This window comes from Primulina tabacum, chromosome 1 (assembly GCF_025594145.1).
Source record: "Primulina tabacum isolate GXHZ01 chromosome 1, ASM2559414v2, whole genome shotgun sequence".
Taxonomy (NCBI): Eukaryota; Viridiplantae; Streptophyta; class Magnoliopsida; order Lamiales; family Gesneriaceae; genus Primulina; species Primulina tabacum.
This window is the reverse complement of record NC_134550.1, coordinates 12,937,773-13,009,861: the sequence shown is the minus strand read 5'-3', so window position 1 is coordinate 13,009,861 and position 72,089 is coordinate 12,937,773. Positions and strand designations below refer to the sequence as shown.

Below are 72,089 nucleotides of genomic sequence, written 5' to 3'. Positions count from 1 at the left end.
CTCCAAAACCCGATATTGGTTGGGAGTTCGGTGATATGGTAGGTGATAATCGAAAGACAGTAAAATGCAAATTTTGTGAAAAAGTTGTAACCGGAGGAGTTACGAGATTAAAAGAGTATATTGCACACGTTACTGGAAATGTCGAAACATGTTATAATGCTCCCAAGGAAATATCTTTGATGTTACGAAAACATCTCCAAGATTCGAAGGCAAAACGAAATTTATTGAAAAAGAAAAAAGAAAAAGTATTAGAATCAATACAACAAAGTATACATGGATTGGAAAAGTGATAGTAGCAGTGAAGATGCTTCAGAAGATATTGAAAATCGAGAATTGCGAAAAGTCATGAAGGAAAGCCGTAAAACAAGCGTTTTTGAGGAGGAAATGCGTAACCGACACGGTCTAGGTAAACAATATATAAACAATATTATTAATTCGTGTGTACATACATTATTAATTTATTTCGCATGTCTAATCTTAAATTTTATAATTGTAGGATTTCCTGGTGCTAGTTCATCTTTTGGCCTAAATCCTGGTTTAAAAAGAGATATGCCTCGCAGCTTTAGTGTAAAAGATGGATCTCAATTACCATCAAAAGGGATTGACTCATTTATGTTTCCCTCAAAACGTAAGAATATAAAAAATTGGTTTGCTGTTGAAAAAGTCAAAGAAGTTGGGAAAGCTGTTTCAAAATGGTTTATATACAATGCTATTCCATTCAATGCAGCAGATAGTGGACCATATTATCAATCCATGATTAATACCATTGCAGAGGCTGGAACTGGAATAAAAGGTCCCTCAGGACGCTAAATTGGTGGGGTTTATTTACAAGATGAGGTGGATGAGATAAATAACTATCTGAATACATTAAAATCTAAATGGCCCAAGTACGGGTGTACAGTTATGTGTGATGGTTGGAGCACGCGCAACAAGCATCCTGATCATCAATTTTATGATTTATTGTGATCGTAATATGGTATTTCATAGTTCAGTTGATTGCTCCAACAAAACAAAGATAGCTGATTTCATTTTATCTCTATTGAATAAAGTGATTGACGAGATTGGAGAAGAAAATGTTGTGCAAGTTGTTACTGATAGTGAAGGTGCAAATAAGGCTGCAGGTGCAAAATTGATGATGGAAAGACCACATTTGTTTTGGTCTCCTTGTGCAGCACATTGTCTTGACCTCATTTTGGAAGATGTTGGTAAGATGGAAAAGGTAAAAAAGTGTATTGAAAAAGCCAAACAAATCACAAGTTTCATATACAACAGTGATAAACTTGTGAATTTGATGAAAACATTTACCAATGATCGTGAATTGTTAAGACCAGGAATAACCCGCTTTGCTACAGAATTTATTTCTATTGAAAGTCTTGTTCGGCATACTTCAGATTTGAAGAGATTGTGCACTTCTGCGGAGTGGGAAGAAATCAATAATACCAGCAGAAGAAGAAAAATAGCCGAAAAAACTGTTACATGGATGCAAGATTTTGGAAGAGAGCTCGTGATGTTTGTGCTGCAATGGAACCACTTGTAAAAGTTTTGAAACTTGTTGATCAAGACAAAAAGCCAACAATGTCAATTATCTATGAAGCAATGGATCGGGCAAAATTGGCAATAAAAGAAAATACTAAAGATTGGCAATCATATTGGAATGTCATCGATAATCGTTGGTACAATCAATTACACCAACATTTGCATGCTGCAGGTAACAATATAACTTATTTAAAGCATATAATCAAAGTCATTTATATATTTGTCATTCTAATTTGTGATTATGTAAATGTTATTTCAGCATATTTTCTAAATTCGTTACTTCAGTATTCTGGAACTTGTGTTTATACTGATGAGGTCAAATGAGGATTAAAGGTTGTAATAAAGAGACTTGAACCAGACTTAAGTGCGCAAGCTTCGGCGATGAGTGAGGTAGAATTTTTTTTCTTATTTTTCCTACTATATATTTGAAATATAAACCATAATGATTTTTTCTTATTCTTTCTTGTAGATTAAATTATTCACTGATCAGACAGGTGAATTTGGATCACCACTCGCAAAAATGGCTGTGAAAAAATCTCTCCCAGGTTTAGTATTTTTCAAAAGAATTTATAATTTACAAAATGTATATAAAATTATTTTTTTTGTATCAGCTGAATGGTGGAATGACTATGGTGACGATGCTCCACACCTTAGAAAAATTGCAATCAAAATTCTAAGCCAAACATGCTCATCTTCGGGATGCGAGAGAAATTGGAGTACATGGTCTCTTGTGCACACAAAGCTTCGTAATCGTTTGGCTGTAGAGAAGCTGCACAAATAGTTTATGTTTATTACAACATGCGGCTCAGGGTACGAAATTTGACATGTAGAAAAGAAGAAGATGACTATTACAGTCCGATAGACCTCAATCACATTTTTCATGATGATGATATCTTAAGCGAGTGGATAAGGGATAATGAACCGCCGGTGTTACAAGATGACGATTTGGCATGGCTAGATGAAGGAATTCAAGAATTACATTCCGATGAACACAACACAACTACTAACGGTCAGAGTCGTGCAAAAAAGAATAAAAATGTTCAGAAGTCAACAAAATCAAAAGAAATAAGAATTCTATCTAGAGATGATGGAGAAGATAGTGAAGATAGTGATGATTCAGATGATGGAAATGATCAACAAGGACTTGGAAAGCATCATAGATCACAAGATACAACGCATGATCAAAGTCGTCACGATGACCATCATATCGAAGGTATGACATGGGCAGAAGGTGATGAAAATTATTATGCAACACAAGATGCTGATCATGGTTATCGCCCTCGGGATTGAGGAACAACGTCGCTTCTTGGCAAGTTTGTCAGAATTCTCTAGTGCTAGTGATAAAGAACATTCAGCTGGATCTTCTCAACCATATATGGGTGTCGAAGAACATATAAGATGCCTCGGATTGGGGGGAAACCAGAAAATTCAAATGAGAGATAATTATGGATCGATGAGTTATAATTTGGACTCTCAACATGTTGGGTATGATCCGATTGGAAATCAATCATCTGGATATGGATATTATGGTAATTATAGTGCTAGACATGATTCTTTTGATACATCAGCATTCGATACAAGTGGAATTAGACATCGTGGATTTGATTATGGATCGTCTCATTATATCGGTGATAGATACAATGAATCTGAGAGTTATTTTGATGGTGCTCGCAATAGATTTCCTAATCATTCATCATCTATAAGGAGCGGTTTTGGACGTCGTGGTCCTGAGTATGGATCTTCGAGTACGGCTGCTAGTTATAGTGGATATCGTGGATTCGGGTATTACATTCGACGTGACGAAACACTTTTACAGAGTCATTCATCTCATTCCAATGACCACTCATCCACCCAGTCAAATCAATATCCCTATGGACAACTTGGTGATAATTTATATCGATATCCACATGTTAGAAATCAATTTGATCAACTGGATACTCAGGGAGAAAATATTGATGATTTAGCTCCTCCCCGTCACTCCTCATGGTATTAGCTCTGGTAAGGTGTAATTTTTACGATATATTTTTTAATGTGCTAGTATTGTAAAATAATTTGTATTGAAGTATTAATTTTTAATGATTTTATATATTTTAATATAATGTAATTTATATATTTCTACAAAATTGATATAGGTCGTTTTTACGTGTTTTATTGCATTAGTTTAGTGTATGTTTTCATCATTATTGTGTGTGTTTTATGCATATTATGTCATTTTAGTATTAGCATTTGCATTTGATCATAGCTCACTTCAATTCTAAAATTTGCAGGTAAAATATGCAACAAGCCTTAATTGACTATATTATTTTAGTTGAACTTTTTGTGAAAGTTTTGCTCGATCACAAATTTTACTAACATTTTGAATTAATTTTTTTTGTAAGTCCACGCCGCGACCGTTCCGTGACGAAATATTGGAACTGGAACGGTGGTCGCCGCGACGAGTTCCGCGACAGTTCCGACGAACCATGCTTTACATAGCACCATAGAAGAACAATTTGCAAAATTTTGTATGTTGTTGGACAAAATGAAAGTAATCGTTTGATGTGATTTATATTTGTACGTTCGGGAGAAACAACCAGTCGAAATTTCCACAACATATTGAAAGCAATCATATCTCTTGAAGATCAATTTATGATTCTACCTAATGGAAAGGAAACCTCACCTGAAATCCTTCGTATTCCTAGATTTTACCCATATTTCAAGGTACAAAAATACAAAACTTTTTGTCATTTGATTAAATGCTTTGGCCCATATCTATATAAAAAATGTATATATTAATTTGATACATATGGTAGGATTGTATTGGTGCAATTGATGAAACACATTTTCGTGTCAAAGTTTCTAAAGAACATGTTGCAAGGTATAGAGAAGAAAAGATTTTCCCACACAAAATGTGTTGGCTGCCTGTTCCTTCGATTTGAGATTTACATATGTCTTACCTGGATGGGAAGGTTCCGCAGATAATCAGCGTATCCTGGATGATGCGCTTAATATAGAAGATAAGCTGAAAGTTCCAAATGGTATTTCATCAAAATTATATTATTTGTTGAAAATAAACAACAACAACAATATATTTTAATCTACAAATATTTGTGTAGGTAAGTTTTATCTTGTTGATGCTGGATTTATGCTAAGAGATGGCTTTATTGCTCTTTATAGAGGAACACGATATCATCTAACAGAATATAGCAGTCGTGGCCCAGAATCGCAAAAAGAAATATTTAATCATAGAAATGCATCTTTGAGGAATGCAATTGAAAGAGCTTTTGGTGTCTTAAAGAAAATATTTCAATTTTAGCTAGTGGTACCGAGCCTAAGTATAACGTAGAGACCCATTCAGAAATTATAGTAGCATGTTGCATATTGCATAACTTTTTAATGGGAGTAGATCCAAATGAACAGTTGATTGTTGCAGTTGATGATAAACTTATAAATGAAGGAGTGAGAAATGAAGATTTTACTTCTTCCTGTGGTACACATGAGAGTAGTAGCCTTGAAACATATATAAGAAACAGAAGATCGCAACACATGTGGGAAGATTATACATACGGTGGTGAGGGCCGTGCTTCTTCTGAGACAAATGAGTCCAATGACTCTGGCCCATATATTTTTTGGACCCGAAAATTTTAAAAAAAAATTATTATATATAAAAGGAAATTTTTTTTTTTAATTTATAAATATTAAAATTTAAAGAATCAATAAAATATCAAATAAATGCCTATAAAATTCCTTTTCACCACTCCACTCTTCTATCACTTGCTCACCTTTGTAAGTGTATTAATGTTATGTACATTAATATTTGTATTATAATGCTTTCCCTCCGAATCTTGCTACTTGAATAATTTGATTTCTATTGATATATTGGATTTAGGTTTGTAGTTTTATGATATATTGGATTTGGGTTTTCTTGATCAACTTTCTTGCTTTCGTGTGGAAATCTCTTGCTTTGGTATATTTTAGTATTTATTTATGTAATTATCAATGGGACTCTTGTTGCTTGCCTATGCGATGAGTGACTACTTTCTGATTTATCTATGTATTTATTTATTTGAAATAAGAGTTTGATAAGGAAGCAATTTTATGGCTTAAATGACTGGTTTTGCTTGTTTTAACTGTACAATGATAAACATGATAATTTTTAGTACATTATGTCCTGCTTGTAGGTAGTCTTAAGTAAATAGAAGACAAATTATGGATAAAAAAGTGAAATTTTAAAAGTAAAATTGTTGACATTAGTGATTTGATGATAAGCCATCTTCGTGGGTGCTTTTGTTTATTGGTTCATTCTTGAAGAGATAGATGACAGGAAAAGCATGAAAAGTAATTATATCTGGAATTGGAGTAGGAAGGTCAATTTAGGCTCAAATTCGAATCCTGGCTCAATCATGAATTCTACCTAGCAGTTGGATTAGGATTTTTTTGTATTTAACAAAAGTGTTTTTGAGAAAACAATGTGTGCTACTGGTCACAGTGCTGATCATGTTTTGAACTTCTATAGCATGGAATTTGTGCTGTCTTTCTGATCACTTTTCCTTATTTTGGATGGTATAAAATATAAACAGCGAAAAAGTGGATATATACCATAATTGGTTGTTTGACACGAAATAATTGACTAAAATGTTCCTTTTGAGCAAGAATTAATTTTTTAAACAATTATAATTAAGGATTTAGTTCAGGGTGGAATCTAGATAATTCACAGAACTATGTTTCTGTTTTTATTTGTTGACTTTCATTTTTGTGGTCTAAATCAGGGTGGAGTTTTTTTTCCTTTTAGTTACAATTTTCAATGGCCTTATTTGGTCTTCTTGAAGGCTGGGAAGCTTGGTGATGGGAGTTAGATATTTTTTAGATCAAAATTTTATAATCAACAGCATTTTATAATCAACTATTGTTCATTGAATTATTTTTTTGAATTCTTAGATTAATCATGCCTCCTAAGTACATGTCTGGGTCTCAAAAAAGAAAAAGAAAGCTAAAGATCAAAGAAATGATTCAAAGTCAAGCTGGAGATATCAACAAGTACTTTGTTTCAAACAAAAACATAGTTGCAGAGGTTGAAAACACGGTTGATAGTTCAATTAGCATAGAACAAGATAATGAATTGGATGAGAATGAGATTGATACTAAAAAAGTCCTTGAGTCTGTCGATGTGGATATATTCAATGATCATGAAAAAGATGAAGAGTTTGTTCAATATGAGAACTTGAATCAGGAAACTTGGTCTGATGATCCGGCAAAGTGGGACAACATTGATCAAAAAGTTAGAAACTTTTTAGTAGAAAGAGGTCCGAATAGAGATGTCATAAATGTGTTTCCTGAAGATAGCGCTAACAGGCATTTCAATGTGTCACATTATAAGAGAATTTTGCCAAACAGGGAGGAAAGTGATAGAAGATGGCTATTATATTCAGTTTCTTGTAATAAGATTTTTTGTTTTTGCTGTAAGTTATTCAAGAAGCAAGTAACCAAGACTGGATATGGTCATTTAGCTAATGAAGGATACAATGATTGGCATAATTTGAGTCGATGTCTTGCAAATCATGAAGCGAATAAGGAGAATATGGAGTGTATGACGAATTGGCTTGAATTGGAAAGAAGATTGAAAACAAATAAATTGATTGATGCAGGAGTACAAGTACAAATTAATAAAGAAAGATAGCATTGGAAACAAGTGTTACAGAGGATAATCGCAGTTGTTCAATGATTGGTGAAAAACAACTTAGCATTTCGAGGAAGTTGTGAAAAACTTTATGTTGAAAACAATGGTTTGTTTCTACAAATAATTGAAATGATTGCAGAGTTTGATCCAGTAATGAAAGAGCACCTCCGACGGATTAACGACCATGAGACTTATACTACATATCTTGGTTGCAGAATTCAAAATGAGTTGATACAGATGTTGGCAAGCGAGGTAAGAAAAACAATACTGGCAAAGGTAAGACAAACAAAATATTTTTCAATCATATTAGATTGTACTTCTGATATCAGTCACAAAGAGTAAATGTCCATTGTCATACGATATTTAAATGATTCAAAAAGCTTCACAAAAGTAGAAGAATATTGGGTGCAATTTTTAGATGTTGATGATACTTCGGGACTTGGGCTTTTTATGCATCTTAAAAATGTTTTAGTCAATCTTGAGCTTGATATTGATGATATTAGAGGTCAAGGATATGATAATGGATCTAATATGAAAGGTAGGCATAAAGGTGTACAAAAAAAGTTACTTGAAACGAATCCTAGAGCTTTTTATACTTCTTGTGGTTGTCATAGTCTCAATTTAGCTTTGTGTGATATGGTGAATTGTTTTCCTAAGGCTATATCATTTTTTGGAGTAATACAACGGATCTATACATTGTTCTCCTCTTCTACCAAGCGGTGTAAGATTTTCAAAGATCAGCGTGAAGGGTTTGACAGTTAAACCATTGTCACAAACACGATGGGAAAGTCATGTTGAGAGTGTTAAACCTATAAAGGAGCAAATTGCACAAATAAGAGATGCTTTGTATGACTTGGCAAATGATAGTGAAGATCCCAAAACGAAGAGTGAAGCTGAGTCCTTAGCGTTATATGAACTTGAGAATTTTGAATTCTTGCTTGGTGTGGTAATTTGGTACAAGTTGTTGCATGCTATCAATACTGTGAGTAAATTTCTTCAATCTGAAAATATAGATATTGATGTTGCTATCAAACTTTTAAAAGGAATTGTTTTATTTATTGAAGAATTTAGAGAAGATGGTTACGATAAGGCCATGGTTGAAGCTAAAGAAATGGCATGTGAGATGGGCATTGAAGCTGTATTTCGAGAGAAACGTGTTATTCGAATAAAGAAACAATTTGGTGAAAGTAACAGTGAAGAAGTGATACAGTCAGCTGCAGAATCTTTTCGAATTAACTACTTTCTCTTTATAATCAATCAAGCTCGTTCTTTTATGAAAGCTCGATTTGAACAGTTTCAAAAATATGAAGAAACATTTGGTTTTTTGTTCAATCTAGAGAGGTTACAACGTGCAGACGATGAAACATTGTTGAGGTCTTGCAAGAATCTTGAAAATTCTTTGACTCATAAAGGTTGTTCTGATATTAATGGGGATGATCTATTTTCGGAATTGACATTTTTGAGGTGCTCATTATCAAGAGAAGCAAAATCGGCCATTGATGTAGTAAATTACTTGAAGAAAATGGATGAGTGTTTCCCAAATGCTAGTATTGCTTATAAAATCTTGTTGACTGTCCCGGTCACAGTAGCAAGTGCAGAGCGAAGTTTTTCAAAGTTAAAGCTCATCAAAACTTTTCTTCGATAAACCCTATCACAAGAAAGATTGAATGGATTGGCTATGTTATCGATTGAGAAAGAAATTACTGAACAACTTGATTATACAGACTTGATTATTATTTTAGCTCTAAAACTAGTTAGGCAGGGTTGTTTTTTAGTGATCATTTTGGACATGTTTGATATTTTTATTCATTTAGTTTTTTATATTGTCTTTAACGTATTGATTTAATTTGAAAAATTGCTATGGAACTAAAAAAAATATGAACACACATTATCATTCAGATGCCTATTTTAAAAGTTAGACTCAGGCCCAAAGATTGTTAGGATCTGCCCTGACGGTGGTACTTAGAATATTTTCTTATGTCATATTCTTTTAATAATAATGTTAAGTTGGTTTGATTTGTACCTAATATGTTTTATTTTATTTTATTTTATTTGTTTGTTTTGCGATTCTTATGCTCGATTATTTTTTCTTATGAAGTATGTTATGATCTCGTCTTTCTTGGTGATCTGTAAGTACGCCCAATTGCTCTTCCCGTTGATCGATCGACCAGTGAGCACAATCACAAATCACATGCACGAACAATCAGATTACAATCTATGAACTCACACTTCTCATACGTCACACAAGAACTCACACACTTCACCTCAAGAATACACACAAATGATTACGTGGTTCGGTCCTTATCAGAGACCTATATCCACAGAGAAACACCACCAATCTTTATTGAAAAAAACCAGAAGAGTTTATATTACATCGAGTCTACTTATCCAGCAAGCAAGAAGTATTACAACAAGATCAGATCAAGCTTATTCCCTTGAATCTCCTTCTTCTTGAGCACCTCGGTATACTCCTCTTCTGTGTGTTTTGTTGTCTCACCCTATTTCTCTGTGTGCCCTTTTTGTAGGAAGCTTGTTATTCACCTTGAAGCCTGGATTGAAGAAGCTGCCCCACCGAAAACGCCTTCTCTTTCCTTTTATCAGTTATTACTTAACAGTAATACCGGCCATTACTCAGGTTATGGGCTTTTCTTCCTTATTCATGTTATTGGGCTTTATCCTTGTATAGCCCATTACCTTCCAACCCAAGCTTTATGAGAACCTGGTTCTACAATCTCCACCTTTTCTCCAAAGATTGGCTTCTACTCTTTCTTGAATGAATTTACTAGATCTCCACTACGTTTACTAAGTTCAAGCAATATTTGAACTTAGTACATGGCAGTGGTTTCGTCAACATGTCTGCAGGATTGTCTTCTGTTGCAATTTTCTTTAGGGACATTTCACCTTTATTCAAAACGTCCCTTACATAATGCATCTTCACGTCAATGTGTTTAGATCGTTCATGGTATACCCTATGTTTAGATAGGTGTATCGCACTTTGGCTGTCACAGTGCACCACCACTTCATCTTGCCTTATCCCCAATTCAGAAATGAATCCCTTCAGCCATAAAGCTTCTTTAATGGCTTCGGTGACAGCTATAAACTCTGCTTCAGTGGTTGACAGTGCCACGACTGACTGGAGTGTTGCCTTCCAAGTGATGGCCGTTCCAAACACTAGTGAATACATACCTAGTTGTGGATTTTCGAGTGTCTTTGTTTCCAGCAAAATCTGAATCCACATTCCCCACCACTGGTCCTTCTTTTCCGTTTCTGTGTTTGAATTTTAGTCCCATGTCTGCAGTTCCCTTCACATGTCTCAGTAGCCACTTTAGCCCTTCCCAATGAGCTGGTCTAGGATTAGCCATGAACCTTGACACCACGCTTATAGCAAATGCTAGGTCAGGTCTGCTACATACCATTCCATACATTAGGCTCCCCACACCACTTGCATATGGTATGTTTTTCATCCTCTCAATTTCTTCTTTGTCATGTGGGGATTGTTCTTTTGAGAGGTTAAACTGTTGCCCGAGTGGAGATGTTACTGTCTTAGCCTTCTGCATGTTGTATCTTATTAATACCTTTCTCAAGTAGTGTCCTTGATTTAAGAACAGGCTCTTGTCTTCTCTTCGTCTTTGTATATCCATGCCCAGAATTTTCCTGGCTTCTCCCAAGTCTTTCATTTAAAATTTGATATTCAGGCTTTGTTTCAGCATCCTCATTTCCCCCATGCTGTCACTTGCTATAAGAATGTCATCTACGTATATGAGGAGATACAAAATGACCCTTTCCTTGTCCTTCTTTAAGTAGACGTAGCTATCAAAGTCACTCATGTGCATTCCGATCTCTTTCATATAATCATCAAACTTCTTATTCCATTGCCTATGACTTTGCTTTAGTCCATAGAGTGACTTCTGTAGGAAGCAGACCTTCTCTTGATTTTTAGTTTTTACATAACCTTTTGGTTGTTCCATAAAGATTGTTTCCTCCAGCTCTCCATGCAAGAAAGCTGTTTTGACATCTAGTTGATGTAACTCTAGATCCAGTTGAGTAACCAGGGCAAGGATAAGTCTTATAGAACTGTATTTTACTACTGGCGAATAGATTTCATTGAAGTCTATTCCTTCACGTTGAGTGTAGCCCTTTGCAACCAATCTTGCCTTGTATTTCAGTTCCTTTGTTCCTGGATTAGATTCCTTGATTTTATAAATCCATTTACATCCTAACAATCTTTGATCCTTCGGTTTGTCAACTAGTTTCCAGGTATCATTCTTCTTCAAAGAATCCATCTTCTCATCCATGGCTTTTATCCATCTGTTACTGCAGTGGCTATTCACTGCTTCTTTGTAGGATGATGGTTCCATGGTTTCCACTTGTTCAGCTATTTTCAGTGCATACCATGTCAGATCAAGTTGACCATACTTCTTGGGAGGCTTGATTTGTCTCCTCTGTCTATCCCTTACCAAGGAATATGTTTGTGTTTCTTCATTTGTTTCTCCTTCTTGTGAATGTCCTATTGTGTCATCTTCTGACTCTGTTCGAGTTTCTTGATCATTCATGTGAGTCTCCTTTTCAGGCTCCACCTCAACTTATGATTCCTTAAGCACTGAAGTCTCACTTGCTGAGTTTTGTTCTTTGAAATCATATCCCATTTTTGACTCATCAAACACAACATTCCTTGTGTTGAAACATCTTGGTCCTGTTGACTCTAAGTTCCACACTTTATAACCTTTAATTCCTTCAGGGTAACCAATGAATATGCATCTTAGAGCTCGAGCATCTAGTTTATCTTGCTTTACATGTGCGTAGGCAAGATATCCAAATACTTTTAAGCTTTTATAGTCGGCTGGACTACCACTCCACACCTCCATAAGTGTCTTAAACCCTATGGAGCTTGCTGGACACCTGTTGATTAAGTAACAGGCAGTGGAAAGGGCTTCACCCCAAAATGTCTTAGGCAACCTTGTACTCAATATCATACATCTTACCCTTTCAAGTAAGGTTCTATTCATTCTTTCTGCAATCCCATTTTGTTGAGGAGTGACTGCCACTGTCCTATGTCTTGTAATGCCTCTCTCTTTGCACAGCATGTCAAATTGTTCAGATAAGTACTCTAACCCATTATCAGTCCTGATGTGTTTGACTCTCAGTTCAGTCTTGTTTTCTATCATTAATAGCCATTCCTTGAACTTACTAGCCACTTGATCTTTTGTTTTCAGAATGTAAGTCCATACCCTTTTTGTAAAGTCATTTATGATGGTCATAAAGTATCTTCCTCCCCCGTGTGTTGATGTCCTTGAAGGGCCCCATACATTAGAATGTATGTATTCTAATGGTCTAGTGGTGGTGTGTTTAGCCTCAGAGAAACTAACTTGTTTTGATTTTCCCAGAACACAGTATTCACAGAGCTCTATGTTCTGAATCTTGTCATCACCTAGCAGCTTCTGTTTGGACAACTCTTGGAGTCCTCTTTCACTTAGATGCCCTAGCCTTTCATGCCATAACCTTGTTTCGTGTTCTGATCTTTGTGCAACTGCGGCTCCACCTATCACTGTATTGCCTATCATTATATACAGGGAGTTTTCATCATTGCTTTCATAACAACCAGTGAGCCTTTCATCACCTTCATAGTTCCCTTTTCAGATTTGAATGTGTAACCTCCCGAGTCCAGTGTTCCTAACGATATCAAATTCCTTTTTAACTCGGGTACAAATCTTACATTCTGTAACAACCTATCCACTCCATCATGCATTCTGATTCTGATTGAGCCTTCTCCTTTGATCCTACATGCTTTGTTGTTTCCTAATAGAACCATACCTCCGTCAGCATCTGTTAGTTCCTCAAACCAGGATCTGTTTGGGCACATATGGAAAGAACATCCTGAGTCTAGTATCCACTCATTACTTGAGTCTTCAGAGGTTATCACCAGGGCTTCAGCTGACTCATAACCGTCTGACACCACCGATGCTTCGCCATGATCTGCTGGTTTCTGCTGTTTCCATTTATTTTTCTCGGGGCAGTTTCTTTTCATTTGCTTTTCGACCTTGACCTGTTTCTAGTAAATTTTGGTGTTCTTCTTTCTGGCCTTCCCCTTGTCATTAGGACTTCACCTGAGCGTTCTGAACTAGATGTGGTTTTCCTTTGTAGTTGCTTAGACCTTATTGCTGACAAGACTTCTTCAAGGGTAATTGTTTGTTCTCTGCCATACAAGATTGCATCCTTGAAATGTTCATAGGTCCTTGGTAATCCATTTAGGAGTATGAGAGCCTTATCCTCTTCATCCAATTTGGTTTCAATATTTTCCAGATCATCAAGAATCTTGATGAACTCTTCAATTTGGTCCTCAAGGCTCTATTCTTCCTTGATCTTGAAGGAGTAAAGTCTTTGTTTCAGGTACAACCTGTTTGCCAATGACTTGGTCATGCATAAAGATTCCAGTTTACTCCATACAGCAGCTGCATTCACTTCCCTTGCTACTTCCCGCAAGGGTTTATCACCAAGACATAAGATGATAGCACTGTGAGCCTTTTCTATAACTTCTTCCTTGTCTTTTACTGAACTGGACATATCCTCCTTCCTCTTGAACGCTTTAACAGGCCTTGTTGAGTAGGTATGGCCCTCATTTTAATCCTCCATAGTGAGAAATCATTCTTTCCTGTAAACTTTTCAATGTCACATCTCATTGTTCCCATTTTCGTGGGTTCGGTTCCCACGGACGGCGCCACTTGAGGGTTAAAATCCAAAGTGGACAATATCATGCCAGTGTGGAAATATACGGATTCTATTGGTCCTAACAAAGTCATTGGCTATTATAATATTTTAAATAGTTTATTTATTCGTATTTCAATGTTGTATTTATTATATGTTAGGAAATGAATATCGACGCTCAAGATATCGAAAATGTCAATTACAAAGCCTGGACGCAACAAATGGACGACTTTCTACTTGATTTTTTACTAAATCGAAAATTCAAGGTAAAAAATCGGACAAGAGTTTTACTCATGCAACATATAATTCTTTAATTGAAGCTATTATTTCAAAATTTCCTATAAAAGTGAACAAAAATAATATTCAGAACCGATTAAAAATATTGAAAAGAAAAATGACTATTGTTCTGGAAGTTTTTAAAAGAGGTACTGGATTTGATTGGAATGACATAACAAAAAATTGATGCACCGGAGGAGGTTTGGAATGCATTAATCAAGGTATGCACTATTGTTTTGTTTATTTTGTATTTTTTAAATTATTAACGTCTTAACATATTAATGAAAATTGAATAGGTATATCTTGATTTTAAACTTGTCCGAAATATTGTTATATTGAATAGGAATATCTTGAGATAAACTTGTCTGAAATATTGTTATTCCTTCTTTTCTCGTGCTTCGAGAATTATTTGAAAAAGATAGAGCTACTAGAAAAGGAGCGGAAACTGGGAAAGAGAAGACATGTTGTTGGGCGAGAGAAGGAAAATAATTAAGTGGTGGTGAATCTTCAAGAATAGAAGAGATTGACCAATTAGTAACTGCAAGAGATACATTTAGAAAGTTTGGATGATTTCGGGGAGAAGAACTTTCAACAAAATTTCATTCCTCGTTCATCATCCACAAATGTTATATCTAAGTGTGGCAAGAAAAAAATATCAAAATCTGATGATCTGAATGAGAGCTTGATAGTTTGAATGTCACTCTTGCAAATTGCTAAAGTGATGGATATCACTGAACAGAGAAAATGTCGCTGTCAAAAAGTATACATTGAATTGAAAAAACTGAATGGAGTTGATAAAAATTTCATTTTTGCAATAAATGATTTCCTGATGTCAAATCCAACTGCGAATGATTTTTTCTTGGGACTTCAACATGATGAGAGCCTTTGTTGGCTGTCATGAAAAATGGACAATTCATCTTAAGATTTAATAATGACTTGATTTGGTAGAATAAAAATTAGTATGTGATTTCTGGTTAGATTTAATGTTGAATTTATTAATTTTCTATTTTGCATATCTGCCTTGAGATCTACTCTAGTTGTCATGAAGATTGAACAATTCTTTATTCAATAATAATAATTTGTTTTCTATTTATAAAATTATGACGTAGTTGAATATTTAATTTTGAAATAATTTATTTCGTTGAATTTAAATTTGAATATTTAGATTTTATGTTTGAATATTTTATTTTAATAATTTATTTTGTTTTCACTAACAATAGTTAATTATTTATATAAAAGTCTATGTAATTTGAATAACATAAATATATAGCTGAAATTGTATATGATAATATTAATTTTAAGTTTTTGGTTTTTTAACAATGTGATTTAAAAATGATTTATGTAAAATCAAAATTTTTTAGTAAAATTTTAAATTTTCAAATTCAAATCTTTTTTCTCCAAACAAGAAATTAATTTTTAAACCGCATTTTTAAATTTCAAACCAAACACCAAATGAAATTTTAAATCCATGATTTTAAATCTACTTCTATCCATAGATCCAAATCCCATTTTTTAAGCATCCAAACATATCGTAAAAGTACTACAGATACAGATCGGGCCGACCATCGCACATATATACATCCGTATTCTTTTTGTAAAATTCCCCACATGAACATGATAACATAAAATTTCCATTAATGTATCACAATTTGTAGGAAAAAGTTAAGAACAACCCATTTCTAACGAGTAACAATGCATCAACATATCCCATATACACAAACTTATGCTGTTCATGTCTTTGTTCACGTGGTGGGAAATTTTTTTCCCTCCAACATGTCGACAACGTCGGACATCGTGGGTCGTTCATGGGCTTCGCGCGTACATAGAATACCGACTTGGATGCGACGCAGTGCTTCGTCCACATCGAAATGAATTGATTTATCTGCCAAATTTAATATTTTCCCGTCCTCCCACGGCCTCCATCCCTGTAAAAAAAAGTCAATAAACTCAACTTCTATGTTCTAAGCAGCCGAGTTGATATGATTTTTGGGGAGAATGCACGAAACGAAAAGCAAAACCTGACACTTACAAAGCCAAACATAGGTGCGTCCTCTCCATCTTCACGACGAAGATCAATATTTCGCTTGCCGCTCACAATCTCCAAGACAGAAATTCCAAAGGTGTACACGTCTGTTGTAGTGGACAATCCACCATCGATCATGTATTCTGGGGCGATGTACCCACTGCACATTTATAACACACTTCACAAAAAAGCCAAACCAAACCATGGTTCATCGACAAGGCCGTCGTCGCATAGGTTACTGTTTCAGTTCCATGGATATTTCACATAAAGGGCAGGGTGATTGCCGTGGATTTGCTTAAAAAAACAATAATTTAATAACTTACGGTGTCCCAGCTACTGCTGTTGACAAAAAAGATTGATCTTCTTGCAAGGATATAGCCAGGCCAAAGTCGGAAATTTTAGGATTCATCTGGCTGTCTAGCAAAATATTGGTTGGCTTAGGATCTCTATGAATTATCCGTTCTCCTAAATCTTGATGAAGATACCGAAGTCCTCTAGCAATTCCCATGATGATCTTCAACCTGTAATTCCACTGAAGTTGGATTCTTCGTGCTTCATCTGTATATGTGTAGAAATCATTTCAAAACAGAGTGGATCAGTATTTCTTCAATACAAAAGAGAGTATTAAACGGGAAAAAGAACATGAGATCATCAACCAAAAATAAAAGCATCCAGCCCGCCATTTTCCATGAACTCATATACTAGAATCCTCTCTTCACCATCATCGCAATACCCAAGTAGTTAATAATGTTAATGTGCTTGAGATTATGAAGTAAACGAATCTCATTTTTGAATTCACTGAGGCCCCTTTCAGAATGTGTTGAAAGCCTTTTAACTGCAACTGTCTCTCCTGAAGGTAGAACAGCCTACACATGGCAATAACTATGAAGTTCAGTAGAAATATTCAGAAATTTTACTTGGCCGATCTATCTTGCAAAATGGAGCAAAAGCAGTTCAGACGGCCTGTCTAGAAAAGTTCACCTTGTAAACTGGACCGAATCCACCTTGTCCAATCTTATATGATTGGGCGAACTGATTGGTTGCCGATGCGATGGTGTTCCAATCAAACTTGCGCAATTCAGTATCTGCTTTCATTAAGTAAATCTAATTAGTACGAGCACATTCACCGGCGACATTTATTATAGTTTGACTATTCTAATGAGTTTGAGCTATGCTTCATTCACACTCAACCTTGAGTTCCTTTAAAGCGATTCTCAAATATTTTACACACTAAGAATAAACGCTTTCAATTATCAGAACGTTAGCAGAACAATAAAATAAATCATGAGCATTTTTTTATTCTTTTCTAAATTTACTGCTTCATATCAAATTATACCTGGTATTGGTAATTTCTTTATCTTAGGGACATAAATCTGTTCATAAATGCCTTCCACGACTGTCGAAACGATGGCCTATATGCTGGGGTGTTTCTCTGGTTTCCTTCAGATGAAGGGTAAACATTATCCATGTCCCGGGTAGATAGTGCTCTTGGAAGAGGTGTAGGTACTCTACTTGGGGAGGACAATGTTAATTGCCAACTGTGAAAAACATTTGCTGCATCATTGTGGCCAGGTCGTACTCTTCCATGAGAGTGTTAGAGTAGATGCCCTGCAAGCCAACGGTTGGCTAGGGAATTTATTGACTCAAGTGAAATAAACAATCTTTATTTTAATATAATTTAACTTTTTATGGTCTTGTTATACTTTATCTGTATACCCATGCAAACAGCATAGATAAAGTCCTTGATTATGCTTTAATACAAATGAATCGTAATTCGATGTTGAAACTCATTTGTAAACACTGCATATTCTAAATTCGTTCCTAGTCGATTCAGCCGCCTAAAACAGGGATAAAGGCCGCTTGAGCTCGAGACTAGCATCTGTGATGTTGTGTACTGTGTTTCTTGGTAAGGGCATGGAGATGTCCAAACATGCAGATGGGTAGTCATATGATGATTATACCGAACAACCCTCCCTCGGACTTTCCAAGTGGTTATCATTCATCGAGAGGATAAGTCCGTGGTTATGATTGTACACCATTAGTCCTTACGACCCGGGACAACACTGAGGCTCTATATGCTAGGGCTGTGCTTTGACTCGTTTACCGACTCCAGGAGAGTCATCAGGTGGCGAGGTTGGGTACAGTTGCGACACATATAGGAGCCAGTGCATTGTAGTGGGGGATTCACCGCTCACCTACGGGTGTGGATATCCTATGTGATCTGATGAAATAATAGTGCGTGGAATCTCTGGCCAGAGTATGAGATGTACGTTAGAGAAGTAGTTCTCCAATAGTACATGCGATGCCACTATTTATATGTGTCACATAGTTATCGAATTATTATGCAACCCTCGATGAACCAATGGTTGCAGATTCGATCGGGATATATGAGATGAAGGGACCGTATTGTACATTGATCATAATCGACTGGTTCTTGCAGGCACTATCAGTGATACCTAGGGGATCATGGGGCGATGCTACTAGACGCTCTTACCATGATCCGATGGGTGCAATCAGAAATGAGTTCTGACATTCTTAATCAAGGTGTTGATGAAAAGAATGGGGCTAACTAGGGTAAGCCCGAATAAGAATAAATATTATTCTGAATCACAAAGAGTTGTGAACCCACGGCTAGCTATATCCCTGAACCATTGAGGGTCACACAAGCACTGGTTTACTTGTTCTCGTTGAGATAATAAATTCAAGGAGTTGAATTTATAGAAACGTTGAGATAATAAATTCAATGAGTTGAATTTATAAGAAATAAGTTTGATATGATCAATCGATAAGCTTATAAATAAAGTTTATAAAAGCTTATAGAAATTTTGAGAGCATGACTGTTAATACAGTCAAAGGAGTACACTTGCCTTATTTAAACATTGATGATCTCGAAATTAAAGTGTGCATCATAATAACAAATAAGTTGAAATTGTCACATCGATGATATTTGATCACCGATCGGGATTATGATGAGATTAATGTAATGGGAGCATGGATTAGGGCTTGTAAGAGTATAAGCCCATCATGCAAATTTATTAAAGTTCAAATGGACTTTAATAATTAATTATATTTTAATTGTGTTAAAATATAGCCCATTAAGTTTTTATTAAATATGGTATTGAATTATGTAATATGGAGATATTCATGATACCATAATTTTAAAAACTTGCACACAAAGCTAAATAATATATATATGCATATATTCGAAATATACATTAGTGTGGTGTGCAACTTTCGAGAATCAAAGATATATGTTGAAATCATTAACTTAATTGATATGATTAATTAAGGAAAGTAATTATTTGTTACCATAATAAAATATATTACTTTGGTTAGTTAATGAAGAGGTGACTGTAGCTTTCATAAGATTGGAGAAAGTCTCTAATTTCCATCGGCCATCCTTTGCTCTCAAAAGGCTTTGAGCAATTTTGTTTTTTTTTTTTAAAAAAAAAAAAAGAGAAAAATCTTTACGAAAATATCTTCTACACTTTCTAGTGCAAGTTAGAAGAGGAACAAATAATCTGGTCGTTGACCTGATTCGAAGATTGAAGAAGAAGATCGAAGAATGTTCGTAGGGATTTACAACAAGAGCTACGTCCGCTAATACCGGAGTAGTTGGAGCCAAGTGAAATTATTCACCAGAGGTATAATACTAAACTCCCTATGTTTGATTATGAAAATCATACGAGTGCCCAAATATATTTTGATTATCAAAATAAATAAAATTTTTAAATCTTCCGCTGCGTTTGGGCATGTAGAAAATCGAGATCCAACAGAGAGATCATAGTTCGCACGCTAGTGGAGGACGACGTTGGTCGTCCACTGGCAAGGTCATTGGCTTCACCATTGCGGCTAGTTTTTTTTCTTGGATGAGGGGTAATTGTTTGCTCACTAGAAAAGTTCGATGTTAGTGGCCCACTGACTAATACATTGGCTCCATCATTGCGGCGAGTCTGTTCTCTGGGATGAGAGCCTATAGTTTGCCCATTAGAGGAGGACGATGTCCGTCGCCCATTAACTAATGTGTTGGCTTCATCATGATGAGGAGCAACACTTGTTATCTCATTTGATGTCAAAGATCTTGGGTTCTCCTGCTGCTCAAGTGCTATCTCTAGTTGTACCACAACTTGAGCCATTGTTGGCCGCTTCTTTGGCTCATCATCCAAGCATCGTCCAACAACCTGTACAAATGTTTTCAAGCTATCTGGTAAAATTTCCCCTCTCAGACTTGAAGCTACAATCAGATCAACTTCTCCTTTACTGATCTTGTCCCGAGCCCACTTTGTTAGATTATGCGCATCCATTGAAATGCTTTGGTCTAATACCGGTCTCCCACACAATACTTCCAATAACACCACACCAAAGGCATATACATCACTTTTTCTTGTTAACTTACCCGTGCTAAGGTAACTCGGGTCAATATATCCAAATGTTCCCTTAACTTTTGTGCTAGCATGGCTCTTTCCATTGCTTTTGTCTTCATGTTTGACCAGACCCAAATCAGAAATCTTAGCCGTAAAGTTTCCATCTAGCAAAATGTTTGAAACCTTGACATCCCGGTGTATGACTCCATGTCCTGTGTGAAGATAATCTAGTCCTCGACAAGCTCCAATACATATGTCAAGACGTTGCTTCCAGGAGAGATAAGCAGAGTTATTACCATTTCTTTCAAGCTTGTAGAGGTGGTCCGCCAAATTTCCATTGGGCATATAGCTGTAAACAAGAATCATTTCCCCGTGATCAGTGCAGTAGCCAGTCAAAGAGACTAGATTAACATGTCGGAGCTCAGAAAGTGTTTCGACCTCTGCCAAAAACTCACTTGCCCCTTGCTTAGAGCTTGATTTTAATCGCTTTATGGCGACAGTGTCTCTCCCACCATCGATTAGGCATTTGTAAACTTTTCCATATCCACCCTTTCCAATTACAAGTCCATCACTGAAATTGCTGGTACCCAACTGTATTTCGTTCAATGAAAATCTACGGCATGATCGTCCGGCCCTATCTGATAGCTTGCTTTCTTCCGTTGATAGCTTGCTTTCCTCCTTTGTGTTAGATTGCAAAACTCCTCTCAGCTTATGAGAAGTGATATTTACCAGAAAAACCATAGCTATTGCAACAGTTGGAATAATACTTCCACGAGCGATAATTGAGAGCAAAGATTGGATAGTCCAGGATGGTGAGACCCTTGTAAATGGCAGGGGATTTGGGCAATCAAGACAATTGTCAAGGTTGCTCAGTTTGAATATTTCAAATCCCGTAAAGAATCCACTCGCATTAATGAATTCATCATATGATTGGAGTGAGAGATCACGTTTACCTTCTTCTTTCCTCCTCTCATTATAACTATAAGTCCCTATGGTGATGCTCGAGGAAAACTGTGTTATCCGTTTCTTGGAATATGTCAATATTCGTGCAAGCAACTATTTCATTGATGAGGACTTTGAAAATCAGTTTGCCATTCTCAATCATCTCGAGTCCTCCATTGGAGAATTGAAGCCTGACCAAATACCTGAATCCCGCATGTACCGGTATTTTCCAGTTCAGAACTCTAGTCTTTTCTTTCGGAGCCATTCCAAATATGTCGCTGAAATCGTCATCCGGTGAGGCATAATCCCCGCTGAACTTTTCCCGGTGAACCATTTCTAGTGCAGTGCCATGTAGAACAGCTGAGACTCATGCCCAATCACTCGTGCTCCAATATTTCCACCATGAAAGTAAGAATGCTCCGCAGTCACTGGGATTATCTCAATCCCATTAATGAAAGCATAAGCATCTCGCAACCGACTCGTCACAGGGGAGAAACTAATGTTTAGTAGTTGATTTTCTTCAACATTTAAACAATGTTCCTTAGTAAAGTAACTCAGACCAAGAGCCTCACTGGTCAGCGAAGCACTAAAGTTACCAAGTAAGACAAAAGGTCCGGCTGCAACATCGAACAAGTCCGTCCGTGTTTCGAACCCTTTATACGCAGTAGGATTAAAGTGAAGGCGGATAAACTTCTGACCTGGGTTGAGAAGAAACGTGTAGGAGAAAGCTGAACCAGAGATTCTTGCGCTTTTATAAGGAGCCTGATCATCAGAAATCGAGACACTTGAGATGGTCGATGTGCCCTTTAACTGTAGCGAGTAATTCAACTTGGGGTGCTCATCTCCTATCCACTTCCTGCCATTTTTGACCGCGGAAACTCCATTCGAGCCACAGCTTATCGAAACATCACCCGTGATCATGTAAAGCGCGGGATCTTCGATACAGTCCGTGGAACCGATGGAGAAGCATATAAACAGCAGCAGATAAATCCAACAACAGCAGTCTTTCACGTTTCGATTCATGATTTAGGATCCGCAAAACGAAAAGTTCGAATTTAACTCCCATTGTTCACGAATTAATTGGTTATTCGTCTGATGCGGGTAACTTCGTCTCATTTTCCAGAAATCAAAAGTAGTCATGGAAAATTCCATCCACATTCACGGTCACGCGTTTTCATTACAAAATACAAAGAGTCCACGCGATTTTCCAATTCTTTCACATGCTCGTTGCATTCAACTGAATATTGAATAATATTAGTAGCCGGCGCAGCCAGAAATTTTATATCAATTAATTTATAACCATTAGATTTTTGCAAAGTTCTAAAAAGTGTGAGGCATCCGAAACACGGAAATCGAGTTTTAAGCTTTTTAAGCTTAAGCGTAATTAGCATTAGTTTAAGCGTGAAAAAAAGTTTTTTATTTTTAGTATAATTGTAATTATCTCAAATCAATAAATAGATAAAATAATAACTACCTAGAGAGGATATCAATTTTTTTTTCAAATTTACCCTTATATGATACTAATATTATACTTTTGTTTTTTGTTTTTTTTTAAATTTCAACACACTTTTATTTTTATTTTTTTTTTATTTCAACCATTCAAATATCAATTTAGTCCCTCCATAATTTGTCAAATTTTACTTTAGTCCATCAATAATGATAAAAAAGATTGTACGCACACGCATCGCGTGTGCAGAGTAACTAGTGATAAATTAAGTCTGATGCAATAATTCTCATATTTATAAAAACATAAAAATCTCAAAATTGCAATATTTATTTGTTTTTGCAACTAGACTACATTAAAAAATGCTAAATATTTGTCAAATCATTATCAGACATGCTTAATCATAATTAAAATTAAAAAATAAATATCTAAAATATAAACCTAATTTATTATTTTAAATAAAAGACATACCTTCAAAATAAAAAATTTAAAAATAAATATATGCGATTAATTGTACTTAAGTACACTTAATTAAACACCTTAATTACGCTTAATTCGGTCAAACTACAGTTTAACAGCTTTTTTCCGCTTTTCTCCGAAACGGGGCGTTTTTGTCGAGCTTCAAGCTTAAGCGGGCTTTTTAGAACACTGAATTTTTGGACTACAATCTTAATTTTTTATGAGCTTTTTTAAATAAATATTTGGGTTATTTAGATTAAATCTAATTTTTTGTTTTTTTTTACATTTAGTTACATTTTCTTGGTTTTACTAATACAACCCTATTAATTAAGGTTTGAAAAATGTGTAACTATTTTTTTTAATTAATTGAAAAAGATAAATTAAGAAGTTTGTATGGAAATTTATTTTACCAATGATTTTCTTAATATGTGAAACTAAACAAGCTATATATTTGAGAGAGATACATAACATTTAAGAATTCTAGGAACTACCTATTTTTTGTATATTACAATATTGTATGATTGACTAGAAAAATTAGTTTAGTGGGTGAAAATGATTTTTTTAGAATAGTTAATTATTAAAAAATTATAAATAGAAATATCGTAATTGAAATGTTAGACAGAAAAAAAAATATTTCTTATATTTGCATGTATATTAATTACAATATTAGGTTGCGTTTGGATTAAATATTTAGATTTGTGAGAAAAATTAGAAATAAGTCTATATAAATATGAATTTGAAAATTCACCACTTACTCAAAAATAACTATTTGAAATTTAAAATATATTTCAAGTGGATTTAAAAATATTTATGAGAGCATCTAAGAAGCACTTCATAGATTCTAACTATGCGAAAGTATTTTATGGTGTTTATGAATACCCGTTTCTAGTTCAACTTCAATAATTTTTAATCAAAAGCTAGAAGAATGATTATGATGTTTTTCTTCTATTTTTTAATTAATGATTTTAAATTATAATTTGACATTTATATCTTTACTTATCATATTCACGACTGTCCTCGATTATTTTTACCATATTTTTATCTCAAATTCACAACCCCTTCTGATAAATCTTTTTGAAGATTTTTAAAATTTTGATTTTTATTTATATATTAGTTTTTAAGAGTTTTTAATAGAATTCATTCAATCATATTTTACAACAAGCATTTGTTTTTAAAAACAATATTTTGCATTTTTACATTTACGGAATTTTATTTTATTTTTTACATATTTTGTGTATTTATCAAGGTTCTAAAAAGCGTGAAGCGTCCCGAAGCGCGGATGTCGAGCTCCAAGCTTTTCAAGCTTAAGCGAGATTAGCACAGGCTTAAGCGTGAAAAAATGTCTTTTATTTTAATGTAATTGTAATTATCTCAGACCAATAAATAGATAAAATAATACATAAATATGATAAATTTAAGTATGATGCATTAATTCTCATATTTATTTAAGCATAAAAATCTCAAAATTGCAATCTTTATTTGTTTTCGCAACTAGACCACATTAAAAAATGCTAAATATTTATCAAATCATTATCAGACATGCTTAATCATAATTAAAATTAAAAAATAAACATCTAAATTATAAACATAATTTATTATGTTAAAATAAAAAGACATACCTTCAAAATAAAAAAATTTAAAAATAAATAGATGCGATTAATTGTTCTTAAGCACACTTGGTTAAACGATTTAATTACGCTTAATTCAGTCAAACTATATTTTAACCGCTTTTCTCCGAAGCGGGGCGTTTTTGTCGAGTTTCAAGCTTAAGCGAGCTTTATAGAACACTGATATTTATACAAATTTTCATTCGTTTTCTTAAATTTTTTTATTAATCTTATATAAATTTTCAAACCCTCAAATCATAACAAGAAAAAATTAATTTTGATAAAAAAAATACTCAAAATATAATAGTTATATAAATACATTGTTGATAGTGCGAATATCAAAATTTAGATAATTAATATAGATAAGTGTTATATAGATTAAAGAAGTTTTCATTTTACAAAAAATTAAACTTGTAAGCAATTTTTTTTCAAACACTAAAACTTTAACTTGTATTAGTTTTATGTTTTTAATTTCAAAAATTATTTACTTTTGATTATCACGTACTTCTTTTTTATTTATAATCTTTAAAAAAAGTACTTCAAATTAAGTAAAAGCTCTTGCAAATAATTTTTTACTCAAACAAACTAATGATTGTTATTATAGATTTCAAATCCTTAACTTCAAATCCATCAATACAAATATAACCTTAAAATAATTTGTATGGTAAAAAATAAAATAAACGACCTAAAATTAGAAGCAACTGTAAAATATCAAAGTTCCCGATACTTCTTCCATGGCAAATGAAGTAAGAAAATTACAACGATAAAAATAAAACTACATTCACGAAAGGAAATACAACAATATCAGTCTTCTAAATTCACACAATTTTTATTTTGATTATCTAATTAGTCAGATTTGTCTAGTTTAATATTCTCACTTTTTTTTTTTTTGCAAATTTACTTTATTTTTTTCTCGAGAATATTGATATGACATATGAAACGTCATTAATATTTAGTGTCGTGTCAGTACTCCAGCGAAAAAAAAAAACTAAATTTTTCATAATTTAACAAACTTGTAGGATTTGAACAATAATTTTTCTCTAAGGTGAACAGTAATACTGATTCTTTTATTACAACCCTTTTGCCCTCCCTTCACAAATCATAATTATCTAAAAATCTAGTACTATGAATTATAAGGCAGATAATTATTATTTTTGAACATATATTTATATAAAATAATTTTAAAATACACAAAAAAATTTTACACTCCATTTTTTATAGGGTAGGTCTCTTGTGAAATGGTCTCACGAATCTTTATACGTGAGAAGAGTCAACCCTACCGATATTCACAATAAAAAGTAATATTCTTAGCATAAAAAGTAATATTTTTTCATGGATGACTCAAATAAGAGATTCGTCTAACAAAACACGACCCGTGAAACCATCTCACATAAATTTTTACTTTTTTATAATCATTTGTTTCGAAGAGACACAAACAAGAAGGTGGTATCAGAATTAAATTTATTATTACGATAAAATAATTTTTATTATTTAATGACCAATCTCTAAATTTGTTATTGGGCCAAAAAATGGGCTAGTAAACCATCTCAAAGAGTATGTGGGCCAACTTCCTCAAGTAAGTTGGGCCTAGAGATTTAAAAATATATAACTATAAAATGTATGGGATAAAAAGGAAAATATGCAAACTATTTATTTATTGTTATAGAAATAATATTATAGATGATTATTGAATAAGATTTGTTTCCCTGTAAATGTGCTCTGTAAAAGGAGATCTCAGGTCATGAATAAATTATTCTAAAATCATTCTCTTTTCTCTATATTTTTTACTATTCATAACACGTTATCAGCACGAGTGCTCTTCAAGGTAAAATTCATAGATAATTTATTCTTAATCTTGTATGGATGCTCTCTAAGAAGCACAATATTTAGATTTAATATTTATACTCCTGAAGTAGCAGAAATTATATGTTTATATTGATGCTCCTGAAGAAGCACAATTTTTTAAATTTTATGTTGATGCTCTTGAAGTAGCACAACACAATTTTATGTTGATAGTATTGATAGATCTATGAATAAAATATAAATATATAACATTTATCAATATTCTCGAAGAATATTGATCTAAGATCATAAAAATCTATCAATATCTATGAATAATATTGATATAAAATATAACGTTATCATATTCCTGAAAAATTTAGATAAATGTTACATGTTTCAACAATATCCTTGAAGAATGTTGATTCAATATAAATTATAAATGTATTGTTGTTTTGATTCAAGTTTTCTTATCATGTTTATAAAGTGTGTTTTATTTTTTATTTTTTTTAGTTGTATATGATTTCTATTGAATTTTGAATCCTGGACATATGACCATGATTTTTGGAAATTTTTTTTTAAAATCTTTACCGTAATAAACGCTTTTAGTATTATAAGAACTGTAAATTATTCACTTGCTTATTTGGTGAGCTTCCTTTTTTTAATTTTTGTAACAAGAATTGACACGAAAATATAGTAGAAGTCGAAGAAGGGAAAAAAAATTCATATAGATAATACAAGTGATGGATAGTATAAGTCGCAGTAAACCTCATTTCTAAATTCATATAGATAATACAAGTGATGGATAGTATAAGTCGCAGTAAACCTCATTTCTTGCATAGTACACACTGATAATTAATTTTCTCTGTTTTTCTATTGCCTATTCTCCGTTCTTGCATAGTACAAGTGATAACATGTGTTATCTTTCATAATATTTAGTTTCAATTATAGTAGTACAATTTTACTCTATATATATCATAACTCTAATATAAATTTTTTTTAAGTTGCAATGATGAACATCACCAAACTTGAATTTGAAACACTTGACTTGACTGGAAAAAATTATTTATCATGGATTTTGGATGCCGAGATCCACCTTGTCTTTATGAATTTAGGAGATACAATCGAAGAAAGAAATGAAATGTCCCAGCAGGACCGTGCAAAGGCACTCATTTTCCTTTGTCATCACCTCAATGACGGATTGAAAGTCGAATATCTCACTGTGAAAGAGTCACGAGAGCTTTGGAAAAATCTAAAATAATTTGACCATCAGAGAACTATAGTTTTCCCAAGAGCCCGATATGAATGGATGCACCTACAGTTACAAGATTTTAAGTCCGTAAGTGACTATAACTCTGCATTATTCAAGACTAGTTCCACATTGATACTTTGTGGAGAGAAAGTAACTGATCAAGACATGTTAGAAAAGACTTTCTCCAATTTCATGAATAAAACGTGCTCCTGCAGCAGCAATATCGAGAACGTGGATTTCAAAGGTACTCTGAACTCATCTCGTGCTTACTAGTTGCTGAACAAAACAATGAGCTGCTCATGAAAAATCACCAAATGCACCCAACTGGATCCACACCATTTCCTGAAGCAAATGGAACTGCATTTCCTGAAGAATATGAAATTGTATTTCCTGAAGCAAATGCTAATTCCACTCAAAATCATAACAATGAAATTCAACGTGGACGTGGGTGTGGGCGTGGGCGTGGCCAAAGAAGATACTATCAGCAACAAAATGGAAAGAAACATAAAACAAGCCACCAGCAGTGGAATTCCAATAATGAAGAAGCAAATGAGAAAAGTTCCAAAGTGTATGAAGAAAAATGTTATAGATGTGGAATGGAAGGGCATTGGTCTCGTACCTATCGTACGTTAAAATATTTTGTGGATCTATACCAAAAATCAATCAAGGAAAATGGAAGAATGGAGATAAATTTTATGGACAATGATGATCCAGTTGATATAACTCACTTGGACGTCTCTGATTTCTTTGCTAATCCAGATGGAAATATAGATAATTTGATTGGTGGTGGTGTGTTAGAAAATAATAAGTAATTACTTTCATTGGTCTTGTTCCTACCTTGAATTTCTATTGTTTATTAGGTGTTGATTGATGTGTCTACTAGACTTTCATGGGGATATTTGTGGGCCTATACACCCACCATGTGGACCATTTCGATACTTCATGGTGTTGATTGATGTGTCTACTAGATGGTCACATGTTAGTTTGCTTTCAACTCGAAATATAGCTTTTGCTAGATTACTTGCGCAAATTATTAAATTACTAACTCTATTCCCAGATCACTCAATCAAGACAATTCATCTTGATAATGCTGCTGAATTTAAATCGCAGATATTTAATGACTATTGTATGTCAATAGGGATTTCAGTTGAGCATTCGGTTACCTATGTTCATACACAAAATGGCTTAGCTGAGTCATTCATTAAGCGTTTGCAATTAATTGCTAGAGCATTACTGATGAGAACCAAACTTCCATCATCTGTGTGGGGCCATGCCATATTACATGCTGTATCATTGATTCGTATAAGGCCAACTAATTATCACCAATACTCACCCTTACAACTTGCTTATGGTCGAGAGCCTGATGTTTCTCACCTTCGAGTATTTGGTTGTGCTGTACAAGTCCCTCTCCCACCTACACAATGAACCAAAATGGGCCCACAATGTAGACTTGGGATTTATGTGGGATATGATTCACCATCTATTATTAGATATTTGGAACCTTTAACAGGTGACTTGTTTACTGCGAGATTTGCAGATTGCCACTTCGATGAATTGGAATTTCCAAATCTAGAGGAAATAAAGTTGTGTCCCCGAAGAACAACAAAAGATATGTTGGAATGATAAAACACTATCTCATTATAATCCTCGAAATAATCAATGTGAGCAAGAAGTTGAAAGAATCATTCACTTGCAAAGAATTGCAAACCAATTGCCCGATACTTTTGTTAATACAAAGAATGTGACAAAGTCACATAAACATGCAGAGAATACCCCAGTAAAAATTGATGTCCCCATAGGACCAGCTATTATTCAACCTGCAAATGAATCTAACATACGCCAGAAGCGTGGTCGACCAATTGGTTCCAAGGATACTGTACCTCGAAAAAGAAAGGTACAAGAGAAAGAAAATTCAAAAGCTCCCGAAGAAGAAATCTTGAATGATATAGTAATAGAAATCAATGAACCAAACTTGGATAATATTATTTCTGAAGAATCAAATTCTCATGACAATAATGATATTTCTATAAATTATATATCATCTCGAAAATTGTGGGATCGAAATAACACAATTGTTGACAATGTCTTTTCCCTAAATGTCGCCCTTGACATCATACATAATGAATACCAACGGATTGTCAACGAAGAGATGATTGGCCAAAGTGGAAGGAGGTCATACAAACTGAATTAGACTCACTAGAAAAGCATAAAGTGTTTGGACCTGTAGTACGAACACCTGAAAATGTAATCCCAGTAGGATACAGATGGGTTTTTGTACGAAAGAGGAATGAAAATGGTGAAATTGTAAGATACAAGGCCCGACTCGTAGCCCAAGGTTTCTCGCAGAGACATGGAATTGAATATGAGGAAACATATTCACCTGTGATGGATGCCACTACTTTTCGATTCCTAATCAGTTTAGCAATATCAGAAACTCTTGATATGCGACTTATTGATGTGGTAACTGCTTATCTTTATGGTTCACTTGATAGTGATATATATATGAAAGTGCCTGAAGGATTCAAACTATCGAAAGAAAATGGTGAAGCGTCCAAGGCTATGTTATCAATAAAAATGCATAAATCATTATATGGATTAAAGCAATCTGGTCGCATGTGGTACAATCGTCTTAGTGAATATTTTTAAAAGAAGGATACATAAATAACATTATTTGTCCACGCGCTTTTATATAAAGAACAGATGAGGGTTTTGCAATTGTGGCAGTATATGTTGATGATCTAAATCTTATTGGAACTCCAGAAGAGGCTTACTAAAACTGCCAATTACTTGAAAAATGAGTTTGAGATGAGAGATTTAGGAAAGACAAAATTTTGCCTTGGATTGCAAATTGAACATTTGCAATAAGGAATAGTTATTCACCAATCATCATATACAGAAAAAATATTAAAGCTCTTTTACATGGACAAGGCACACCCATTAGCATCACCAATGTTTGTTCGATCACTTGATGCTAACAAAGATCCTTTTCGACCACCTGAAAATGGAGAAAAAACAGTTGGTCTAGAAGTACCATATCTAAGTGCCATTGGTGCACTGTCATATCTCGCAAATTGTACTCGCCCAGATATATCATTTTCTGTTAATCTTTTAGCGAGATATAACTTATGTCCAACCCGAAGACATTGGAATGCTGTAAAACACATATTTCGTTACCTTCGGGGTACAACTGATATGGGATTATTTTATTCGACAAAATCACAGTCTTCTTTAGTTGGATATGCAGATGCATGATATCTTTCTGATCCACCTAAAGCTAAATCTCAGACAGGTTATGTGTTTACACGAGGAGACATTGCTATATCATGGAAGTCGGTGAAGCAATCCTTAACAGCGACGTCTTCAAATCACTCTGAGATCATTGCAATGCATGAAACAAGTTGGGAGTGCGTGTGGTTGAGATCTATGACACAACATATTCAAGAGTCATGTGGGTTCCCAACAGCCAAAGATAGCCCAACAGTAATATTCGAAGATAATGCTGCTTGCATTGCGCAGTTAAAATGAGGTTATATCAAAGGTGATAGAACAAAGCATATTTCACTAAAGTTCTTCTATACACATGAGCTTCAAGAAAATGGTGATATTGACGTACACCAAATTCGCTCAAGTGACAACGTAGCCGAATTATTTACAAAGGCATTGCCAACTTCAACATTCAAGAAATTGGTGCACAAGATAGGGATACACCAGTTGAAGGATCTTAGATGATTGAGATCAAGGGGAGTATCTATTGTCGTACTCTTTTTCCTTCGTTCAAGTTTTTCCCATTGGGTTTACTGACAAGGTTTTAACGAGGTAACATTTGAGCCCCAACATCTTTTGCAAATAATTTGTTGAGTCGATAATCATCTAAAGGGGGAGTGTTATAGAAATAATATTATAGATGATTATTGAATAAGATTTTTTTTCCCTGTAAATGTGCTCTATAAAAGGAGGTATCAGATAATGAATAAAGTATTCTAAAATCATGCTCTCTTCTCTATATTCTTTACTATTCACAACATTTATAGCTTTATTTGATTTTTAAAAACTTCATAATCTTCATTTGCACAAATAACAAATTTCATAGTCCCACACGTGGGGATATTATTAAAAATCGAATAGGTTATATAAACGCGTAGTTCTGGATATAGCTAGATATTTAAAAATCTAGGAGCGCATTTATCAAATCGCCGATGGTATAAAAATTCAGTATCCAAATTTAGAGAATTTATTTCTGTTGTTGTAACATTAGATATTGGTATGAGCATAGTCAAGGATCTAGCAAAAGAGTGGAGATTATTAATGTAGTGTGAAAATTCACGTGTAATATAGGAAATTTGCACAAAATTCAGAATAAATATTTAATCTATTTCTCTTTTACAAATAAACCTAAGCATTTTTAAGTGTTGGTCCCACATGTGGTAATTTGAGATAATAAATATAAAAATAAAGAATAAATTGGACACCGAGATTTACGTGGAAACCCCTAAAAATTATTAGGATAAAAATACGGGCAAGATGAAAAGAATTCCACTATGTGGTGTACAACTCACTCACTGTGTTTTCAAATAGAACACACACTCTCTTAATACAGGAGGAATAAACACCTCACAAATATTATAGAAATAATAGGAGGAATAAGAAAACTCAAGAGGAGGCTTGAGAATGGGATGAATATCAACTGACGGAGGATAACTCTATTTATATAGCTCCCCTGGCATGTGAATTTGCACATTCAAATTGTATTTGTCTTCATCCAAATTTGACAACGCTTAAAATGTGAGCCAACTTAGTTTGACTGGAGAGTTAGCCAACCTATTTTGACTTTGCCGACATTTCTCTCACTTGGAGATTTGACTGAGAATCAAATACATCTCCACACATCTTTTCAATCTTGTCATTCCTTGCTACTTACATTTCTGCTAGACCACTTGAGGATCTACATCACTCAAACTTGTCAATGTTCACTGGCTTGGTCAAAAAATCAGCTATGTTATCTTTTGTATGGAATTTTCTGCATATTCACACTTCTTTCTTCTACTATTTCTCGAACAAAGTGAAATTGAACTCCAATGTTTCGTTCTGGAATGAAAGGCTGGATTTTTTGCGATTTGTAAGGCACTCTGACTGTCACAAAACAAAGGAACATTCTCTTCTTTGTGTCTGATCTCCTCCTATAACCTTTTAATCCATATTGCCTCCTTGCAAGCTTGAGTAGCTGCCATGTATTCTGCCTCTGTTGTAGACAACGTCACAACTGTCTGCAGTTTTGAAACTCAGCTTACTGCTCCTCCTGCAAGTGTAAACACATAATTAGTGATAGATTTCCTCTTATCATGATCACCTGCATAATCTGAATCGACATAGCTCCTGAGTGAAAAATATGATCTTCCATAACATAATGCAGCATTTGAGGTACCCTTATTGTATCTAAGGATCCTCTTAACAGTGCTCCAATGCTCTCTTCCAGGATTCGTCATATACCGACTAACTGCTCCCACTGCTTGAGCAATGTCCGATCTTGTACAGATCATGACGAACATCAAAATTCCCACTGCTGATGCATATGGTATTCGAGACATCTCCATCCTCTCTGCTTCACTACTAGAACACATCTCGGAGGATAACTTGAAGTTAACAGGAAGAGGGGTCGATATTAGCTTGCTATCTTACATGTTGAAGCGTTGCAAGACTTTCTTCAAATAATTTTTCTGAGAAAGCCAAATCTTTCTGTTACTTCTGTATCGATGAACTTGCATCCCTAGAATCTTGTTTGCTGGTCCCAAGTCCTTCATATCAAATTCTCTAGCGAACTGTGCCTTCAATCCTTGGACCTGTTCTTTGTTGGGGCCTGTTACCAACATGTCATCCACATACAACAGTAAAATGATATAATCATCACAGGACCTCTTGAAATATGTACAATGGTCTGCACTTAGTCTGTTGTATCTAAGGCTCATGATATAGGAATCAAATCTCTTGTACCAACACCTCGGCGCCTGTTTGAGATCGTACAGAGATTTGTTCAACCTTGCAAACCATGTTCTCTTTGCTTTTTTCCGCAAAACCTTCTGGCTGGAGCTTATAGATTTCTTCTTCAAGATCTCCATTAAGAAACACCGTTTTCACATCTAGCTATTCTAGATGTAGTTCAAACACCGCACACAATGCCAACACTACTCTGACTGTTGTAAGCCGAACCACATGAGAAAATATCTCAATGAAGTCAATGCCTTCTTTCTGAGCATATCTTTTTACCACCAATCTAGCACGATACCGATCTACTTGGTTATTGCCATCATGTTTGATCTTATAGACCCATATGTTTCCAAAGGCTTTCCTCTCTTGTGATGGTGTAACAAGATCCCAAGTTTTATTTCTATCTAATGCTTTTAACTATTCTTGCATTGCGATCACCCACAAGGATACATCTGAGCTTTGAGTAGCCTCGTAGAAACTCGACGGCTCACCATCCTCGAATAATAGACAATATTCAATATTGCTTTCAGTGACATAATCTGAAAGCCAATCTGATGGTCTTCTATCTTGAGTTGACAACCTCACATTGGAAAACTTCAGACTCAACATGTTCTTGTTCTTCGTGCTCTGGTACTGCTTCACAAAAATTTGACCTTCGTCCGTCTTATTTTCCACATGAAATATAGTAGTTTATGTATTCAACATGCCTTTGTCTCCCTTTACTTTATTTTCCTCAAAGATAACATTTATGCTAATGACAAGCTTGTGAACAGTAGGATCCCACAAGTGAAACCCCTTTACTCCATCAACATAACCCAATAAGATATATTTTCTGAATTTTAAATCCAACTTCGATCTTCCTTGCTCATTGTACAGAACATACACAGGACTTCCAAATGTATGCAAATGAGAATAATTTGTTGGCTTCCTAGTCCACATCTCCATCAGAGTCTTTAGATCAATCGTCACTGAAGGAGAACGATTGATAATATAACAAGCGATTTTGATTGCCTCCGCTCAAAATGACTTGTCTAGACCCGCAGTTCTCAATATAGCTCTTGTTCTGTCCAACAAGGTTCTATTCATTCACTCTGTCACTCCATTCTGTTGAGGTGTGTAAGCCGTCGTGAACTGTCTTTTGATGCCTTCATGTTGACAATATGCATCAAATTCGTCACTGGTATATTCTCTTCCATTGTTAGTCCTCAGACACTTGATTTTCTTTTCAGAATCAAGTCCAACCCGTGCTTTGAAATCTTTGAAGACTTGGAAAACATATGATTTTTTCTTGATTGGATACACCCAACATCTCTTAGAGAAATTATCAATGAACGAGACAAAGTATCTCGCTCCTCATATGGATACAACTAGTGCTTGACAAACATCCGAATGAATCAGCTCTGGTATTCTTTTGATCCTGGCAATAGAAGTGCCAAAATTTAATTTGTGTTGTTTACTGGAAACACAGTGCTCACAAAAGGATAGTGACACTTTTGTAAGTTCCGGCAGCAGCTTCCGTTCTGAGAGAATTTTAAACCCTCGTTTTGATATATGCCTGAGCTTTCTATGCCATAACACTATTAATTCTTCACCTGAACCAATTGATGCAACAGCTAGTTCTGCCTCTTTGTGTGTTTCTCCCAAAAATACATACAGATTTACAGCAAAAGCGCACCCTTCACAATTTTCATGATCTCGTTCTCGATACGGGTTTTACACCCAATGTCATCCAATTGCCCCAAGGACAAAAGATTTTTCGTCAGTCATTTCACATGTCGTACCTCCTGTATGGTGCGAATGATGCCATCAAACATTTTAATTTTGATAGTACCGACCCTAACGATTTTCAAGGCATGATCATTTCTCATGAATACAGATCCTCTTGAGACTGGTTCATAATGATCAAACCATTCTCTCTGAGACGTCATGTGTCACGTCGTTTCTGAATCCATAATCCATGTGTCACAAAATTTGTGCCTGCCTTCTGCAACTGCTGCCGCTTCGCTGAATAATATTTCACCACTGCCTGAAGTACTTGCCACATTTCCTTGAGAATTCTTGTCGATACTCGTACACTCTTTTTTGAAGTGCTCTTTACCGCCATATTTAAAACAGTAAATATTTTTCTTCTTGCTTCTCGACTTGGATCTACCCCGTCTTTGGCTCCCACTGGAGTCACGGTCCATAAATCTTCCTGTTATCATTGGTAAAGCCTCTGCTTGCTTAGATGTTACCAACCTATCTTCCTTATTCTTGCGTCGGCTTTCTTCTCCGAGAATCGCAGTTAAGACATCGTCGAATTTTAGAAAGCCCATAAGAATAATGTTGGTTATGTTGATGATAAGTTGATCATATGAATCTGGTAGACTTTGAAAGTAGAAGCTCCGCACGTTCATTTTCCCTTATTTTATGCCCCATGGAAGTGAGTTGAGCAAATAGAGTATTTAGTGTGTTGATATGGTCGGTCATCGATGAGGATTCCGCCATCTGAAGAGTATAAATCCTTCTCTTTAGGAAAATCATGTTGTGTAGTGAATTGACCTCGTACATCTTTGTTAGAGTATTCCAGATAACTTTTACTAACTTTTCAATTTTTTTTGTATTGGTACCATAATTTCTAAATTTTGGCTCTATTCGTCTATCTAACACTATAATATTTTTTTTGTCGAAAACGTTGATTAGACGGTGGTTAAAGCTAAAGTTACCCAAAATTTGTGAAATTCTTGATTTTGATGTGAAAATAATTTATTTGGAAGCAACTTAATATAAAAAACGAAGTTAAAAAAATCAAACAAACTTTACAAGCTCCACTACCACAAAATTTATTTTCGCAGCCCAACATCAACATCAATCAGTAAAAGCATGCTGCAAATGCTACATTCTACGATGTGTGAACATGTGTTCGCTATTAGTATTGTTGCACCTTACAGAAACAAAGGCGTGCATTAAAATCACGCTATGAATATTATTTTTACGGCATGCATATACGTGTGCGTTGTTAATAACCTTATATAAACGATAGCGTGTATTTTATGCACGCCACGAATATTGTTTTTACAACATTCACAATTATATAATTGACGATGTGTATTGCGCGCTGTCGATGCTATTTTCTTGGCGTTCACTGCGCACTGTCGATATTTTTTCCCGTGGCATACACTGCATGCTGTCGATAACCTCTGAATTTCAACAGCCTTTAATTGTACATCGTGTAATGCATGCTGCAGAAAGTCGATTTGTACTCTGCGAGAAGTCATTTTTTGTTGTAGTGTTATGTGTGTTCTACCAAAACCATTCAATTATTTTGACACCAAAATGTGAGTTAACAATCATCTAATCAGCGTCGTTGAAAATTTCAATTGTTAATAGAAAAAAATAGACGAAATTCAGAAGTTATCATACTAAGACCGAAAATCGAAAAGTTAGTGGATCAAAAAAATATGACAAATTATTGGATAAAACAATATTTTCCTAATTAAGTGACGTCCTAATTGGCCCAAAATCATAAATGACCAATTACGAGTGGGTGGACCATCTTGCGGGTCAGATTCCAATAGGTCCAAATCTCGAGTTATTTCCGAATAACAAGTAGCTAAAATAAGTAAATATAATACATATCAGCCGGTTATACAAGCCACGTGTAAGGGCCTCATATCGTATTATCGTAAATCACATTTTGATTCTCGATAATTCAGGAAATTGTCATATTATTAAGTGTATGATGTATATAATTGTCAATGAAATTGAGAAAATATTTTGTGATAATGAAAGATTATAGTAGTAATTGATTTGTGTTTGAAAAGTATGTTGAACCGCAATAGAGAAGTGACACATATTACGATTTTTAGCATAATTATATGAGTATTAGTTAAAATGAAATGAAATCAGTTTCACTAGAAAGCTAATACATAGTACTAAAACTTTCTTGTTTTGAGTTTTGTCCAAATCCAATGGAAATAGGGGCAAAATCATCCTGAAATGTATCATGTGCATTGCAGTTCTTGCACTGACACATTTTGGGATAATGAGCATAACTCTTGCGTCCGATATCCAAATTGAGTGAGGTTAGTGGAAAATTAAATCCAAAACAGAGATCTATGACTTTCATGTTAACCACTTTTGCTAATTCGAAACTTAAAATAGCTTTTCGGACAGAGCAAACCGCGCACCCGCATGCGGCTTTGTAAAAACATTCCGGGAATAACGCGAGCAGCGCCCACTTCTCAGCTTCACAATATTTAAGTTGATAAGAATGAGTTATTTATGCATTTCTTCTTCTTTTCCTTTGGAGGCTTTGAAAGAAAAGTTGAAAATCGAGTTCTATCATACGAATCTACTTCGAAACATTGTCAATACTCGAAACAAATTATATATTCGAAATCCTCGTGTTGAGAGCTTTCTTTTGAGGTAATTTTCTTCTCAATTCAGAACTTTTATTTATTGAATCGCTTGAATAGCATGTATTTGAAGTCGAGATCAATATATGTGATAGAATAATCGACAAAAAACTCATGTTCAAGTTCGGAATTGAATTATGTTATGTGAGAACCCGAAATTCCAGCAGTTAGCATTTTGCAGCAGCTAGCAATATTCACCAGCAAGACAAGAATTTTAGCAGAAGCTAACAATATTCCAGCAGCTATTAATATTTCAGAAGCTGGTATTTTTCCAGCAGACATGTATTTTCCAGCAGTTGGAAATCCAGCAGCAGAAGAGTTCAGTACCGAGATTCCAGCAGATAGCTACTGATTCTGCTTATGACTTATAACTGAAGCATTTAACACGGAATAAAGCTTGTTAATGGCAGATTATGACCATTTATTTGGGAGGCTAACAGTCAGAAATCTTCCTATAAATAACACCCTCGGATCTCTGAATTGGTGTTACACAAATCTTGAGTATCACTTGAAAATTTGAGTTAAGAGAGTGCCTATTTTCGAGCAGTAGAAACCAGTAGCAAGAACAAGCAGATTCCAGATTTCAACTGAAACTTTATAGCAAATTACGGTAAGTGGGCTTATGTATAAATATCTTGAATTCAGTTTGATGATTCCTGTTTTGAAACCAAGTATATGTATTTTGATCTCTGATTTTTGAAGCACTGAAACCTAGTGAACTAATGGTAGGAATATATATTCTGAACATTTCTGAATTCTGATTTCTGATTCTGGCCTCACCCCTTAGAGGAGAGAACATATAGGGGACTGATATCAGTTAGCCAAAAAATTCACAAACGTGCTAAGTGCTTACTTACTTGCTAATTTCTGATTTCTGTTCTGAATACTGATTCCTGTTCTGAAAATAAGAGTTTCTTTATATTAGTTGTATTACTGTTTCTGTTGAAATTGATTTTGAAAACTGAGAGTTATTCCCGTCCCCGCTTACTGAGTGACGATCATATCACTCACCCACCAAACCCATCTCAGATAAGAACGATGAAGCTTTGTTAAAAGAAGAAGAGCAGAATCAATTCTAGGACTGGTGAAGAAGATTGTTATTCTCAGTTCTAGTTTATGTTTCCGCTGTATCTGTTAAAATAATTTTATGTTTGGTTTTACATTTCCACTGTAAAACATTAGTAATTCGAGTTTGTATCAGACAATGAATTAATTCGTATTATGAATAAAAAGACTGGTTTCTGAATTTTGTGCTCTGAGGCTTATTGTTTCAAATGTAAATTTGAAAGCAATGCCGGTGTCAACCAACCCCCGTCCCGGGGCGTGACATGTTATGATTTCAATTTTATATGAATTTTCAAAGTTTCAAAAGATTTTTGAAACTTGAATTGTTGATTTTAAATGAATTTATTTATTGAAATGAATATGTGGATTATGTATATTGAGTTTTGTATTAAAACCCTAATTGTGGATCACGCTACGTTGATTGAAGACGAAGAATTGAGGTATGTTGCGATCGAGTAACATACGACATGTATCTACGTCATATGATATATGTTTGATTGATTTGACTAAGAATATGTGTCTATATGCTTTACTTATTGAGTTGATGTGGCATACATGACATTCATGATTGGTATATCGATGTATAAAATAAATATTTTGTTAACACACATTATTTTATTCATACATCATTACATGACATACACATTGAGCTATGATCCTTGGATACCTTTATATCATTGGATTTGGTTCCGGGTTTTGTGAACACGATGCTATGTTTGGCATTATGTGGCCCTTAAAAGCATAGTCATTTGTGGCCCTTATGATTAATTGATTGAGATATGAGATTTGACGGCGCTTTGCCGACGCTCATACGATCATCCCTTATACTTGATTGAGGCCAATGTGTCAGTTCGAGCATTGATTTGATAGCGATTCGATTGGTTTTGATACATGCTCAGTGGATGGACATTAGACCTGATATCTTCATTACATGCATGCATTGCATATCATATATCATTATGTAGATACGTGTTGTATATATTATGGTTGTTCCATACGGAGCGTTTGCTCACCCCCAAGGGAGGCCATTGTTATCTTTGTGTGTGGACAATGACATGTACTCCAGGTTATCAGGAGACCGGAGAGGGTACTTCTGGAGGAAGTCACATCTGAGTTGAGGTTGAGTGGTCTATCCCAGTGTATAAGTATATCTATATGCCGGGACATGTCCCGATGATATGAGTTGGTTGTATGTAATTGATTTTGATTATTTGTGGGCATATTTTATGATGTGATGTGTTTAGACGGAAATTTATTATAAACTATTTTAGTATTATAATTATAATTGACACTTTTGAGCTCATTGAAATAAAGAAAATTTTTACTCGTTTTCTGTTGTAATTAATCAACCGATTAGGAGTTAAGGGCTCCACACCACGAGTGAATTTAACAATGTAAATCTAAATCAAGAACGACCATTCTGGTGAATCTATTCCATGGACTACTCGAAGGTAGGATGCCCGTGGTGATAAAAGAGAGTAGATTTGCATTCATTGTACCTTTCAGATCTCGACCTTTTAAGTAAAGTTTCTCATCCTAGATTGGTCCCTATTTTAGGACATTTCTTGGAGAGAGAAAATGAGAAGTTCATTGTTTACAAACATATCCCTTATGCAGACTTGTCAAGCTCTTTGTTTAAGGAAAACAAATTCAGATGAAGAGAGTTTACAACCACATGTTCAAAGGAACGTTTTCCCCTTCACCAAACTTGAATTTTTTACAATGCTAGATTTTTGAATTGGAATACAATAACATATTAGTGGGAAAGAGTTAAAGATGATAAATCTAACAATATCAATTATGATCAACTAATAAATTTATTACACGCCTTTAAACGAGCATAGATCTTTCACTGGAAATTTTTGATAACTCGTGATAACACAACTCAAGAAATGCATTGACCAGTTGATCATCTTCATTTATGTACACTCCTAATAAAAAAAATTATTTATTTTCCCTTTCATTTCATGTTTTATGGCATTTATTTTCTTGTGTCGTTGAAGGGATGTTCAAGCCAACAACATACTTGAGGCCAGACATTCTTAAAGCTCTCGAAAACCCTTTGAAGGTTGTAAGGGAAGAAAACACTAGCTTAGAAAGGCTTAGAACCACCTCCCTCTAGAGGATCGTGGAACGTTGCTTTGTTTGGCAGTTGGCGGCATAGTTCTTCAGAAGTTGCTGCCATGCCAGCCATTGCTGCCAACAAAGTTGAAGGAGCTAGCAGTTTTAAGAATCCGGGTATAACCGGTTCCCAAGGGAGTGGTCAAAATGGGGATGGGAATGGCCGTTCTTCTTCAACCAAATGAAACTCTATGTAAATCGTTCCAAATGAGGAGTAGACGACAGAGTGATTCTTTGCAATTTATTTTTTGCTGAGAAAGGTATTCCCCTATATATTCTTCTCACATTGAAGTTTGTGAGCAAAAGTTTATTCGCTCTTTGGGGCGTTTAACTATTTAAAAGTCGGCCTTGCAACCCAAGCCGTGCGAAGGCTTGTTTTGGTGGGTATAGAACAAGTCGTGTTTTTTTCGTCGGTAACTTACATTTTATTTCATTGGTGGATTGTAAATCTTCATATTGGTTGTATTGTTTAGAGTTGGAGGGTAGAAAGGAACATAAGCTACACTGTTTCTAATTGATATTTGTTTATATCTTACAATTTTTTTAAAACTACATTGTTTCACTTTGAGATTTGTTTATTATATCTTCCTTCTTTTTGTGTAATTTTTAAGTAGGGTGGAACCCGAATGCCTGTTTTCGAACTATAATTCAAATACATGACAATAGAGATGTTTAACAGACAGTTAAGCTAGGAACCGGGTCCGGAATGAACCGTACCCAAGAACCGTCTACGATCCATTTCCAAATTGATTGAATTGTACTGAACCGGTTCCAGAACAAGATCTGGTTCGTTACGGTCCGGAACATAAATTTTTTAAAAAAATGGCCAACTGGCAACGGCCGCAAAAAAAAATTTAAAATTGCCTTGTGCAACGGTTGCATTTAATTTTTATTTAATATTATGCTAAATTTATTTGGGAGAATTTTGACGATCAAAAGAAGTCAATCATGTATTCTCTTCAAGAATTTTTTGATTTGTATGCTATTGAACAATGTGAACCGAGTGTGCAGCTGGAGGAGAGACCGACAAAGAAAAGCAAAAGTAGAGCATTCAAGTTCTTTCAAAGTTTGAAATTACGAAAGTTCAAAGAAAAATCAATAACACAACAAATTACAATAAGATCCAAATTTATCCAAGCCAATATATTGTTACTATAGAGAATTTCGATGTTCTTGGTTGGTGGAAAGTAAATTATTTACGTTATTTAGTGTTAGCGGTAATTTCAAGAGATGTTTTAGCTCGTGCTTTTCTTCAAGTTCTTCCAAATACTCGATGTTTTTTGTTCCTCTAGCTCGTGCTTTTTTTCTTGTAGAGTATGTAAAGTTGCAATCAATTTTCAGTTGTCTTTCTGTTCTCGTGCGAGAGATGCTCGGAGGTCCTTAATGATGTATCCTTGTCAGGGAGGGGTATAACACTCATGCGAGCCGTGGTCCGAGTGCGAGGCATAGAAGAACTTGAAGCCATTTCCTGAAATAAAACAAATGGAAAGGCTTAGAACAATAGAATTAAGGTGGATAGCAACATTAACGGATAGTTTAAAGTATTTCGACACCCGTTAGGATTTTTTGATAAAATTTCCAAAAATAGAAAGTTCGGAAATTTTTTTATGAATTTCAAGCTTAAGTCAGGAGTATTACATAACCGTTGACGGAATTGGATTTCGAGTTTTCTATAAGAATTTATTGGCCTCACGATTATTACCAAAAATAGCAAAAACGCGATTTTGGAGGCTTAGACGATCGAATTTGGCGGAAATAAGGTTTCTGTCTCTACGCGATGAATATTGTTCGTTGGATCATTTCGGATGGGAGTACATTAGGCTTTTTCCATCACTAGTGTGAAATTTCATTTTTTTTCGGGAGAATCCCAGCCGGATTATAAACTTGGCAGTTCTGATACCACTTAAATGTCACGCCCCAAACCCGAGACATGCCATCGGCGTCGTTTAACAATTTAAAATCGTATAACAACAAGCCACGTTGTACATCAAATAGCCAAAAGCCAATATATTACATAAATCAATAATCGTCTTTACAATGCGATTAAAACGAAATGCGGAAGCGTAAAACATGGTAATATAACTAAATACAGAATAACAAGACTGATCTTGAATTGGATTGGCTTCATCACCATCCCCAAAAGTATTATTGTTCTTTATCTTTGATTTGTTCTTCGTTCTTATCTTGGGTGGGAATATAAGAGGTGAGTATTTGGGAAATACTCAGTAAATGGAGGTCGATCGTGCATAACAAATATCAAGATTATAATTATATGGATACATTATCATAATCTCAATCATAAGCATGTTGAATCGAATATGAAAAAGATACAAACATAGCACTGAAAATCATCTCATTTTCATGGTTTACTGATCAGTCCCCTATATGTTACTCCTCTAAGAGGCGAGGTCAAAAGAACGATTATTATATCCCACCGCATTAGAGCCTTAAACAAAACATATCAAATGTCGAAATTTCCTTGTCATTTCTAATTCGAATCACTACAGTGCATTTCAAATATTTCAAACATGCTTTAACAACAAATTGTTCAAGAATTTTCAAAACAAATAGAAACGAATATATCATACCGATCGAATTTCAAGAATGCACATAATTTATTTTTAAGCAAATGTGAACAAACTTACCTTTCTCTTCTTTGGATAAAAAACGTGAGGAACTTGTGGGTAGAAATCCGCTCGAACTCGTACAAGACTTGGTTGTTGCAAACCCAAAACAAGTTGCTAGAAGATTTCGGATAGTGGCAGCACTTTAAGCAGCAACTTTAGCTCGAATTTGGGACAAAATGTGGGTAAGACGGAGGTGAACCGATGCTTGAGAATAGCAACTAGGGAGTTCGAAAATATGGCTAACTTTCTGCTGAAACTTTGAGAATGTTTGTGGATGTTTTGTGTCACAATGCAGGGTATTTATAGGCTCATGGAGGGGAGGTGAATAGGCTGCCATTCAAGGCCATTACAGCCATGTTTATGGCCTCTTTAATGGCTTAAATACCATTACAATGGCTGTTATGGGCTGTTCAAATTTCAGCTTTGAATCCATGGTTTGGATGAGAATTAATTAATTGCTTGAATGGAATTTAAATGCTTGGTTGAATTCTGCATTTCATGTTGTGTAGCTAATTATTGGGTCTTCACACTTGGTTTTTGGATCTCAAACACATATATCGGGCTCACACGAAAAATAAGGGAAATTCATATAATTCAATAATGCTGGGTACATTTTGAGACAATCAATTCCATGTAATATATAATATATCCGTATTTTGATAAAGATGGATATTAAAATGATGAGTCCAATAATAAGCGTCATTGTGCCACATATAAAGCCGATCTTGTTTTTGTGCTAAAAATAAATAAATTCATGCTTTTTTTATTAAAAAATTATCTACACAAAAACTCTTGTAGAGATTCTCACCTTTTATTTGAGTCATCCATGAAAAAATATTACTTTTTATGCTAAGAGTATTACATTTCATTGTGAATATCGGTAGGATTAACTCATCTCACATATAAAGAACTGTGACACCGTTTCACAAAAGATATACTCAATTATCTATGTTCATAGTATCTCTAAGAACATCTTTATCTGTCTACCATATACTAAACCACCACTTCTGTTTTTTAACACAATATTTTATTTGAAAAACAGATATCTAAAAAATATATCATGTATTAGTGATAAATCTTAGAACTCAGAAAATAGCACAACTAAGATTATTTAGTTAATATTATTTTGCCACTGTTTTAAATTTATTTTATAACGATCAAATATATCATTTATTGACCTGCGGGATCTACGTATAATGTGTGTGATCTCCTATGCTTTTTTCTTGTTTAACAAAAACTCTCAATAAGCCAATTGTTGAATAACCCAAACATATAATATCCATAATATCAACATGAAATATTTTAATGAACCAAAAATATTTAAGTAACTTTTCTCTGGACAATTCTTCCCAAATTCCAACAGAAAAATACTTCTCAAAAAATAAACTGTATTATCAGGTATCCACAAATGTGAGTTCTTCCCTTACATAAAACATCAGGAAAATGTAAAAATAAAAAAGGATAATTTTTCTAGCGTTTTATGTCAAAGGGAGATGAGTAAGATAAGAACTAAACCAAAAGAAATATTCACAAATAAAAATTTTCACCTTTCAAGAAGCAGGCATAGACGTCGAGAGAACGACATAAGCCAAGTATTGCAGACCATCCTGCATTTTCCCCACAGCCGTGTTATGACCAGCACGGAGATGTTCGGTATATGCACTGGCCTTCTGCTGAATAGAGTTCTTGGGAACAACTTCTTGTGAATCAGCAGTGGTGCTTTTAATAGCTGCTAAATATGCTTCTGCTACATCTGATATGCCTGAGTAAAGAAGTTCATATGAAGATTAGAGCGTTTTCTGGTTACGAGAGCTGCGGACAAATGATTTTTTGTAATGCTATAGCACGACAAGAAGCATTGTCAGGACATTACATGGATGGATACTGTACTACACAATGAAACACGAAGAGATCTAGGATAAAATTTACCCGTAACAAAACTGTGAGAAACTGCTTCCATATTTCCTGTCATGGATTCTGTCCTCGTTCGGATTATCTTGGCTCTTTCAACAGAATCTTCAGGCCAATCAATCTTCACCATTTCCTCACTAATCTCTTGATCTTGCACTTTGTTTGCATTAGATATAATAGACTTCCCAAGCATCAGCAATCGAGTTACAGCAAAACAGCACATCTCAGAAAGTCTCTGAGACGAAAAGTAAAAGGTTTTGCATCAATCACACTTGACATGTTTAAAAAATAGAACTTGCTGACTAATTCAACTCCTCTACATACATGAACACCCTCTGAATGAAGAGAATCAAGTCTCCCAGAAGTTCTTTGAATTATGTCATTTGGAGCCAGTCCAGCCAAAGCACTTGCAAAACTGCAATAGATTATAAAATACAGAAGCAGTTTCAATAACATAGATTGAGATCCTGTTCACAAGATTCTGAAACAAGGTATGCGGGATGAATATAAGAGCCAGGGAAAAGGACAGACAGAAGCAAAGGAAAGATGTCAATTTTACACTATAATATGCCAAACTTTTATTTACAGTCGTTGGAATAAACCCAGTTCAGTAACACTATGAGAACTTGCATCGTGAAAATAGATTGCAAGAAAACCCAGAGGCAAAGGGATAATATAGATGGAAATGAAATCTTTGTGGTTTGGCTAAATTAAAGTCATCACATACAAATCATAGTGGCTCACAAGATTCTATTCTCCACAACAAAACAACCAAATTTATTAGGTTATTGTAGATGACTCAGCACCTGCCACAAATAAAATATTAGGAGAATAATAGAAACTAAAAAGAATAATGAAGGAAAATTTACCCTGCAGCTAATTCAGCAGCCTTGCACACACTGGATTCGTGTAAATTCTTTAGTTCGTCAATACTGTCATTATTTTCATCCTCTATTTTCTTCCCTTTTTCAAACTCATTATGGTTTCCATCAAGTCCAACACCCAGGTCAAATATGTGCTGGATGTCTTTAAGCTTTCCATCATAATTATATTTTTGTTCCGACGACAGCTTACTCTTTCTCCGGTTATATAATAGTGCATAATGATTGGATAATGCTTCTAACTCCTGCAAAGCAACAAGCTTAAAAGTTATAAACAAGCAATTAGAGCATGAATTGATTTAACAGTTCGAAATTATGTACCTCCAATTGCTCTGGACCTCCATAAATATAAAAGCATCTGTCAAAGGTAACTTCTTCAAACAGTTGATCTTCGTCTATCCTTCCCTCAGACAGTTTGGTATTTTTATCCAGTTCAATCCCAGTTTCTGAAATGATAAGATCCATGGCTTCTTTTCCAACTAGCTCAAGCACTTGCATTCCCTTTGCAGTCAAAACTTTTCCAGTCTATATGAAATAAAAAAGACAGGAAATTGGTTAGAATTCTGGAAAAGTAAAAAAGAACAGAGAATCTGGTGCAAACCTCCAACAGAGAAGGTGCCACACTGCCAGTTGGCCCAGCAACTCCACCATGTTGAATTGACTCAGAAAAGTTGGAAGCCGAATTTTCGATCCTAGAAAAGTACACAATGAAATTTATTGATTATCTGTGAGTACAACCTAAGTGATGCCATTTTACCTAATAACTCTACTTTTTTACAAAATCATAAACTGGCTTGTGAGATTACTTTTTAAAGTTTTAGCATAATGATAACAGCAGCAATAAATTAGTGCAAAATGAACTAATAAAACAGTAACTTTCGTGATTGAAAAGAATTATAAAGCATTCAAAAGGATCAGTGAAACCACAAAGTTGGAATGCATGCATGCATGATAACTAAAACAGCTACCTAAAGTGGGGGAAAAACCTTTGTCAACAAAAGAACAACCTTATCAAAAAATAACAATCATAAAAGTTATTGTTTTGGCTGTTTGCCGCATAGAACATGATATGTGTCTCACTACACCTGCAAGCTTCATCATGTAAGACCAATTACAGTTTTCAATTTTCATCATATGCATATCCATCAAATATTAAAAAGCACTGCAACCATACAGAGATCACAGTCATCTTCTACACGGGATTTCACTCTGGAACTAAGACTACTGATAGTATTATTTACATATATTGCTTGTGTGTTCTGAAACAACATAACCGGCCAAAACAAATGTGCATAGAGAGAAGTGAAACATGATACATGCTTCAGATTGAAATTTGAATGCAGTAACTTTTAAACCACCAAGCTTCTCAAGATTACATGACCCTCTAGCTCGCAAGCTCAGTTCATCATTATAAAACGCTACAGTTCATTTGTTTTTCAAGTTTTGTATAGTAACTATTAAATGTGTAATTATATTCCAAATTTGGAAACTGTTCTGACATACTTTTGAACTAAATTGGCTCCTCCTTTCCATGCTGTTCCTAGAGCTTGCCAAGCTCCTGATGTAAGAGATTCCACTGAAGTATCAAGTGCCTTCAAGCCCTGGCATTGGCATTATCATATTTATGTATGAATTGGAAAATGAAATGAGACAAGTAAATGAAACCTCAGAATATATAATTGATAGTGTATCTGTCATGTGGTTTTGATATGGATTGTGTAATGGGTTAGTTTGTATAAGGATCATTAATTTCCAGCATGTAAATTTTCTTGTTTGATTTTCTTCCAAGACGACTATTATAAAATATAAATATCGAAGTGACACACTGACACTCGAAAAGAGAGAATACCACGATCTCTTCAAACTTTTTTAAAGAATTCTGATAGATTTTTGCATACCATAATCATCCTACATATATACTGTATTATTAAATTTGAGACCCATATACTAACAAAATTTGGTGCCAGTCGTTCATTTTATTCAATGCCAAATTTACTCTTATTTGATTTAACATTCATTATTCAAGAAAAAAATCTATAATCGTAAATTTATCAGCACATTATTGTTATAAAACACCAAAATCATTTAAAAATAATTCAGGAAAAATTCAATCATCGTAAATTTATCAATACACTATTATCATAAAAAACCTAAATCATATAAAAATAATCTATATAGTTTTTTCTTTTAATTGATTTTAAAACTTTTTACAAAATATTTTTTTGTGTATGCGTGCCAGGGATAATAGTATACAAATAGTTTTCATAACCAACTACTGATGAATATCTTTCTAATCCTATCCATATAAACTGTCTAAACTTAATCCATGTCTATATCAGATATTTCTTCGAATACTAATGCAATACACAAGGAAATAAATTAATTATAATCCAAGGTCCTAATTCTTGTGCTTGAAACGGTACAAAGTTTTTAGACATGCTCCTTTGGATGTTGGATCTGGGCTAAGCACGTACTCTTGTTCATCACAATTTCATGAAGCAAAAGTAATTTAGAATCACGGATAAATGTCAAAAGAAAGAGGCGGAAGCGAGATGGAAAGAGACAAGTAGGTGTTGAAGTGAAGATAATTGAATAAAATTTCTCACATTTATTTCACATGACATACCTGGCTAAGGAAAGTTTCTTCACTGGCTTTCTCTAGTTTATCCAAGGCAATTTTGCGCCGCTCGTCCACCTCCTCATCATTTTCATCTACAACCAAGGATGATTCTGTACCATACTCGTTTGACGGTTTAGATTCTTCATCCATAGTATCAGTAATGCTCTGCGCTGCTGTCCTAGCGGCCTCGACAGCCTGTATTAGAGTTACCGTAACAACTAAAACATGTAGCAAAATTATCCACCAAATAAATTCACAGATTTGATCCAGGTAATAGAAAACCCAGCATGATCTACAAATTATGTCTCTGAATTCATAACTGAGAGAAATAGCCCAAGAAAAGAATCAGACAATGTAATGCCATTTCAGTGATCCAAATAAGCATTACTAATGATCACGGTCAGGAAATTCATTAATTATGAATTTACTAAATCAAGCCGACATTTTCATAAAAGCTGAACAAACTAACACTCAAGGCAGTATGTTTCTTCCATTTTCTCTTCACTCTCGCGAATGGATACAGAAGCCATCGTAATGCCAGCAAAAAAATTCAACGAAAATCATAAAAGAAACACTAAACTGGTTGCAGTAATCACTAGGCATCTTGCCACATTTATTGCTGCGAATTGAAGCTAAAAAAAGAATAACCCAGAAACAATATGTTTAGAAAAAACCAACATCACCAAATACATTACCAAACCACCTAATGCTTCGGCTACAGATTAAACTCCTTCACTTCAAACTTCTAATTTTACAAACCGAATCAACCTAATTACTCAGTTAATAATGCAAATAAAGATGTGTAAGACCGAACAACCGCGGTACATGTCAAGCACATGATTCGTTGGAAAGAAAGGAGACGTACATTTCGAGAGATCTCTCCGGCGACAACAGTAGCAGCTTTCTGAATATCCGAGATATAAGAAAACGTAGAAAACCCCCAACCGCCCCATCCTCCGCCGCCGCCAGCAGGTTTGGACTGTAAGTCGGCGGCGGTGTCTTCAACTTCGGGCTTTATTTCCGCCTCGGAAGGCTTCGCCGAATTGTCCGCCATCGTTGGTAACTCGATTTTCTGGAAAATGATTCGAGTTTTATGCAATAAGATCCGATCTGATCCTCACTACTAGGGTTTCCAATTTCTTAGATATTATAAATACCTTCCAGTCGCATAAGCTGTTCATGACGTGTTCTTGAGGTCAAATAGTCAATGAAGCGCACTGAACGGCGCCGTTTTGTTCAACCAGTTACGCGACGTCGTCTTGTTTGCAAATGAGATCGAACACTCTCTCATCTCACTAAACAATTAATTGTCCAACTTGTGCTTTTCATACTTCCATTTATTATACATAAAACACACTTTTTTTGAGATATAGATGATCATGCACACATAGTTAATGTCTGCGTGATGTTTGATGCAATATACCAATTTTTATTGGCATGTTGGGATAATCCCAAAACCAAATAAGATAATCCGTCAATTTTGAAACATTTCTTGGTCATTAGAAATAAATTTTTTTTGGGTGAAAACGGGCCAACAAGTAAAAGAAATGCACAAGACGAGGTGGGCTAATCTTTGTAAACCCAAATGTGACGGTGAATTAGGATTTAGAACAAAGCATTCTTGGCTAAGTAGGTATGGCGCGCTGTTCAATCGTCAAATTCTTTAATGAAGGCAAATATTTCAAACACAAAGATATCACGGCTGCTAAGATAGGATACAAACCCGTCTCTAGTTTGGCGTTCGCTAGTTTGGGAAATATATCTTATTAGGAAAGGGTTATGTTGGAGAGCTGGCAATGGGCAGAAGATTATGGCTCACAGGGAAGAATGGATTCCGAGTATTCCTGCGGTCAAAAGCAGTTTCTGCGTGATACCAGACAACAACATTAGTGTGGCCAGATACATTTTGAGTACAGGGGGTTGGGATGAGCAAGCACTGCGGCACTCTTACATTCCTTGGGAAGTCGAAGCCATCCTGGAAATTCCGTTGAATCCCGCCACTGCATTGAGGATAAAAGATATTGGGCAGGGTCAGTTAAAGTTGAATACCTTCCGAAGATGAATAACGTAGCTCCCCCACCATTTCAGTCGACCCAATCCTTATACTCTTGGTGGAAATTAATTTGGAACCTCGGGATTCCGCCAAAGTTTTAGAAATTATTGTCGAGATACATCATTTTGGATATAGTTGAGATCGTTGTGCTGAAGATTTTTTATTGAAATTGCTTTAGTTTCGTCCAAGTCCATCAAGATTGAGTATTTTGAATTGTTTGCTATCATGTGATGGGCTATCTGTACTGAAACGTGCAAGAGACTTCATGATAATTTGGGATACAGATCGGATTTTAAAATTGATTAGGCATTTGCATCCGTTAGTCAGAAGCCATCTGCAGAGACCCTCAGAGTTGGAAGCCACCTTTACTGAACAAATTTTTAGGTTTGATGTGCACAAAAATAAGTTTTAAGTGTTAGGATTGTGGTTTGAAACCGTCAAGACTGAGTTAGGGGCGCTAAAACATGCATCATTAAGCACCCCGACTAGGTGAAAGGAGCATAATTAGATGTTATTAGATATATTATGGATTTCTGTTTACCCTTTGGTCTTATAGTTATTTGTATTTCTCATATTCTACTCAAGCTATCAGCGCAATCTTTGAAACTGCTGATGATTTGTGACAAAATGATATGCTCGCATTAGAGATCCAAGCTCTTGTGGACGCGGACATCTTCATTTCCCTTCGATACATTTTCAGTTTCTGAATTAGTTTCTTGATTTATATCAAAATAGGGGCACTATCGTAATTATAAAATTAATGAGGAGTCGTACTGAATTTTTTTTTTTAAAATTTTTTGTTAATACATAGTCCGTCACAATAGTGCAAAAAGACTTGTATCAATTTTAGAAAGATAACATTTCTATAAATAAATATTTATCAAAGGGAAGAGATGAAAAAATGGAAAGAAGCGGTGACATCAATGTACCAACAAAAAAATGGAAAGAAGCGGTGACATCAATGTACCAACAAAGGCACACTACCTTCTTCACACTACAAACGTCCGATGTTCATTCGGAGCGACCTAACTGAAAACCCGGTTAATCGAACAGAAATTCACAAAAAATCAAAACTTAAAACTGAATCGAATAGTACTCTTCGATTCAGTTTAAAAAAATATTTTCGTTTTCCGGTTTGGTTTAACTGAATTTCTATTTATTTAGTTATTTAATTAATTTATATTTATTAATTAATAAAAACAAAAAAAATGATTTTAAGAAATGAAAAAAAATCGATTTTCGGTTTGGTTTAATAAACCGAGCTAAAAACCAAACCCGAAAATCGGAAAAACTAAACAATGAATTAATATTTTAGTTTTCAGTTCAAAAAAATTTTCGGGTTTGGTCTTAGTTCGGACGGTTAAGCAAACCTTGAACATTCTAAAATATAAGTGGTCACACCAACCTAACAACAAATTCACACAACTTTAATATACTACTAGTTCCAAAACTTAATAACATGTGATATTGCAATTTTAAAAAGTAACATTTTCAACCAAAAGACAAGAGTTATACATCAATTTTATAAATTTTTGTAAATAAATAGTTGTCGAAGTGACTTTCATATTGAAAAAATAGTGACATGATATTTATATTTTTTGAAAAAGAAAAAAACAAAGTGGTAATATTTTCTATTTTCATATACCATTTGTTATGACATTTAATAATAATAATAACAATAACAACAACGAGTAATTATTTAAATATTATATATATATATATATATATATATATATAGTGTTCTTGTCTTGATGTGCGATCATTGAAATTTAACAAAGATAACTATCAAAAGCGTTCCTATTGAAATTAATTCGTGGAACGCAAATTAAATAACAAAATACACCAAATTGTGAATACATTGGCTACGTAGGAAAAAACTAGCTAATTTGCACCTAAAAGTGGCAACACAAACTCAGCAAGAGTGTGAAGATTTGGACTATTCGCCACATATAGAAGTAGAGGAATTTTAGTAGCCCGGGATTACGGGTGGTGGTGGGGATGCATAACTAGCACCCAAGTGTGGTGGGAGGATGATTGGTTTGAAAACTGGAGCAGCTGGAGGCGGAGAGGGAGATTGAATTGGTGTTGGTGGTGGTGGTGGTGGTGGCGGTGATGGGAATTGAACCGGTGGTGGTGGGGGAGAGTATATTGGGGGAGGTGGTGAGAAAATCGGTGGTGGTGGGGGAGAGTGTATTGGGGGAGGTGGTGAGAAAACCGGTGGTGGCGGAGAGTATACTGGTGGTGGTGTGGGTGAATAGAGTGGTGATGGTGGTGGAGGTGACTGAACTTGGGGTGGAGGGGGCGAGTAGAATAGTGGCGGCGGAGGGGGGAAGACGGGAGGTGGTGGAGGCGAATGCACCGGAGGTGGAGGGGGTGAGTAGCCTGATGGAGGTGGAGGTGAGCTGACAGCTGGTGGTGGCGAGAAACTTGGAGTAACAGGTAAAACATCAGGTGGCGGAGGTGATGTGTATGATACACTAGTAGGCGGTGGGCTGAAAGCCTTTGGCTGGCCTGGAGTTGGAGGGCTAATGTAAGTCGGTGGTGGTTGAATGCTTTGTGGTTTCACAATAGGAGGTGAAATAGGAGCATTTGGTTGCTTAGCAGTCTTTGGTGGTTGTGGAGGAGGTGGTGAAGTAGGCTTCGATTTTGGTTTAGGAATTGATGGGGATTGAGCCTTTGGGGGCTCGGCAACCTTTGGTGGATGTTTGGGCTCAAGTCTAGGTCTTTTTGGTGGCGGTGGTGAAACATAAACTTTTTGTGGAGGTGGCCGTGAAGGCGAAAAAGGCTTTGGTTTTGGCGTTGGCTTAGGAGTTGAGGTTGATGGGGCATGTTTCGGTTTTAATGGCTGAATTTTCGGAAGATTGACAATCTTTGGTGGTTGTGGGGTCTCTGGTTTGGGACCCTTTGAAATAGTTGGTGCAGGGGAAACCTTCGGTGAAATAGGTCCAGGTTTGGGATTTGGTTTTGCCTTTGGTGGTGGTTGTTTTGGTGTTGATGGAGTGGTTATCGATGGCGTATTCGGGCTAACTTTTGGTGGAGCTTTCGGCTTCGCGTTTGGTTTAGATGGTGTTTCTTCTTTCGGGTGCTTCGGCCCTTTTCCCTCATTCGAACCTCTGCATCCCGTTGAGCTGCAATCAACCTCCTCACTCAAGGCTGCTTCGCACTCCTTTTCCGATCTCTGCTCCAAGTCCTGAGTGAAACAGTTTTTCTTTCCATCGACCACAAGCCCCGGCATCACATCAGGATTGCATTGTGGATCCTTGGAATCAAAATAATTGGAAAAGAACGTAAAATTCTTCAAACTTGGTAATGTGCACACACTTTCAGAGACCCTACCTCTCAACTTATTCTTTTCAATGTTGAATATTTCCAGGCTTTGCAAGTATTCCATACCTTGAGGCAAGTCTCCAACAAACCTATTACCACTAATGTCGAAAATGGTGGTGGTGTTCAACAATGTGATTTCTTCTGGCAAACAACCAGAAAGATCGTTTTTCAATGCAATGAATTCGTCTAATTTTCCAGCCATCTCGCCGATGCTTTTTGGAATGCATCCCTTCAGCTTATTATTGGAGATCACCAAGACTGAGGCCGGGGAGTTGCCTATATTTTCAGGGATACTAGAATAGAACCGGTTGTTGTTCAAGAAAATCGCATCGAGCTGCTTATCAAACAATTGTGATGGCAAAACGCCTTCAAAATCGTTGAACCTCAGATCAAGATACTTGAGGTCAGGAAGCTCCAACACAACATCTGGGAAAGGTCCCACAAATCGATTATTACTCAAGTCGAGCTCGTGCAGAATCGACAACTGTTTGATCGTAGGTGGGACAATTCCACAGAACCTATTTGAGTTAAGATGCAAAAGGCTGATATCTGCCAAGTACCCCAACTCAGCCGGCAAGTGTCCTGCAATATCTGCATGGTTCAAGTCGACACCAGCAACTACAGTAACGCTGTCATCATCGAGCGCCTGTTCGCAGAAAACACCGTTGTAAGAACATACATCAGGCCCATCCCATTTACTGGTGAAGTTGAATGGGTCGGAATAAATAGCATTCTTCCATGCCTGTAGAGCGATATAAGCCCTTTTGAGCCTGGAATTGGCGAAAACAAGGCCGTCGTCAATTTGGAATTCATATTCAAAAGAAAAACCGCTGCCCCTCGACAGAGTCAAAAGCTGCCGACGTGCAATGTAAGCCGCTTCTACATCCGTTATGGCCTTACAGAACGACACAAAATAGACTAAGGAAATAAAAAGAACGTAGCCGAAAGCGTTATTTTTTCGAGGGTTTGCCATTGCTACCCCCTAGGACATGCCCAAAGGACAAAGAAATAAAGGTTATTTACACCACCGCTGGATTTGTGGAGGCGTTAGGGTGCTGGGGATATCATATTTTACGGGGAAAATTTCTTTTAACGCCTCTGGATTTTGTGTGTGACTTCTGTGCACAAAATATAGGAGGCTTTGCATGAACTTCGATGGCTTTGTGCGGATGAATGAGGCCAAAAGTGCTAAAAATAGAGATGGGATCGCTCATTTGTCGACATCGAATATCATTTATAAATTCAACATATACATAAAATATTGGAACAAAATTTCTTAAAATCCTTCAAGATTAATATTATTAATGTTATATAATCCGAATAAATTATATTTTATGTAAATACATCAAAATAAAATAATATAACAAAAGGCATTTGTCTTAAAACTAAGGAAGAGACTCAAATTCCAACCATTTCCTCTCCAGCAGATTACTGGTCCTCTAATATATGAAGAGAAGATCTCTATCTCTCCATGGCTCTACTGGTTGTTTCCGACTTATCGACCGCGACTCGATGTAGCGGAAACATAAAAATAATAAATACTAGCATGTTGATTTACAAAGTAGCCCGAAAATCGGAATTGGAAAAGAGAACAAAATAATCGAGATGATTTTTTATTCGAACCCGAACTATTTTATTAATCAAAATTACTTCCATTCATTATTGTTGAAATTATAGGTTAATACTATTGCTTAAGAATGAAGACTTTTTTCAGCATTTTATTCGAGGAGTTTGCTAGAATATTATAAGCTCGTGATTAATAAATACATTGACAAGAAATAAGGCAGGAGTTTGCTGTAGTTGGCAACAAATGAGAGAAAAAAGGGAACGAGGATTCCAACTTGGTAACATGTTATAAATTTGTAGAAGTTATGAAAAACTGGTCACGACAGAGTATAATGTGCAAAAAACTAATAAAAACTAGTTACTCTGCACGCACGATACGTGTGTACAGTCTTTTTTATCACTATCGATGGATTAAAGTGAAATTTGACAAATTATGGAGGGACGAAATTGGTATTTGAATTGTTGAAATAAAATAAAAAAATAAAAGTGTGTTGAAATTTTTTTTAAAAAAAAAACAAAAAACAAAAATGTAATATTAGTATCATTAAGGATAAAACTGAAAGAAAAAATTGGTATCCTTCCTTTCCTCAACTTTAATAAAATAGAATAGATAAGACTGATAACAATGATAATAAAACTTCTAAATAATCGGCTTCTCTCACTAAAAGCTTGGCAAAATTTTATAGAAATCGAAAAAAGAAAGAAAAATATTCGAAAATAAAAAATTCGGATGATCTAAGGAAACACAAACTCGCAGCGAATGCATATGACCGGAAAAATGAGAACCAAATAATAAAATTTATTATTTTAAATTTAAAGGGAACAAAATATCAATACAACATGCGAGACTTTCACGGTGAATCTAATTGTTTAACAATTATGTTGTAAAATAAATTTAATATTTAGATTTTATTCAAAAATATATAAAAATACAGGTTAAATAATTAATTTAATTTATGAATATTAAATAGTTTAGTCATATATTTTAAGGTATCTATATATACTACAAGATCTTAAAATTGTAGTGTACCAAAACAAAAAATTTAAAATTGTAGTGGACCAAAATCCAAAATAGAAAAAGTTAATACACAAAAAAAAAAAAAATTTATCAAATAATGTTTGTGACGGGTAGAACTTATAAAAGAGTGTATACGATGGTTTTGATCTCTAATCTCACTTTTTCGTTTATTATTTTGTGAATTACAAAAAATAATTTCGTCTTCTAAATTTATATTTTTTTGAGTTTTAATTTCACTCACAGGAAATTTAAGGAGAGTGACTTCTGTGAGCAAAAGCTAGGCTTTGTTCGACGGTTAGTTTTTAAAATGATATTACTTTTCCTATAAAAACTTTTAATTCAATATTTAATATTTAAAAATATTGTAAGAAAAATTACATTTTTTTCGGTAAAACAGTACGTTTTTCATTTTTTGTCATGTTATCGAAATTTACAATTTGCAATTTTTTTTTTTCAATTTCAATTATCTTTCACCTGAGTGCTAACATGATATCAAACTCATGATCAATTTTCTTTGTCATATCATGATGTTCACACAGCTCAAACTAAACAAGACTAAAACCAAAACAAATCAAAAATTAATGAAGTAAGATCCTACATTGATCAACAAAAAGACAAAAAATATAATTTTCTCAAATATTATATATTGTCTAACAAAAAAAAAACTATTTTAAGTTTTGGGACAGTTTGAGATAAGACCCTAGTCAAATATATTTTGTAATTTATAACCTTCTTTTCACAAGTCCAAAACCAATGGCTCTAGAGCTTAAAAACTGAGTAGGTTCAATAAACATACATATATATCAGTCAGATTTGGAAATTTAAATTTAAATGTGGTGATATACTCGATTTCCTCCCAAATTTTTTGCGAGCTTATTCCAATATTTTGGTTATGCCTGTGACATTTTCCGTTTTTATTTATTTATTTTTTAATGAAATTCGATGATACCGAAAATTTCTCTAGATCTGATCAGGTGAGCGTGATCTTCGAATCTTCAAGTTTGAGCTAGGACTAATGGATTCGATGTCAATCTGCAAGGACGAGCAATAGCTAGGGGGCGCCTAGGATTTTTTCTGCGTGACTCCTTCGACACTCAAGTCAGGTCTTGAATCAAGGAGAAATGGAAGTCAATAAAATGCAGTATGTAAAGTATTGCTAAGTGAAGCAATGTGTGAATGAATCAAACAATGAGCAATATCTGGGTGATTATATGTTAAAGTAAATGACCTGTAAGCCAACTATTGGCTGAGAAATTTATTGACTCATATGTAATAAAAAATCTTTATTTTAATATAATTCATTATTTGATGGTTTGTTATTTATTTATCTATATACAAATGTGAACAACACAGATAAAGACCTTGATTATACTTTAATACAAATGAATCGTAATTAGATGTTGAAACTTATTTGTAAACACTGTATGATCTAAATCGTTGCTAGTCGATTCAGCCGCCTAAAACATAGATAAAGGTTGCTTGAGCTCGAGACTAGCATCTGTGATGTTGTGTACCGCGTTTCTTGGCAAGGGCATAAAGATGTCCAAAAATGCAGATGAGTAGTCATATGATGATTATACCGAACAACCTCCCTCGGACTTTCCAAGTTGTTATCATTCATCGAGAGGATAAATCCGTGGTTATGATTGTACATAATTAGTCCTTATGACCCGTGACAACAATGAGGCTTTATATGCTAAGGCTGTGCTTTGACTCGTTTACCGGCTCCAGGAGAGTAATCAAGTGGCGAGATTGGGTATAGTTGTGACACATGTAGGAGCCAGTGCATTGTAGTCGAGAATTCACCGCTCACCTACAGGTGTGGATATTCTATATGATTTGATGAAATAATAGTTGGAATCTCTGGCCAGAGTATGAGATGTACGTTGGAGAAAGAGTTCTCCAATAATACATGTGATGCCACTATTTATATGTGTCACATAGTTGTCGAATTAATATGCAACCCTCGATGAACCAATGATTGCAGATTCGATCGGGATATATGAGATGAAGGGACCGTACTGTACGTTAATCATAATCGACTAGTTCTTGCAGGCACTATCAGTGATTCCTAGGGAATCATGGGGCAATGCTACTAGACGCTCTTACCATGATTCGATTGGTTTAATCAAAAATATGATTTCTGACATTCTCATGATTAATTGTTGATACATAAAATGTGGCAAATTAGGATAAACCCGAATAAAGGATTATGTCCTGAATCACAAGTAATTGTGAACCCATGGCTAGGTGTATCCCTGAGCCATTAAGGGTCACACAAGCACATGATCATTTGTTCTCGTTGAGAGAATAAATTCAAGAAGTTGAATTTATATTATGATAAAGTAAATTCAAATAGTTGAATTTATGATAATTAAATTTTGAGAAAATAAATTCAAGGAGTTGAATTTATGAGATAGTAAATTCAACTCCTAGAATTTATTAATTTATAAAATTTGGAGAGAATAAATTCAAGGAGTTTAATTTATAAAATTTGAGAATTTAATTTATTAAACTCAAAAGTTGAGTTTATTGAATATTTAATTTTGTAGGTGATAAATTCAAGGAGTTGAATTTATAATTTAAATATTAAATTCAAATATTGAATTTATAATTGATTTAAATTAAATGTAATGAGTGTATGTATTATGGACTTGTAAGAGTACATGACCAACATACAAATTATTATGGTTCTTAATTGGACTTTAAAAGAGTAATTAATTAATTAAACTAGTTGGACTAAAGTAATTAATTGATTAAGCCAATTAATTATTTAATTTAATTAATGAGCCCTAAACTTATATATATGTGTATTAGGTTTGGGGTTAAAGAATTCCACTTATAATTTTTGAAAACCCTAGCCTCCACAAGCTAGGAATTTCGAAAATCCTCCTCTCATAATTTTCGGCCTCCACCTTTGTTTGTCAAAGGGTTTGGAGCCTTCTCTTGTTTGATTAATCTCAACGAAAAATCCTTCTATACTTTCTAGTGCAAGTTGGAAGAGGAACAAGATTAGGAGATTGAAGAAAAAAGATTTGAAAAAAAGTTGGTAGGATTTACAACAAGAGCTATGTTCGCTTATACCGGCGTAGTTGGAGCCAACTGAAAATTTATTAAGGTAAAATTTTTAAACATCTTATGTATGTTTATTTATTAAAACCATACAAGTGCTACAAAAATATCTTGAATGTCAAGATCTAAAATATTTTAAAACTTCAGCTGTGTTTTGAGCACAAGAAAATTTTTCAGAAAATTGAAGAACCATAAAAAAAAATTTTTTTTCCATAAATTTGATTTTTAATTAAAAAAAAAATTAGACTGCCCGGAACTGTTCCGGGCATTGAACTGTGCGCACTTGCGCGCACAATGCTGCGCACGCAGCGGGGTGCAACAGGTGAGTAACGGCCGCACGCGCGCTGTGCGGAGCGTCCGCACAGCTTGCGGCGGCGTGCGGACGTGCGCCCACGGCGTTCCACCGCGTTGCACGCGCGTCGCTTGCCTTTGCGGGTCCTGCGCACACAGGGCTCCTGTGACTGCTTGGAAAGTTCGGGCAGCGTGGGCGGATGCCCGGGAAGGTCTCGGGCAATGTGCGGATTAATGGGCTTGAATTGTTTGGGCTTAAGGTGCGATTTTCTGATTTTTCAAAACCTTGGACAATATTGATATTTTATGAAAATTGGTTTAATTTTTCTTTTGAAAATTAATTTTTGGAAAATTAATAATTTTCTTGTAAAATAAATAATTAGAATATTATTTTAATTATTTATGGCAAAAATGAGTTTTACAAGAAATCAATTATTTATCTTTAATAATTGTAATGGTTAGTAATAAAATTATTAGATACATGATTTATCAATTAATTAAATTTGTTTAATTAAATTGATGTTAATATTTGATATTAAATGCAGGAAGGATGATCGAGAGCTTTGACCAATATATTAGGTGTATGTTAGGATATTTTACTGTTTTATTCATTTTCTTAATATTTGATATTATTAAAGTGGACCTGATTTATGGTCCGTTCTCACCCCATGAGATGTATCCCTTATGTGCCATGGCTATTTAAATGTAATCATTAGAAATAGTGGGAGATCAAGACTAGAAGATGGTGGACCCGAAGCACAAGATGAAGACATGTAAAATATTGAAAGCTCATGTAATAAGTTGCATTTGTATCTCTGCATTTACCTAGGTTTTAGACCTGGATCCATGTCTGGCTCACATGGATCTAATATTGTTGGTAATCGATCATCCTTATTTATTGTTGAATGTCATATTATGATATATGCGATATATAGTAGTATGCATGTATGTATATTATTAAATAATATAGTTGCATGAATTCAGCAAAATACAAACATGGCATGTGATTTTAAATTAAAATGATGAGAAAATTTTAAAATTAAAATCCCTTATTTTGAATAAGATCAAAATTTATATCAAACCACACAAGTAAAAATTAAAAGAGTTTAATTATTTTTGCCTTCCATCGACCGTGGTTACATGTTGATCGCTACTCGCGGACAGTGTCGGCTCATATTATTGCGGAGGCCTAGACGCCGGAAAGCTGTGACTTCCACCGGACACATGATGTAAACTGAGTGGAACTCCCATGACTTCGGCTCATATTATTGGGGGAATTCATGGCGACCGTCCACTACAATTCAATATTGATGGGTCGGTTTGACACGTGAAAATAAACGACGTCATATTATTGAATCCTTATTAAACGTGAGGCGAAACACGCAGAGGTTGCATATGGATGCAATTGAATTCTACCTTTTAGAAATTATAATTGGCTGATATTATCGGGATTATAATTGGCTAATTGGACTCTACGTGCACAGTAAGGAAATACGATTTTTCCTTTTCATCAGAGGGTGGTGGAAATGTCAAAATAGTGGGAGGTGAATTTATAAAATAAAAATCCATATTTTATATCTTAGAATTATTTTAAAATAATCAGTAACCATTATTCTGTTTCCATATCAGTATATTTTCGATTTTTTCACCTCATCAATTTCTGTTATTAACAAGCTAACTGAATCTAATTTCAAGACTGGTTGATAAATTGTTTTGATTTCGGAGAAAGTTGCATACACATTAATATCAGTCATGCTGAACTGACAAATCATGCAAGATGGTAGGACCACAGTATGCAAGCTAAAATGTAACATGCTCGCTTCTATGTCAAATGAATTGTAGGGACAGTTTGAGGAAATGTTGAATGCTGCTGACATTCGAATACACGTGCAAGATTTGCATGGTGCATGAAACTCATACAATGATGCACATCACTTTCAAGGAGCTCATGACTACATGCATGCAAGATGGGGCTCTGGCCCATGAGCGTGGTGTACATATGACTGGACTTATTGAGAATGTGGTGGGCCTGGAATATGTGATTCCTAACGAGTTACTTGATTACATCAATTTGTTGTCTTTCTCTTCCTCATTTGACGGGGTTATGGTGAACTTCAATTTGAATAAGATAGATAACAGCCTTGAAGAGCTAGTCAATACACTTATGACTTATGAGATCACCTTAAAAGAGGAAAATGTCGTTTTTTCTAATGGGCCTCTCGTCAGACGAAAAATTGCTCACAAAGTAAGGGAAAGAAATGTTTTGCCCCTCACAAGAAAAACAAACCCAATAAGAGGCAAACCTTGAAGGACACTTAAAATTTCTACAAAGCCCGATAAGTCAGAACATATTTATTTCACTGCAAGAAGTCCGGACATAAGAAATTATATGTGCCATAAATGTTCATGGAACTGATAAGTGAATGTCCAAGTAAACAAGATTTCAACAACAAATAAAAGAAAGTTAGATAATCCAAATCCCACACAAATATGGCACGCTAGACTATGTCACATTTCCCAAAGAAGAATGCACAAACTAGTGGAAGAAGACATGTTTGACTTGTCAGACATAAATTTTCTACCTACTTGTAAGTCATGTCTAAAAAGAAAAATGACAAAGACTCCATTCAATGGAAACGTGGAACGTACGCATGGTCTACTGGATTTGATTCACATAGACACTTGTGGCCCGCTAAGTGTTAGCACAAAATATGGGCAATCCTACTTCATTACCCTTACTGATGATCATTCGAGGTATGAGTATGTTTATTTGATGAAACACAAATCTGAAGCATTTGAAATGTTCAAAGAATTCAGATCTGAAGTGGAAAACAGCTAGAAATGAGTATTAAGACACTTCGATCTGATCGATGTGGAGAATACCTGAGTGCTGAATTTTTGGGTTATCTAAAAGAGAATGAGATTCTCTCACAGTAGACTCCACCAGCAACACCACAATTGAATGATGTTTCTGAATGTCGTAATCGAACCTTGATGGACATGGTTCGATCCATGATGGGATTCACTAAATTGCCTATTTCGTTTTGGGGCTTTGCGCTTGAAACTACGGCAATGTTGTTGAATAATGTCCATACAAAGGCAGTGGATAAAACATTATATGAGATATGGATGGGAAAAACTCTCAAATATTCTTACTTGAGAATATGGGGATGTCCTGCTTACGTGAAGCAAATAGTGGGAGGTAAATTGGATAATAGATCTACTTTGTAAGATATCCAAAGAATTCTGTTGGATATTATTTTTATCACCCCAATGAAGCAAAAATGTTTTTTTTCAAGAAATGTCACCTTTTTGGAAAGGGAATTTCTATTAGATAGAAATGAAAAGATGATAGAACTTGAAGAAATTCAAGATACTCCCTCAACTGTAAAAGTTGAACCTAATCCCAAACAACCAGTAGTTGAAGTACAAGCACCTAGAAGGTCTGATAGGGTTATTAGACCACCTGCAAGATATACGCTTCTTCATGAACAAAGCCATGATGAGGCTTGTGTTGGATGTGATCCAATGAATTTCAAAAAAGCAATATCTGATACTGATTCAACCAAATGGCTTGAAGCCATGCAGTCTGAAATGGACTCTATGTATTCAAACAAAATCTGGACATTGGTGGATCCACCTGAGGGAATCGTTCCCATAGAATGCAAATGGATCTACAGAAGAAAGCTTGGGGCGGATGGGAAGGTATAGACCTTCAAGGCAAGACTGGTTGAAAAGGTTATACTCAAAGTCCATTAGAATACTACTAACCATAGCAGCATGGTATGACTATGAGATATGACAAATTGATGTAAAGACTGCATTCCTCAATGGAGACATCAAAAAAGAAATTTATATGTCTCAACTTGAGGGATACACATCAGTAGGAAGTGAGCATAAGGTATGCAAATTTCAGCGATCAATATATGGTCTCAAGCAGGAGTCAAGGAGTTGGAACCTCAGATTTGATAGCACTATCAAGGAATTTGGTTTTGCTAAAATCCTGAGGAATCATGCGTGTACAAGAAAGTTATTGGGAGTGCAGTGACATTCCTAGTATTTTATGTGGATGATATCCTGCGCATTGGGAACGATATAGGATTACTGAAATCAACTAAAGTATGATTAGCAAGTAAATTCTCCATGAAAGACATGGGTGAAACATCCTATGTATTAGGAATACAAATCTATAGAGATAGATCAAAGAGGACGCTGGGGCTCACCCAAGCCACTTATATCGATATCATCCTGAAGCGATTCTCTATGGAAGAGTCCAAGAGATGATACTTACCAATATGTCATGGTGTTATTCTATCTAAAGCAATGTGCCCCAAGACTGATGAAGAGATAGAGATGATGACACGTATTCCATATGCATCAGCAATTGGCAGTATCATGTATGATATGATATCAACGTGTCCTGACGTTGCTTACGTTCTGAGTGTTACAAGCATGATAGGATCGATTAACGTATCAAGAGTGTTTAGAAGGGGGGTTGAATAAACACTCACAATTAAAACTGATCTTTTCGAATTTTGAGTTCAGTTTGGTGAAAAACTGATTCTCGGAATCTTGTTGGTCAATGACAATCAGTTAAACTAAAGTAGTTGCGAAAAGTAACTGACTGACAGATAGAATACAAAACTGAAATAAAATACACAAGGATTGTTTCTGGATGTTCGGAGATTTCAATTACTCCTACGTCACCCCTTCTATCTCAAGGATAGGATCTCCACTAAAAGACATTGATCGAATACAAGATTTGTACTGACCCACTTCAGTTTGGACTTATCACTGCCAAAAGCTGAAACTCTTAGTATTATATAATGTTCTCAGTGCGTAACTGATCTTAGCACTATCGAATTTAACGATTATTACAAAGTGCTAGTGAGCTCAAATTGTAGCCTTGACTGCTACGAATAAACCAAGTAAGAGTGAGCTAAGATTTTGGCAGAGTAACAGCAAGCTTTGAGTAGAGTGATCTTCTCTTTCATTCAGCTGTTCTTCTGTCATATTTATAAGCTTCCTTTCCAACGGTAACTTGAGATATATTTGAATCTTTGTATCCGTTGATTGCCACTTCATTATTTCTTGGGCATTGTTTGCTTCATTTATTGTAATGCAGCGTCTTAACTGCTTTAGCCGAAATGCGTTGTTCTAAGCTGTATTGATTGAAGTGCGGCGTTCCATATTCAGTTGCAGTCTTTTATGTCTCTTTGTTGGTTGAATGTTCTTTCCCGAGACATGTTCAGTTGAAGGATGCTTAGCTTAAAAGCATACGGCTGAATGTATCAACTGATCGGTTTCCAACTGATCAGTTTTCTTTATTAGATCAGCTGATTTCAGTTGTTAAGTTCAGTTGCTGAATTGCGCGTATCAGTTGGTTCATATTTTGTCAAACGCCGGAATTTAGTTTCCAACAATTTCCCAATTTATGGTGTTTGACAAAACTAAGTAAATAATAACTGAACGTCTGAACTCATTGTAGATAAAATAAGAGATTGATCAACTGAATAATGGACTACACGAATCTGTAGAGATTTTTCTTCAACGAGATAAAATAAGAGATTGATCAACTGAATAATGGACTACACGAATCTGTAGAGATTTTTCTTCAACGAGAAGATTTCCTTTGTTGTTCTAGATTCTCTTTGATCTCTTCCCCCTTTTTGTCAAACAACTCCATCTTCAATGAGAATTTCCGAACATCTGTTGATAAAACATTGACAGTAGTGGATATGCTAGAGACAATAGAGAGCATTGTGTTTTGCAACGAGTCTATTTTTCTTGTTACAAGCGCCTCTAGATGTTCAACTCGTTTGCTGATAACGTCTTGAGTGATGGAGAGACTCTCAGCCAAACCTTTGTTCTTCTTAATTGCTTCCATTGATTGAAACAGAGAGTTTAAGGCTTCTTGAATTGCTTTCAGTTTCGCTGAGTTGAATGCCTCAGAATGTTCTAGCTTCAGAGAATGTTCTAATTGAGTATGATGAATCTTGTACAGATCATTAATCACTCTATGTATATCATGCTGAATTTCCTGAATTTCTGCAAGAACAAAATCAAGATCTTTGGCGGAGTTAAGATTTGGCTGATCCGACGCTCCAGCTTCCTGTGAGACTTGATCAAAAACCACCATGGTTCTTTCAGATATCATTGTTTCAGCAATATTCGGTTCTGGAACATCTATTTCAGTTACTGCCACTTGGACCAGATGAGGTGAAGACTGATGTTGTTCAGCATTTGAGCTTTCCTGCTGAATGTGAGAGTTTGCAGGATCTTCAGCTAGTGAGTCATGAACTGATGCTTCTGCTTGATAGTCATCTGAGATTCGAGCTGACTCTTTAGTTGGAGGATTGTCAGAAGTAAGCAACAGAGCCTCCAGATTTTCAGCAATTTGGTGATCTGGTGATTGAGCAGACATCATTCTTGGATCATTTGGTTTAGAAATGGCGGCCTTAACTGGCTCTTCAGTTAAGATGGTATTCTCTTCAGCTGCTTGATCAGCGGAGTGATCAACTGATAAAGGTTCATTAATAACAGATTCTGTCACCACTGCTTGAATAATTTCATCAATGTTGGCAAAATTCAACTCGGCTTCAGAGTACAGCTGATGTTCCACAGCAGATGATTGTGGCACATCCTGAACTGTTTCTTCAGTTGTAACAATAGTTTGTTCTGAGGGTGGCTCTTTCTGCTGAGAGGAGGGTTCTTCTTCTTCTTCTTCAGAGGCTTTCTCAGGAAGAACTAACTCCTGATCCATTTCCCACACTTTTATCTGAGCTTGCAAGCTAGTAAGATCTGTATCTAGCTGAGTGATCACAGCTCGATCATTATAAGCAGTTGGATTGGTGGGAATGTAGTTTGCCTTCAATTTCTCAAGCAGTTGAGATAGCTTCTTAGCTCGAATTTGGTCAAAAAAATAGGTTTTCCTCTCCAAAGCCTGAACAATTGTGGAAGCTTTGACCATCTTGAGGACAATTGCTTCCAGTTTGATAAACTTGTTCAGTTGGGATTTCTTTTTCAGCTGCTTAGCAAAAATATAAGTTCTGTAAGCGGTCCAGGCATCATAGGATTGAAGTTTTGATGCTGCAAAATTATTAACTTGTTCCCAAACAAGGTCAATATGAGTTTGAATGGGATTGGATGGCCTGGGCTCTTCAATCAATTTGCCCTTGCCTTTTTCAGTACTGAGGATGTATGGAATTTCCAATCCAGTACGAGTAGTATCCACCAGTTCTATAATCTTTATACCTTTGGGTCTGGCAGGTGCTAGAACAGCAGGACGATTGATATGGATTAGAGGAGCTTTGATCCTAACTGTTTCCTTTGTTGCACCAGCTGAGATTTCTGGTGGGATGATCTTTAGAGGAACTGCTTTGATAGGCTGTTGGGCATCCGAAGATTTCAGCCTTTCAGTAGGAATAGATTCTACCGTGGTTTGTAATTTTGTCCTTTGTGTTCTTGGTTTCTTGGCAACTTTTGGAGAGGGCGTGTTCTCGGAATCGGATTCACTGATAATCAGTTTTCTTTTAATTGTCTTCAATTGAGCCAATGTCTTGGTCTGTTTAACTGATTTTGGAGTAGCCTGTTGCGTTCCAATCTCTTTTTTGATATTCACGAACTGATCAGGAGAGATATTTAATTTAGTCTTGGGTGGCAGAACATTCTTCCCATTGAAAATTTTGAATTTAGATAATCGCTCCGAATCATCAGCCACCAACCCTTTGACTTTCATCAAATAGCTCAGCGGCAATGCAAATCCTTTGGATTGCTTGGTGGAGGAAAACATATTCTTCAAGATACTGAAAATTAGTTGCTTCCAGTTGAATTTTCTTCCAGCCGTAATAACCGTAATAGCTTGAAACTTTTCCAAAGTCAGGGCGGCATACGATCCTGCCTTAGCCAATAGCCATTTGGCTACGATATCAGCCAGCAACTGAACCTCATGCTTAAGTTCCTTCTTAGGATCGGAAACTTTGATTTTCCGTCCATCAGCAGAGAGTGTAGTTTGCATTTCTTCAATATCTGATGCTTTAACATCAGCAAGGTGTACCAGTCCATCAGAAGGTAATGAAAAGATTTCTCCGAAAGAATCTTCAGAAATGGTCACCAACTGACCATTAATAGTGGAAATGATGCTTCCATCAGAGTTGATATATCCATTTGAGTAGAGGTCCTGGAGTTCTTTTGGGTAAATCTCCTGCGAGTATTGCCCCAAGAATATCCTCAGCCCAGTTGATTCGAGCTTCAGAAATACATTTTTCACATTGACTTCTTCGACTGATAAAGCTGATTCAAAGTTGATAGCCATAACATTCAATATATGAGCAGGGATCTGATTTGTCATTGCTGAGAGTAAGGAAACCTGAAATTTTGCGAAATTCAAGCTCTGAGTGTATGAGTTTGCTCTGTGAGATGATGTACGCGTAAGAAAAAAACTGAATTGAAGCGGGCATAGTACATTTGTACGTGATTGTTCAAATTCGGGACACGTGTCAGTCCATGAAAAAATTTGAATAAAAATATGTGTACTTGTGCTGTAAGTGTGTGTGCAAAAAAGTGAGCGGTTAAAAATAGGCCACGTTATGAAACTGCAGTCACGTCAGTTGATTTGGAATATAATATGATTAATTAGTTAACTTATGTGAGAAGATTAGTGAAATACCCAACTGAACGATCAGTTGTAAGACTGTGTCCTTTCAGTTGAGAGTTTACTAACATTTGTCTTCTCAGTTAACCTCTTAAAAACTGATATTCCCCCTTAATCGGTGCATAGAATAATTAAAGTGACGATATAAAAATAAATTTAAAGGTCAGAAATAGAACTAATACGGTTAGTTTCAGTCATATTGGTGAAAATATTCAAGACAAAAAGAATGGCAGATACGAGTAGCTCGAGTGCTTCGTCGTTTGCTCTGGAGACCAGGAAGGCTGTTATAGAAGATGAAGTCTTCTATAAGAGTCTTCACTACTGGGAAAAGTTACAAAAGCTTGAGTTCCTGTATAATACTGGAGAGGCTACCACTCCCGAACTGGTGGCAGAATTGAAAAGAGTGCGGGAGCACTTGAACATAGCTGTGTGGGTGGACATCTTTAAATATGGTCATATCTATCAGCTAATGCTTCGAAAGGAACTGAAAATCATTAAGCGCATAGCTGTTTCTCAGAGCTTTGTCAAGACATCTACCGCACCTTTATCCACTTGGTTGAAAATGTGGATAGTTGTTGTAGAAGAAAAATATGATGATGTAATCCGTGCAAACGTTTATGGTTGAATGAATTATTTATATGAGCTTAATTTTGTTTTTTTCTTTCCTGCAAATGATGAATTTCATCAGTTGTTATATATGAATTGTGAACTTAAACAGATGAACTGATGAAAGACTAACTTATATAAGTTGACTATGAACTGAAATCAGTTAGGCATTAAGTAATAAATGACAAACTGATATCAGTTGATAATGAACATTTGATAAATAAGAAGCCTGGGTAAATGAGAAAAACGCTTCGGTTGACTTGAGACTCTTTGGTTTCTTCAACATTTAATGTCATCTGTCTATAAATAAGACAAGAGAGATAAAATGTGAGACAATAACAGTTCAATATGTCGGATTCAAGTAATTCTGATGCATGCAGCAGTACGCATATTCAAGTTACTGAACAATTAAGTCCTTATTTAGAAGAGTTGAAGAAAACGATGGAGGAATATGTCTTGACGAAAGTGATGTCAACATGGTTCAAAATTCATGATTTGCAGAGGATAAGTAGTAGTGATGCTGTTTCTTCTCGTGCTCAAGCAGCAACAGCAAGAAAATACATTGATCGTTTTGAAGTCAGGCATGTTACAGACCTGGTTGATGACAATGTTCTGTTACAAGCAATGCTATGGAAGGAATGGCATGTGATTGAGAAGATTTCTACAACTGAATCATTTTTTAGAATCCGAATTTATGAGTTGAATAATTGGATTACAGAATGGCAAGATTCAGTTGGTCCTAAGTTATCTTCTATAAGATGGAATCGATTTTATTCTTAATAAAGTATCATTTCCAATTTGTTGTTGTGTTCTTATTTTCCTGCAAAGAATTTTATTAGTAAAACAGCATCAATAATAATTTTAAGACAATTCAATTAAACCAAGAATATTGCGAAAGTAAGAAAACTTAGTCTCGGGTAATGGTTTGGTGAAGATGTCAGCTGCTTGTTGCTCAGTTGAAATATACTCCAGTCTAATGTTCTTCTTAAAAGCATGATCTCTAATGAAGTGGTGCCTGACATCTATATGCTTGGTCCTTGAGTGAAGAACTGGATTATAGGTGATGGCGATTGTGCTCGTATTGTCACAAAATATAGGCGATTCATTTGTAATTACTCCATAATCTCTCAGTTGTTGCTGGATCCAGATCAGTTGTGCACAACAACTACCAGCATCAAGGTATTCTGCTTCACTTGTTGAGGTAGCTATGGATGTCTGCTTTTTGCTGAACCAAGAGATCAGTCTGTCTCCTAGAAACAGACAAGATCCACTTGTACTTTTACGATCAAGTTTACATCCTGCATAATCTGCATCTCGATATAATGTCGCATCAACTGATATTCGCCCTTGATCAGTGTCCAATTTACTGATGAGCTCATGGGAGTATTTGCAGCTGAACATGATTCCATGCCAAATTTCTTCAGCAGCTCCTTTGTATATTTAGTTTGACTGATGAATATACCAGTCTCCAGTTGCTTCACTTGCAGTCCAAGAAAGAATGTCAGTTCACCCATCATGCTCATTTCAAACTTATCCTGCATTAGCTTAGCAAACTTTTCGCATAATTTGGGATTAGTTGACCCAAATATGATATCATCAACATAAATTTGAACTAATAAAATGTGATCATTCTTACCAAATTTGAACAAGGTCTTATCAACTGATCCAACAGAAAAATCATGATCAGTTAGAAATTTTGAAAGAGTTTTGTACCAAGCCCTGGGAACTTGTTTAAGACCATATAAGGCTTTGTTCAAATGATATACATGATCAGGAAAGTTGTGATTTACAAAACCTGGGGGTTGTTCAACATATACGTCCTCTTGTAGTTGACCGTTCAGGAATGCACTCTTTACATC

General features: G+C 35.2%; 3 protein-coding genes, 1 long non-coding RNA gene and 1 pseudogene across 4 annotated transcripts in view; 2 read left to right on the top strand and 3 right to left on the bottom strand.

Annotated features, from left to right (window-relative positions):
• LOC142518084 (uncharacterized) overlaps positions 1-621 on the top strand; it is a 1,149-nt gene extending 528 nt beyond the window's left edge. The window contains exons 2-3 of the long non-coding RNA XR_012813468.1: positions 1-406; positions 497-621. The exon at positions 1-406 is cut by the window's left edge and continues 5 nt beyond it. This is a non-coding gene — a long non-coding RNA (uncharacterized LOC142518084). The remainder of the gene's footprint in view (positions 407-496) is intronic.
• Positions 622-973: 352 nt separating this feature from the next.
• LOC142505208 (uncharacterized) lies at positions 974-1,537 on the top strand. The gene has a single exon (XM_075618091.1). It carries the CDS (start codon positions 974-976, stop codon positions 1,535-1,537), a length of 564 nt encoding a protein of 187 aa, XP_075474206.1.
• A 14,186-nt stretch (positions 1,538-15,723) lies between these two features.
• LOC142505183 (putative receptor-like protein kinase At5g39000) lies at positions 15,724-22,721 on the bottom strand (annotated as a pseudogene).
• Positions 22,722-45,584: 22,863 nt separating this feature from the next.
• Positions 45,585-50,815, bottom strand: LOC142541917 (uncharacterized). The gene is made up of 9 exons (XM_075648367.1): positions 50,510-50,815; positions 49,651-49,839; positions 48,528-48,625; positions 47,626-47,716; positions 47,346-47,549; positions 47,013-47,269; positions 46,468-46,558; positions 46,162-46,378; positions 45,585-45,994 (listed from the first exon to the last, which is right to left on the bottom strand). The coding sequence occupies exons 1-9, from the start codon at positions 50,696-50,698 to the stop codon at positions 45,783-45,785; spliced, it is 1,548 nt and encodes a 515-aa protein (XP_075504482.1). The 5' UTR covers positions 50,699-50,815; the 3' UTR covers positions 45,585-45,782.
• Positions 50,816-53,425: 2,610 nt separating this feature from the next.
• Positions 53,426-56,229, bottom strand: LOC142541911 (pollen-specific leucine-rich repeat extensin-like protein 4). Its single transcript, XM_075648362.1, has one exon. It carries the CDS (start codon positions 55,995-55,997, stop codon positions 53,664-53,666), a length of 2,334 nt encoding a protein of 777 aa, XP_075504477.1. The 5' UTR covers positions 55,998-56,229; the 3' UTR covers positions 53,426-53,663.
• Positions 56,230-72,089: the final 15,860 nt, after the last annotated feature.

Excerpts from the sequence above, each read along its gene's own strand:
- LOC142505208 (XM_075618091.1), top strand. The coding sequence starts at position 974 with ATGGTATTTCATAGTTCAGTTGATTGCTCCAACAAAACAAAGATAGCT.
- LOC142541917 (XM_075648367.1), bottom strand. The coding sequence starts at position 50,698 with ATGGCGGACAATTCGGCGAAGCCTTCCGAGGCGGAAATAAAGCCCGAA. Across the intron at positions 49,840-50,509 it reads CCGGAGAGATCTCTCGAAAT|GCTGTCGAGGCCGCTAGGAC; the intron begins GTACGTCTCCTT and ends ACTCTAATACAG. Across the intron at positions 45,995-46,161 it reads TTCTCACAGTTTTGTTACGG|GCATATCAGATGTAGCAGAA; the intron begins GTAAATTTTATC and ends TTCTTTACTCAG.
- LOC142541911 (XM_075648362.1), bottom strand. The coding sequence starts at position 55,997 with ATGGCAAACCCTCGAAAAAATAACGCTTTCGGCTACGTTCTTTTTATT.